Source organism: Chelonia mydas, chromosome 4 (assembly GCF_015237465.2).
Source record: "Chelonia mydas isolate rCheMyd1 chromosome 4, rCheMyd1.pri.v2, whole genome shotgun sequence".
Taxonomy (NCBI): domain Eukaryota; kingdom Metazoa; phylum Chordata; order Testudines; family Cheloniidae; genus Chelonia; species Chelonia mydas.
This window is the reverse complement of record NC_057852.1, coordinates 49,885,671-49,957,759: the sequence shown is the minus strand read 5'-3', so window position 1 is coordinate 49,957,759 and position 72,089 is coordinate 49,885,671.

The following is a 72,089-nucleotide window of genomic DNA, read 5'->3' as shown; positions in this document are numbered from 1 at the left end:
ATTCACATCAATGAGACTAGGCACATGCCTAAAAACAATAAACTTGTATCTGTTGGTGGGACTGGGGCCTTAGTGAGTTGTCCAAGACTTGGGGGGAGGCGGGGATGAGACAAGATATGAGGTATGTGGTTCAGTTAGGCTAAAACATGGTTCATTTAACTCATCTGGGCTATTATCTGGCAATAACTTGTACAGTACAGGCCATCATTCCTTTTTTAATCACTTCTACATGCTGAAGGGCTGCCATCAGGCTACACCACTATAGCTGGTCCCCACTGTGCTTCCCTCATATGAGGATTAAGGGGCTCTGGAAAGTACTTTTCACTGTACTAGCCAATAGAAGACCGAAACCATTTGCCACCTTCTCTAGGGGATGCTTTCCACTAAGTCTACTTCAATTCCAGTTTATCAGGGAACTGAACCTCTTCTGTAATGAGTAAAAGGCAACTAAAGCAAGGCCCATAACAGACTAAAAAGTCCAGTCCTATACTAATCCTGAGAGTGGAAGCTGCAGTTCGAGCATTAGAGGGAGCTCTCAGGCTAGAGAAACAGGGTATACATATCCTCCATCAGTGTGTAGGGGCCAATGATTTACCTGAGCCTCACCAGCACACCCAGCTGCTCAGGTATTGGCCACCCCCTTCCAATCTCTGAGGGATGGGATCACTTAAAGGAGCCACTACTCTTTTTTTATTCCCCCCCCCCGTCTACACTAAAGTCCCCGTCTTGAGTTTGTGGGTCTTACATTATCTCTGTTTGTGTGGGTCTTTCATAAAGCAACAGGGGAGAGAAAAACATATTGAAAATCGGAATGTAAAATCACAAAAATTGGCAGAGGGACTGAGGATCTATTAGAGTACTTAGCACTATTTTTTTTTTAATTGTGTTGATTGTGTCCCTTTAGCAAGTGCAGAAAATATCATTGGAAAGAGTCTAATTTGCCTGTCGCATAACAAATGTGTTAACAAAAAACTGTGCATTAGGCTGTTTCTATGGAACATGCTGTCAATGTTTAAGTTGTCCTTTCAACAAGAAACTTTAAAATACAATTTAAGAAAATTGGAAACAAGATGGTGACTGTAGAAACAAGAATTAACAGAAAGCCCAGAGCCCTATAATAAACAAGATATAATATTTTCATTAGGAGCAAAAAATTATTTCAGTTGAAAAACTCAAATTAATTTAAACACAAGTGGGAAAAAGAGTAGGTGTCAAAGACAACAAAAGCAAAAGGAGCCAATAATACAAGCTTCACTCTCTCCATAAAATATTGCTGTTGTTCTCAGGGCATTGGGAATGGTCATTTTACCGGCAGCAGAATAATTCATCATTCCTGGAAAAAATGATCTCTCACCCAAACATAACTTTTCTGGTTAATAATAAAGTGATCACCTTATCTTGGAAACATCCTCTCCATCTGGATACACCCTCTGGTTGGACGATCTATGCAGATGGGCTTCAGTGGAAGGCATACATTTATGCTAAAGCATCACACCCAGCATCACACACTAGGCTCTGATTTCATGGTCTCCTGCAGTCTGCACAAGTCTCACTCAGTACAACTTTTACTAGGAAATGACATTCAGTAATGGATGGATGGGAACTCAGTATACTGTAATACCAAAAGATTACTGGCAATGGGCTTTATTTTAATTGGCTCCATTGTTAGCAATTTTTCCTTGTTGCAGGACTAAACTCCCTCTAAAAAACAGTAAATTAATACACTTAAATATTCAGTTCAGCAAGGTTATCTGTTGCAAAGAGTTTTATTCTTTGATTTTCTTGAGGTCGTAGGCGATAGTTAGATACTCTAAATAATTTACATATTTAAACCTATGCATGCATAAAAGGAATGTTGGTAGGGATTAATGGCTTAAATAGATTTAAAAAATAGGAATTTAGGTTTAAGAAAGATGCCAGATTGACTGTCCTGGACAATGAAGGTCTTCTGGTATTGACAAGAGCAAGCATAGCACATTCCACAGCAGCACAAGATTCCTCAAGCCATATCAATGTTATGCTTTAACCCTAACTTAGCGGACCCTCTCTAATGGTAGGAGGTAAGTTGAGTTTGTATGTTCATTCAGACTCTTTTTGCCTTTGGGTTTTCTTGTTGGCGATAATTGCAAGGAGAGTGTGTGATCTGAAAACCAACTCATTTCACTTAGGCCACAAAACAGCTACCAGATGTTAATTTTCAGTAATTATAATGGGCTGGATTTGAACTGGTGACCTAGAGATGAAAGGTTACATATTGTCATGCCTCTTAGCAATCCAGTCTTCTTAATGTAATATGAATATATTATTGCAAAAAAATTACATTAAAAGCACATTACTGTTGCAAAGTTAAGTACTCAAAACTTAGCAAATGCCAGACTCAGTGTGGCCCCAGGCCTTAGTCTCCAGGGTGTTTCTGTGATCCCATCAAAAGCTTATTTGAGTGTTTCATAATCATTAGTGAATTTATCCTCACAATGCTCCTGTAAGTTGAGCTGGTATTACTATACATATTTTTCAGACAGGGAATTGAGGAACAGGGACACTGTCATTGTCAAAAGTGAGAATGAATTTTGGGTGACCAACTTGAGACATTTAGGGCCTGATTTTTTTTTTTAAGAGTATTTAGCATTTTTATAGCAACTTCTTATGTTCAAAGCACAGCTTCTGTGAACTTGCAGTTATGAGTGCACATCATTTCTGCAGATTTTTTACTTTAGGCATCTCACGCTGGACACCCAGAAGATGAGGAATACACAGTTAGTGGCCACCTGTGGAAAAACCTGATTTAAGTTTTCCAGCATTACATAAGAATTCCTTGGCATGGGCAATGAGGGAATCTGAGACATTTCCAGAATGACATTCAACTTTCTTAACCATGTGACCATCTTTTCAATTCCTGCCATCTCCTGACTTACTATACATCTTCCAACCTCTGGAACAAGCAAGGCAGAGGTCCTTCATACAACAGCTTCCTTCATTATACAACCCTAATTAATTCCCTGAGCAGCATGCATCATGTGTACTGAATGGGGCAAGGTCCTGTGGAAAAAATAGTACATTATCATGAAATTAAATATTGTATTGTAATACATATACACAAATAGGCCAAATTAAGGTTGTATGGGTAACCTTCATTCTGGCATTTCTGAAAGTTGGAATTTGCAAAGTTAACTTTCTTTCCATTTCTTTTTTTCTGATGTGATTTCCTAGGTTATTGGGGGAGTCATTTTGTTTTTAACAGAAATTCCAACATGTGGATCCATATTGACCCCTGATCTGGATCCTAAGCAGGGTTCAGACCTTTTAATTCAACAACATTAATCTCTAACGCTTGAGCTAATGGGAGTAGCTAGCATCAGTAGTATGTTGTGATCCTATATGTGGACAAGTGTCAAGGTTCCTTCCCCACTCTGAACTCTAGGGTACAGATGTGGGACCTGCATGAAAACCTCCTAAGCTTACTTTTACCAGCTTAGGTTAAAACTTCCCCAAGGTACAAACTATTTTACCCTTTGCCCTTGGACTTCCACTGCCACCACCAAACGTTTATCTGGGTTTATTTTTATTAGGAAAGCATTGTTTGGAAACGTCTTTCCCCCCCAAAATCCTCCCAACCCTTGCACCCCACTTCCTGGGGAAGGTTTGGTAAAAATCCTCACCAATTTGCATAGGTGACCACAGACCCAAACCCTTGGATCTTAAGAACAATGAAAAAGCATTCAGTTTCTTGAAAAGAAGAATTTTAATAGAAGTAAAAAAGAACCACCTCTGTAAAATCAGGATGGTGAATACCTTACAGGATAATTGGATTCAAAACATAGAGAATCTCTCTAGGCAAAACCTTAAGTTACAAAAAGACACACAGACAGGAATATCCATTCTATTCAGCACAACTCATTTTCTCAGCCATTTAAAGAAATCATAATCTAATGCATATCTAGCTAGATTACTTACTAAGTTCTAAGACTCCATTCCTGTTCTGTCCCCGGCAAAATCATCACACAGACAGACCCAGACCCTTTGTTTTTCTCCCTCCTCCCAGCTTTTGAAAGTGTCTTGTCTTCTCATTGGTCATTTTGGTCAGGTGTCAGTGAGGTTATCCTAGCTTCTTAACCCTTTACAGGTGAAAGGATTTTTCCTCTGGTCCGGAGGGATATTAAAGGGGTTTACCCTTCCCTTTATATTTATGCAAACAAGTCACTAGCGAGGGATGACACACGCACTTTAGTAGTGGCTTCACAGCTACTTCAGACAACAGAGGTCTGTTGGGACTGAGAATTCTTCAATTTCAGTAAGTCAATGTTCTCTACTGGTTTTAAACTCTCGAATCTAGCTTGTTTCTGCCTCGCTCCTGTGCCCCTCCCCTGCTCCTGTTCAACTTGCCACCTCACTCCTCTCCCCTCTGCTGCTACCCAAGCTCTCCACCCCATAGCACACAAACTATGTATTTTTCCCTAAATTTGTTCTCTGAAACAGCTGAATCATTTTTGCTGAAACTTTCCGAAAAATTCAGCATCAGACAGACACACAGCAGAAAAAAAATTCCGCCTGAATGGTTAAAGTTTGACAAAAGTTATGCACAGCCTGAACATAGGGTCTTATAAATGGGAAGTTTTGAGGAACCCGAATGATAGGGGGTACTACCAGCTTCACCTAAAGCACTTCATGCTCAAAAGCATTTGAGGGTGTGATTCTAAAAACATCATGACCTTAAGTATTTATTCATGACATTTCTAAGGGTTCTTTATGATACCATGGAAACTATTTTGATGAATTTGAGTAAATATCAGAAATGTTTATATTGGAAATATTAACAATTTTACAGCATTAACAAACATTCCATTAGCCTCTAGTGATGTTAGACATATAATCAGTTGGTATGTGGAATGCTGGACTCTTCTTGCAAATGTGCCACTTCCTCCTTAAGATCCACGAAGCACACATATATACCATTATCTCTACTCTAGCAAAAACATGCATTCTGTTCCTGAATTGATACTCAGGGCAACTAACTTTTAAAAAATATTAATGAAATTATAGTACTATAATATTTTTAATTGCTGAAGTTAGAATTATTGTACAAGATTTCATTTTGTGCCACTTGAAAGTCTGAGGTTTTCGTCAGCAAACATTTGAGGGGTTTTTTTTTTGTTTTTTAAAATCTATTAAACTTAATCAGTTGAGTTGAGCAAGTTAATTGGAAATCTCTTCAAGGCCATAGTTATTAGTTGAGTAATTTAAGCTAGTAGAGAAGGAAGCAACTTTAAAATGGATAGAGACCAAATGACATATTGTTGAAACAGACATGACAAATTCATATCTTTATGGACTTACACTAATGATGAATTTGGCTTTATATGAGTAAATATTATAGTTTTCACGCAGCCAAAGTTTTTGTCTTTTTGGCTGTTCAAAGAGGCTCCATGCCGATGGAAGCTTTCAAAGGCTACTTTATCCTTGGAATCAGCCATTCAAGCTCATGAATTCTAGAATAGATTAAATATGCCACTACACTACTTATATGCATTTGTAAACTAAAACACACAGATTTGGAAAATGGATTCTGAAGAGCAGTGTGAAAAGTAGATGAGACTCCTTGGGTCTGTCATGTTTGAGACCTGGCTGTTTTTACAGCTCTGGCTGAAATGACCTTGCATAATCTCAGTGATCCATTTCTTTAAATATGGAGTAATGATACTTGTGTAATTCATGATGATGTAGTCTGACTCTTAATACCTGTTAATGGAAGAGCTTAGAGCAGAATTTATGATGCAGGTAGAATGTTCAGAGACTTCAGGCAAGCCTCTAAACAGTAAGGTCGGTAGAATTTGTCTGAATATTTGTTTGATTAAAACCCCCCACAATTAAACGTGCCAATGTATTTCAGCTAATATTGTCTGCTAGATGAATCATGAACTTCTATATATATGTGAAGTTAATTAATAGAATAATTTGAGGTTTTTATGTCTGAATGCATTATGATGAGTCTGACCTTTTCCACCTTGGCCAGGGCTCCATTCTATCCTGACAGAATTGAATGGCCAGCTTGAATGATTATATCATGATAGGGACATCATGCCTTCCTCCCCATTCTCAGCTAATTTCTTGTGGAAGATTTATTTGGTGCACGAATCTAAGTTTTGCAACTGGACACAGATATATAAAGTATAAAAATTGTAATTCATGCTCTAAATTCATCTATTTTAACGGGATGTGAGGTTGGGAGACACTCTTTTTCAGATACAAAAAAGTGTGTACATTGAAAGATTTTGTTGTGTTAGATTTGTGTCATCATGTGATGTCAGTTCAATGAAATCGAATACAGACTATGCTACTTACGTGATTTCTGAAAACTAGCATTTCAGTTTCTATCAGCATCAATTAAAAATACTGAGTGTTTGTTTACAGAAAATTCATATCCTAGAGGTGTTCAGTCATACCAGGAACACTTACCAACAATAAGCTAGTAAATATAACAAGTCTTTCCAAGTTAAAAATGTAGCAAAGAACAATGCAGAAAATTCCACATACATGCTAGTAATTTGTATAGATTTTGCAATTTACCCTTGTAAAGCAAGAGCATTATACCATCATAAAATAGATTAACAAAGCAAAATGACATGTAAACACTGATATACACACTGAGACTAACACATTAGCATAAATAAGACAAACTTTTCGGTGCTGAAAACATAGTTTATTACTCACAACTGAAAAAGAGAGAAACTGGAGCAGAAGTATGGGGCATTTCACCAATGGGCACAAGTTAAGAGGTAGCTCAGGCCAGTAGTAACCAAAAAGTTATTTGTGTTCAGTATCCTTCCTAAGAGACACATTACACACTCATAACAGTTAACACCCTTATTCTTGACAAAAATGGGCAAGTACTGAATAAGCATAAATGATTAAATAACTTCTGATTTTCAAAGACAATTTTTGAGGCAGGCCCAGGATATCCAGGGACATATGTATTCCTTTCCTCCAAATCTCTTCCCCTGATTTTGGTATTTTCCTTCCAATATTTTTGTTATGGCAGGAAGGTAGTTTTACAAGTATTCCTTTTAATTTCAACTTTCTACTTTCTCTAGAAGAAAAATGGTGAAGGACTTCATCTAAGCAAGTGTTTACAAATGTTTTTAAAGTCTCTGTTGGTCCCCTGCAGTACTAAGCCATTTGGTTGTCCTTTACTCTCTGAGGACAAGAAACAGATTTCTTCTAAACGTGCACATACATTTTCTAACTGCTTTAGGACTGTGATATAATAAAGATCAAATATTTCAAATCTTAAAGATAAGTAGAAATGTCATTGGACATAGACTTGTGAGGTGCTGAGAATCCTCAGTTGCCTTTGGTACTAAGCACCTTGCTGGATTAGGCCCATTGTTTGTAACATGGTAGCTACAAAAAGACTTTGAACGTTGCTTTGCATTTGCTTTGTTGAACCTTTTGTAATGCAGTAATGAAAATGAGTAGCTGCAAAGTAGCACTTCATCTATGGAAAGTGGGCTATAATCTTTGTGGTCTTTTTTACCTCTTGAGCTCCATAAAAACAGTGCTTTATTGATTGTCCAATATTCCCCTTTCACGGATGCCATATCATACAACTACACATGACAACTTTAATTCACTTTTACATTACTGTTGCCTAGTATTTTGTGCGATATTTTGTACTTTCACTGTCATGGGGAAAATAACGAGTATCTGTTTAACTGTAGAAAGTCTGGTAATTGCAATTTTCTGTTTGCAAATAACAGTAAAAAAAACAAACCTATCTCGGAAATAATATCATGTCCCATTCAAACTGAATTATCCATCAATGTCTTTATACAGACTAAAGATAAAATAAATAATGCAGCCAGCTACAATAAGCTAACAGCTCTTCTAGTAAATGTTAGGAATTATTTAGTGTGACCTGAAGCATTTAATTAGGTCACTTCACAACCCAATGAATGAAATTACTGGCTATATTTCACAGAGAAACCAGTCATGTGCCTAGTTAGCTATTAAACATTATTTTTAATTCACTGTAATATTTAACATACATTTATGGCTTCTTTCAGAGTAGCAGCCGTGTTAGTCTGTATTCGCAAAAAGAAAAGGAGTACTTGTGGCACCTTAGAGACTAACAAATGTATTTGAGAATAAGCTTTCATGAGCTACAGCATCATGATGCATTCAGTGGCTCGTGGGTTTATTCTCATCTATCAGAAAATACCAGTTCTTTGTAATTATGTATTGCACACTGACTCTACCATTTTGCATTAGACTGTCACAGAAACATAAAGATTAAATGTTCTAAGTTTGCTAAGACATTTTTTAAAAAAAACTTTTCCCAGCTATGAAGTTCTTACTTTAATTAAAATCCCACGATGTTTCTGCTGTTAAAGCATAATATATTAGCAACTACTGTCTGTTCAATAAATGCAGGACGTTGTCCTTCATTATAGCACACGCAATGCCTCCTCCCTTAATTAAAAACTCTTTTTTTTTAATACATAAACTCATTAATGTTTTACTTGCAACTCCAATATTACAAATAGGTAACTTTTCAGATTGTTTACATTCCTGCTTTTTAAGTATTTAAATTAAATGCAAGTCTATTTAGTCTAAAATTAATTATTCTAAAGTCATGTGGAAACTCATAAATAGGAGAACAGCAATGTTAGAAGTATTTATCATGTGATTATTTATTTTAAAAAGTGTAAATGACTCTCAAATATCTGAACATGTTAATGGAAAAAAACTAAAACTAAAATCACAATCATTAAAGTGAACTACTTATTTAAAACAAAACAAAACAGCCATCTTGCATTGTTGTTCTTTGAATCAAATTGATGTCATACTCATATTCTTCCCATTAATTTAAGTGCTCATAAAAGAGAGGAAAATAAGAGACTAATAGAAATTTGAATTCGTGTCATTTTGTTTCCAAAGCTAGTATACTGCATTTTCAAGGTATGGTATAGTGGAAGACTCCAGCTGCGTCCCTCATTTTGTGCTGTTCTTCTAGAACATGTCAGCACTTGCTGGCATCATCAAAACACTTTATTTCTTTATAGTCTCTGTCCTCAAGCCTCTTACAGCTGCAAAAAACTGAATAAATACAGACCTGTAGATGTTTTTTTGATGCATAAGTCCCATTCCTATTCCACTTAAAACTAGCCTAAAGGGGTTTGCATCAAATGTGTTAGACTTTATCTAAGGTTTTAATAGTAAAAGAACATCCATATGTCATTTTGGTTCCAAAAGCAGATAAGGCACTCAGCTGCATTCTTTAATGCAAATCCCTCTAAAACCTTATATGCTATTAGTTGTCTGCTAGTTATTTGATGAAAGAGAAAATTAACTTTTCAAAGAGCAAGGCAAAAATAGCAACTGAGTCTATTACACCAATCAATCCAATATTCTGCACAATGAGATAGTGTTTCTTTCTACTCATTATGCTTAGCAAAAGCAATCAACAGAAGCCTGAGATGATAATTCTACAGAAATGAGATCTGATTAAAAGTAGAGATCGGCAGGTATTGAAATAACCAACCTATTTCTGTAAATGTTGTACAGTGCAAGTGTTGAGTTGTTTGGCTGAGCCCTGTGGGCTGATTCTCCTCTTACGGTGGTATAAATCAGGAGTAATTCCACTGATAATAAATTGGTACTCCTGTAAAAGTGATGTAACTGGGATGAGGCTCAAACCAGAATGTTCAGTCAAAACAAATTCCAAAGTGAAAATGAAGGTTCTGATTCTTTTCCCCCCTTACAATAATGTTATTTGAGTGTTACTCCAGTGCATTCAGTCACTTGGGGGCAAATCACCAATGTAAATGAGAGGAGAATCAGGCTGTAAAAGTATGTTAGGTTGGTTCATATATACTGTAGTTTTTTTCAGAAATATTGAATTTTTATCAGGTAACTGTAGTACTATGGAATCCAAGATGTTGTAATATCACACTACACTTAAAATACAAAATCAATATGATACTTCAGATACCACTGTTTAGTAACATTTACTAAATGATTACTTTATGGCAATCAGCTTTATCTCTGAGACATTTGTATGTACTTGGTCATATGCTGTCAAGTTTCACGTGGGTCAGAACCAACCAGCCTGTTGTCTCAGCATGTTCAAAGCTAATTTGATCAATAACACATTCATTTCTAGCACGTCACATAGCATCTGCTAAATATAGAGTGGGATGGAAGGATTCATTAGAGAGAAAAGCCAAGAGGCTAAAGCTGTAGTGTATGCAACTTTTGTCAGGTATAGGATAACTTGATTTCTGTGTACTTAATCTTTAACTGGAGAGCAACTTCCCCCATATCCACTAGTTGCAAAGAGATGCCATTTTGTGTACAGATGCATCCTGCTAAGGAAAAGAAATGTATGCTATATCCTCTTTCACAGAGACATTACTTTTGTTCTTTCTTGCCTTTTGTTTTTCTCATGAAATGTTTCTATTCAGTAAAGTGATTCTCTTAAAAAAAAAATTGGGGTTTAATGTATGTGTATCAGTCACTCCATATGAAATACGTCTATGATAAGATGTTTTGTCTGATGGCTAAACTCAACCTGGAATCTGAAAGTCAGGCTGAATCCTTTCCTTTTTGCACATCATCAGTAATACAGAATCTGTAGGCCAAGTTATGTCCTTAGTTATACCTGCACAACATTGTCTTCAAACGATTCTATATGAAACCTCACTGTCTCAGCATAGTTGTACTGATGTGACTGATCCTTGAAATAGAATGTAGAAAACACTTTTGTTAATATGCAAGAAAGAATAGAGTTAAAATGGCTTCTTCTTAGCTCTGCAGACCAATACAGCAAAATAGTAAGCAACATTTCACTTTGTCAGTAGGGTGGTCAGACCTGCATCTGAAAACACAGGGAGAAGATTTGATTAATAAGAACGAGCCATTTGCACACAATCATGTTTCACAGCAGAACTTCACTTCAATATAAGAAAGGTCATTCTACCTGAATACGTATGGGTGTTCTTTATATATGAGGAAAAAAACTATAATGAGAACTGTGGTGATGAAACTAGGATTTAAAACAGTAAAGAGCTCAAATAGGTCTCCTTCTTTAAAAAAAAAAAAAAAAAAGGAAACCAATAGGGAAAAAGTTAAAATGGCTGCTTATGGTAAAATATGGAGGATTACTTGCTTAATGAAAAAGAGGAACAATTTAGATCATAGTTCAAGTATTTTGGGACAAATGCTGTAGAAGAGGTTGGCAAAGAAATAATCAGATACTTGTGAGAAGTATCATTTACAGTGCTGAAAAATGTCAGGCTTTTCACATGAACCAGGTGAGATGAAGTATAAGAATTTAACAAAAATGCTCAAAAAGGATTAAATGCCAAAAAAACCTTCATAACTGAAAGGTATGTGTTTCATCTAAGAAACCAAATAGAGTGGGAAAATGCTTCTGAATACATAGCCAGTCATTAAAATTTCCATTACTTGCAATTTTAGGTAACCTTTTCTAGAAATATTAGAGATTGCACTGATTTTGGAAGAAGATATACTGAATCCATGGCGTTCTGAGTCATGTTTCATCACTAAAGGAGGAGAGTTCACAATTCAAAAATGCTTTGCAATTAGCAGCTCTGCAAATGAGATGCACACAAGAACAAAGTGCCAATCTAGAGATAGCGATGGCTCACTATGCTCTGGACGACATGGGGAAACCAACCAGTAGCCTACCAGCAGATCTTACCATCATTAATGTGACACTGGTGACACTGTCTCATTCTCTCTCTCTCTCTCTTCCCCCCCCCCCCCCAACTTCCTTTTTCTCACAAACTCACCCAAATTCCTCCTCAATTTATATTCCAAACTGACCCCTTTAAGCATTGTAATTAAAATAGTTTATAAGCAATAAATACAATATTTTACGATGTACATAACTAACCAGAACAACCACATGATCATATGGTTACATTTCTACTTCCTATTTCCCCCCCAAATTTTTTCTCATAATTTTTCATGTAATGTCAATGGTGGCTGTTTGAAATTGCTCAGAGGTTGAGAATATTGGAAGTAGTCCTAGCAGAGATTAGTCAGCAGAGTGCAGAAGGAGGTTAGTGGTGCAGTGTAAATGCAGCTCTTTACAAAGTTGCGGGAATAAAAATGTTTTCCATAATATTTATTGAGCACCAAAAGTGTACAATACATCAAGGTATGGCCTCTGCCACAAAGGGTTTTTCATCTGAGAGAGATTAATGATGCAATACATATCTAGAGAGAGTCTATGCTTATCTCTTTTTTCATATATATGTTGTACAATACGTGTATATTTTAATATAATGTGATTGTTTGTTTTGCATATTTTTTCATAGAATATCAGGGTTGGAAGGGACCTCAGGAGGTCATCTAGTCCAACCCGCTGCTCAAAGCAGGACCAATCCCCAATTTTTGCCCCAGATCCCTAAATGGTCCCCTCAAGGATTGAACTCACAACCCTGGGTTTAGCAGGCCAATGCTCAAATCAAATGTTTCAGTTGCACTAATCCCAATTATTTACCTTCATGGTGATGACTTCTAACATTCTAAATCTTTTTATACAGCTGTCATTTAAAAAAAAAAGAAAGAAAGAGAAAGGGGAGAAAAATGATAAATGCTCCCCTCACCCAACTGTAAAATTTCCCTAGACCCCAAAATTACAATGATTTGAGGTGTAGGACGGGTAACAATTAAATTCTGCACCAGTGACAGGTTTAAGGTCAGATAGTTTGTGACCCTCTAGGCCCTAGAATAGGAACTTTATACCACTGGAATGAGAAAAAGATACCCAACCTAAGAATAGAATATGCATCACTTGCTTCTCTGACTGGCAAATTCTGAGAAATTTTCTGTTCCATTTGAATGCTGACATCATGCCTATCACTGCAGGTATGTAACACCTACCACAGATGATATGACTAGAACCTATTGGGACACAAAAATATGCACAGAAAAATTATTTAAGGTATGCTTATAAGTTTCTAAAATGAATAACTAGAGCTGTTTGAAAATTGGGACATGATTTTTTTTTTCTTCAAAAAAAGTCAATTTTTTTAAAATTTGATATTTTTTGAAAAAAAAAAAACTTTTTTTTACCAGCTCTATAAATTAGACATAATTTTCTTGCCATTGGAGGTTTGTACAACTAACTCACAGTAACGAAACTACATGGCTTTACAAGAGGAAGAATATGAAAAATATCAATATTTAAAAACTCACTAAAACATTTCTAACTTTTTTCTGTAACATATGTGGCCTATACAGAATACATGATGTGGTGGTGCAGTATAAAAGTTCTACAAACTCTCATTGTGGCTGGCTTGTATAAATGTAATGCGGGAAACAAGTTCACATAAAGCTTTTATGCCCTACAATGTACATGTTCTTCCTGGTAGAATGTGCCCACTTAAAGTTTCTTTTTTTTTTTTTTTTTTTGAAAGTTTCTATAAGTTCCAGAGAAATTCCATCTCAAAAGCGGGAAAATTCATTATCTGGTAGAATCTTACAAATCAGCTGAAGTGTGTGTGTGTGTTTAAACACACACACGGAATGAGCGTTTCTGACAAGTCAGATTTTATCAGAAAACAGGACCCTGCCAAACTATGTACACTGTGTTAGTATATCATACTAAAGGCGTATGAATAAAAAAAGTGTTCCTTTACTATTCTTGATGCTAATTATTTGAATAACATTTGCTATTTTGCTCATTTATTTCTTGAGAATTATTACAAGCTCTGTGATTAACAGCTGTTAAAAGGAATAGCTTCATTGGAAATGTTAAACGTTCTTAGATTTATGTTGTCTGTTAGAAACCAAATAATTATACCCATAGCTTCCTCTCACTCTGATTCCTTGTCTCCAGCTCTACAAAAATGTACAAAAAATAAGATTATGAAGGGTCTGCCTAATCTCCATTCTCTCACTGAAATATGTAGTTTAATAGTGACATTTCTGCAGTTCCACAGCTCCCTGACCAACCATCTTTTAATTCTTCTTGGCTTCTCTTTTGTAGAAGTACACCTTGTTCCAGTAGTGCTCTTCTGAACCATCCAGTACATCTGTATTCTCACTGAAGAAGAATTTTGACTGCAAAAAATATGCTATGGGATGTATTAGCTCTGCAATTATGTACCACAGCTCTCAGATGGGATTGTACTTGAAATGACTGGCTGCAGCTACACTTCTACTTTTACCACACTAGCTTGATCAGAGTTAGCATGGGTATGTCTCTTCAAGCTAGAAATTACACCTTCCAGCTCCCAGGTGGAAGTAACCTTACTGTCATGTCTCATTATTGACCACTGAAAGCTGAAAAGAGCTGCATTGAAGATTGCATTGAATTACTTGAATACTTATGAAAAAGTTAAATTTTCTGGTTTGCTGAATATCACAGTTTGAGCAATTGCAATAAAAATCCTATAATTTTGGAAGAGGAAAGATATAAAATAGATGATGAAATAGACAGCAAACACAAAGTAAAAAGCAATTCCAAAACTGTACCTCTAAAACAAAATGAGCAAGAAACATGGATAGTGATGTATTCTTTCCCTTCACCCAACTATCAGCAGGTTGTCTCATTCTGGCTGCAATCCATGGTGAGGTATTGTCACCATGTGCCTTGAAACCTTGGGTGTCTCATAATGCTTTGTAGGTGTAGCTCCTAGCCTGTGATGCTCACAACCATCCTACAGGCATTCAGGTCTCACCCAGAGTGTCTTTGTGCTAGACAGTCCTGGTTCAACGGTTCTGACCCCAGTAGTCTGTCTACAGCCCCACTCTTCTTCCACCAGACTTGGTTACAATCAGCAAGGTGACCTTAACACACTCCCAGTCCTGAATTTTCCCAAAAACGTCTGTAATGTCCAGCCCTTTCTGGAAAGTTCAGAGAAATTATAAGGTCTGTTTGTTCCTCCAAGGGCATCATCTTATTAAACTAAGTGGGGGTAAATATACTGTTTCATTTTAATATTGCACTGAGTTGGTTTATAGTTAAAAATAAACCTATGTCCTATCGTTAATACCTTTGTTTAAGTGATGCCAGGTAAAAGGGATAACATTAGAAATGGCTACAAGCAAATAAACATGAAAACACATATAAAAGTCTAAAATATAATCTAGGAAGGTACAGGATTTGTTTAAGATGTTTCTTGCGCCTGTACTCAGTTCCCAGAGACATCAAACTCCACCTTTGTTGAGGGACCTGTCTTTCTCAGCTTTCAAGATATCTGTTCCCTTATGACTCTCTAGTGATGAATGCCAAAGATTACTTCTGTTTTTGCTTATACTTTCCAAAGTTCAATGACCTTGCTTCAAGAGGCAGGGTGAGCTGATGTTATTCTTCCCTTGCTGCAGGCTTCCCATCCCATTGTATATAAACAAAGCTTTGATAGTTTTGATTGCACCATGCTTAATTTAATAGGACTGATAAATAGCTGCCTTTTCTGCTGTTTCTACCCTTTTGGCTACAGACTTTAAAGCATAATATCATTAAGTATCCACACAATGTTTAATATCATTGTGAAATGTATTTATTATCACCAGCATGTCATTAGCTTTCTGAACAGACCTCACTCTATACACTCTTATTGTATTAAATCAGTCGATTCAATTGCTCATCACTTGAGGTTCAGCCCCTCTGTCTATATAGACCAATAAACCCTTGCAATGTATTCTTCTGAAAAGTAAAAGCCAGATCATGCCTCTCTCCCCTGCTCGGGCATAGACACCATGCTTCTTCTCCCTGACTCGTTAGCATGCAGTTTGTCTTCACCCCCTGTTAGCTTGATGTGTCTGTTTAGGTGATATGTAAGTACATTCTCGTCTTTCCAAGTACTTTGGAAGTAACTCCCAGGTGGGGAAATCATGCATGGTCCTTTGTCTAATGCAGACCTGTTAATCAACTCCCCTTGACATACATGGTTTACACACTTTGGTCTCAATTCCAGAATATATGTATAACTCTTAATACATATCATGTACATACATCACACACAAATGTTAATCAGTTATTTTTCAAATGATACCTCACAAGGAATATTCTGTACAAAGATTATTACAGTAATGTGTAGGGTGTGAATACAGGGGTGCTTGCTATAATAGAGGTACGTAATATTTTAAGGCATTGTTGAGTCAGTCCCACCTAAGTCCCCAGGCTTAAAGAAAATACAAGGTGAAAAAGGATTTTATAAGAGTAGTAAATAGGTAAATGGAGTGGAACTGATATGTTATGTTTATTAATATACTTAGGTTTAGATCATCCCTTTCCATAGAAAGTATTACTCCTTCAGAATCCTCCTCCTGGAAGGCTATGTGTCCCTGGAAAAGTTTTGCCTGAATTCTTCCATTGGCAAATTTGCTTCCCTGTACTAAAAGTGGGGTGATTGTCAAGTCATGGATCAACAGGTCTCACGGTGGGCATCTGCGTTTAAGGTCATATGTCTCCACATTACATCTATTGAGTGCTCCTCTTTAGCAACATGGCTTTAATGGGTCCTTGTGGCTGCCTTGAATATCTCCTTTAACATGCATCCGAAGAAGTGGGTATTCACCCACGAAAGCTCAATACGTCTGTTAGTCTATAAGGTGCCACAGGACACTTTGCCGCTTTCAGAGATGCAGACTAACACAGCTACCCCTCTGATCCTTTAGCATTGATTCAGCAGCCAGTCCTTAATCAGGAAAGCGCTGATGCACATGCCTAAATTTGGCAAGGTGTTTAAGTGCTTTGCTGAATGGAATGAGCTTAAGTGTGTGCTTAAATGCTTTCTTTTGAAGAGGAATTTTGCAGCACATTTTTATATATCACATACACAGACCCAGCTGCAGAAAAGTATTCATTTTCCTGTGGATTTTCTGTAGGATTGATAGGAGGATGAGTGGCATGGTCCCTGCCCCAAACTCTAGTTCAAAGAGCATTAGTGACCAGACCTATCTATATTTTTCCCCATTAGACAGTATAAAAATAATATTGTAGGTAAATAAGGGTTCATTTATGGCTATGCCACAAGACATCTGATTGGGGCAGCATACAGATGTGCTGCCTCTTGGAACAGACTGTGAAGCAAATTATGATAGAGAATGATAATTATTATTCTCTCCTTATTCACATGCACATTAGGGGAATGTAGCAGCTCTGCATAGCTGTTTCCTCTGCACTGTATAGCATAGGTAACCAGCACAGGGGTGAAAGGAAGTAACTTGCCTTCTGCTTTTTCCCTGGTGTCATTGGCCAGGAGAGATCATAATCTGGCCCTTTTATTTTTTATGTGAAAAATAAAACTGACCGTACTTACTTATCTATATATCCCAATGTAAATAGCTAAATGATGATCACTTTCATTTGTTCTGTTTTCTACTTGACTATCAGATTAAAAGAGCATCCTACTGTCCTTTCAGACAGCCAGTCATCTTGGATGACTAGATTTGAAACCTCAGAAACTGGCACCAAATGTACAGTGGGTGCTTTCATCTTCTTTCCACAAATATATTCAGCCTGAGAAGAACTGATCCCTAAAAATGTGTATACAATGGTTATTGCTTTGATTATTTTCTTCTACGTTTGCCATCTCCCACTCCTTTTTATTCTGCAGAATTTTTAAATGATGCTGTTTAATGTGACCATATGGTCTGATTCTGAGCTCACTTATGCTGGTATAAAGCAGAAGTGATGATATGAAGTAATTAGAGTTATACTGAAAGAAAATCTGTGTAATGGAGACCAGAATTAGAGCTTTACTGATTGCATTTCAGATGAATGGTGGGTGTGTGGCATGCTTGAAGTCTGTCACTGTAAGGATATGAAATACAGTAGCTCAGGGTGTAAAAAAACCCAAGGACATTTGTGTGTCCCATTAAACTGTATCATGAGTTCATGATAGTAGGACAATTTTTAAAAACAAACAAAACCAGACACTAACCTACTGAAACTGGGAAGCCTTAGGTCACCTTATCAAGATGCAGCCAGATACTGTACTGTATGAGGCAGTCAGTAAGGCTGTCAGTCTTCTTAATGTGATACTGAAATGAGCTGTTCATGCAAGAGGTGAATGTCTGTAAAACAGTCAGTATGATGACAGTTAAGAACCAAAAATTCTATGGAAAAATGCCAATGGGTATCATCATTGCCTGCATGAACCCATTCTTTATATAATACCGACAGATTGGGAGAATGAAAGATGAGGAACCCCTGGCTCTTTGCAAATATTGAAAATTAACTCATTGTGAGGGGGAGATGAGACTCCCCATGTCGTTGTTGCAATCTGTGGCAGCAGCCCTACCTAATGGTTATGGGGTAAGGGAACCCAGGTCCTCCCACTCTACTGGATTCTGATCCAGGGGTTCTCTTGAGCACCGTAAAGAATTAGTTCACTATCTGTGGCGCAGTTAATGCTCAGCCCTGACCCTCTTCCTCCTTTTCTTGGGGCTTTTCTTAGCTGTCTGTCCCCAGAGACCTGGTCCATGGGTCTCAGCAGAGTCAGGAGTCCTGGCTCCAAGCAGCAGATCTCCCCCGGCATAGTCACTTTGCAGCAGCAAATGCAGGTTGCTTGGTCACAGTCACTCTCTGTGCCCACCATCCTGCTGTGCTAAAGAGACTCCCTTTTAAGCCCCTCCTTAAACTGGAGCATGCCCAGCGGGACTGTCAGGGTAGGGCTTCCCGAGCCTAGGGTTATTCTTGCACCCTTAATTTTCCACTGTGCGGTCTATTCACCCCATCATACTCATTCACAGAGGCAAGCTCAGAAGTTGTTGATACAAAAAATAAAAAAGTGTTGCACGAAATGAGTGTTCAGACAGACACTTGTTGCCAGATTGTTCCTGGCTCCCATGCAGGCATGGTATCACTGTCTTTGCAAAAGAAAAGGGGAAGGGGTATGGTTTATAGTCTGTTTTGGTGATACAGGGTTCTATTCCCTGAGAGAGCGCTCTCATAATAATCCAACTGACACAGTTGTAAGAATTTAAAGAATTAATCCTGGGTAACATTTTACTGTTGTCCTCCATGAATGCTTTGTTTCACTATCGGGGGTAGCCGTGTTAGTTTGTATCTACAGAAACAACAAGGAGTCCGGTGGCACCTTAAAGGCCAAGAGATTTATTTGAGCATAAGCTTTCATGGGTAAAACCCCCCACTTCTTCATGTTGCATCTAAAGAAGTGGGGCTTTTACCCATGAAACCTTATGCTCAAATAAATCTGTTAGTCTTTAAGGTGCCACCAGACTCCTTGTTGTTTTTCACTGTGATCACAATAAAACTGTTCTATGTTCCATGGGGCTGTATCTTGGTTTATTCCCTGGGAGAATTTTCACCATTTAACTCAGATTTTTTTTCATGCAGAAAATGACAAGTTTAGCTGGAAAAAAAATGACTTCAAACTTTAGCAGACAACAGAAAAAATCACAATTAAACTACAAGATGTTAAATGTTTTGACAAAAGCAAGGAAATCATAAGAACATAAGACTACATAGGCAATGTATTAAGTTTTGATTTGGCTGGTAATGACTTGATCCCCCCATCTTACTCTTCTGTAATTCCTTACCCAACAATGAATCCTCTGGTTATACCATACAGCCTGTTTGTAATTCTGATGGAGATCGTTTAGATGGCTTGCAAGATGATCTCTTAGCTCATCAGTATGAATCCTTCTTAAGTTTGAAATGAATGAAGTTGTTTACATGTGATACTGTCAGGGTTCCTTCCCCACTCTGAACTCTAGGGTACAGATGTGGGGACCTGCATGAAAGACCCCCTAAGCTTATTCTTACCAGCTTAGGTTAAAAACTTCCCCAAGGTACAAACTTTGCCTTGTCCTTGAACCCTATGCTGACACCACCAAGTGTGTTAAACAAAGAACAGGGAAAGAGCCCACTTGGAGATGTCTTCCCCCAAAATATCCCCCCAAGCCCTACACCCCCTTTCCTGGGGAAGGCTTGATAATAATCCTCACCAATTTGTACAGGTGAACATAGACCCAAACTCTTGGATCTTAAGAACAATGAAAAATCAATCAGGTTCTTAAAAGAAGAATTTTAATTAAAGAAAAGGTAAAAGAATCACCTCTGTAAAATCAGGATGGAAAATACTTTACACGGTATTGAGATTCAAAACACAGAGGATCCCCCTCTGGGCAAAACCTTAAAGTTACAGAAAACAGGAATAAACCTCCCTCTTAACACAGGGAAAATTCACATAAAACAAAAGATAAACGAATCCACCTTGCCTGGCTTACCTATACTGGTTGCAATATTGGAGACTTAGGTTAGGATGGGTTGGAGAAGATGAATTTCTGTCTGGCCTCTCTCAGTCCCAAGAGAGAACAAACACGTAAACAAAGAGCACAAACAAAAGCCTTCCCCCCATCCCAAGATTTGAAAGTAACTTGTTCCCCTATTGGTCCTTTGGGTCAGGTGCCAGTCAGGTTAGCTGAGCTTCTTAACCCTTTACAGGTACCAGGATGTTGCCTCTGGCCAGGAGGGATTTTATAGCACTGTATACAGAAAGGTGGTTACCCTTCCCTTTATATTTATGACAGATACATTGGGAATGTTGTTCTAGTTGTTTAGTTTTGCCCCTCATTTTAGTCCAGGTATCATATAACAAAAGTATATTTGTAGTCAGTAGTCTTGTTTGATAAGTAAGCAGAGAGTTTGAGAGTTGAAATGCCTTAAGGAACCTCAAGGTGGACTGTCAAATTGTGTTCTCCTTTTCCCCTGCATTATGCAAAGAAGAGAAGAATTTGGACCATTTGCTCCAATTGAGATTTGAGGCACATTCTCTGGGCAATGTGGAAAAGCTTGCACTGCCACTGTCTATGATGTGATTAATTCTGTGATTGAACTGAGGCTTCGCTGTCAGTCTACTTAAGCATCTTTCTAGTTTCACATCTTAAACTGACAGTTGTTTAAATCTTGAAAATATTGCATTTACAGTTCTTGTTCCATGCACATGTTTAAATGTGCTGGCCAAGATGGGCTCAGAGCAAGACCATATTAGGAGAGACAGGGAACAGCTTCTAGCAACCTTTATACTTCCCCAATGATGTGGCCAGCTCTGGTCTAGGTCTGTGACTGAAGTAAGATAGAGTCATCTTGGAGCTTCTTTAACTTACACCCACAGCCCCCAGGGAGCCATTCTGGCAGCTGGGGATCTTCAGAGCACAGGGATGGTTTGGCCATAGCTCTTGTGCCTTAGATATGCCCCCTGCACCAAGTGAATCCTTATGTTAGGAACAGATTCTCTGGCTTGATAACTGCTTTGCACCGCCAAAATGGGTCTCTGAATCATACCTTCCCATAAGATCACTACGCTATTATAAATGTACTACAATTCACTCATAAATGTACTCCATTGTTCAATTCATAACACTGAGGGCCACATTTTCAAAAATAGTGACCTGATGTTCAGACACTAAAAATCTGTGAAGCGCATTGTTGTTTTGGGTGGTTATATTTGCAAGAGGCTAATTCGGTGCCTAACTAGTCTTTTGTATGACCAGTTACCCAATTTAGGTGCCCTATCATGCTGATTATGCATGCAATCAAGTGTGCATGTTTATTCACAGATTTAGTGCCTTGATTAATTAAAATTTGAACAAGAATGATTTACAACTGGAAGAGTGAATAATTTAACAGGATATTAATGGTGCTCCCACAACACTGTCATATTGGCAGCATAAGTATTTGTGGTTTATTACTTTGTATTAAAAGGTGCTCTGGAATGTTTTATGTTGAAGTGTTCCAGCATTTGGCTGGATCTCATAAAGTTGCCAATGATATAAACATGGGGGGGAAAAAGCCATGATATTTCAAAGAATACTCCATGTTACATATGTTATATGACTTTCTTATTCACAGCCGTGATTTATTAGAAAAATAAATTGTGGAGAAACTCATTTTCATTACCGTTCATTTATCATCTGAAAACCCATTATAATATTTTGCAAAGTATTCTAGAAGCGCTACCAAAAAAAAAAAAAAAAGAAAGAAAAGAAAAGAAACATAATTAGATATACAAGGCCTCACAACACAGTTACTTTATACTGCAACTGGCTGGCTCAGCTTTCCACCTACCTCAGGCTTTTCATTACACTATCATAAAATATCACACACTGAACTGTGGGTGGTAATTGATTCTTCCACTTTTTCAAGTATCAAAAGTGATTTGCATAGATCTAATATGGATCTAAAAGAACTATTCATTGCTTATATCATTGCATACCAGCAGATATAATTCAGTATTAAAACAGTAATTTAATTTTCTGATTAAAGATAGATGGATAGAATACTGGAAATTATCAAATACTATATAAATTGATAAAACTCTATTTAAGGTAGAACAGTAAGGTTCTCCTTACTGAGCAGTACTGATTTATTCCTTTACAGCTGGATTTGGTGGTTTGTAATGATAATATTGGTGAATATTTCCTAGGTTATTCAGAATCAAACTACAGCATAAGGCCTTTCAAATAGGGCTCTGCTCATAATACTATTAAATTTATGTTAAAAAGTTGAATCTAGTTTAGGATAAAATTTATGTGAATGGCTTACAAGATGAAAAATAATTTAGAAAACTCAACTTGATATGCAGGATTTTAGTGACACACCTTACAATTAATCCAGTGGAATGTTCACATGTATAAAAGTGTTTACAATCTCAGATCTTTACATTATAAGCACTTTGAGACAGGGAGTTTCTTTCTCTGTGTATTGAACAGTGCTGAGCACATTGTCAATACCAAATATATAATACATAATGACCAAGATTTTTTAAAAGTGAATGAGTAAAGTACCATATTTGGTACCTATATAAGTGACCTCACTTTCAAAAATGCTATGTGGCCAGCAACTGTCCTTTCAAAATCAGGCCACTTATTTAGCAGCCTAAATATGAATGTAGGTACCCACTCTTGAAAATCTTGGCCAGTAATCATTAAAATGGAGTTGCTAAGGAACAGAGGTGAAGAAATGAGGTACAGTGGTGCAGCATAGTAGATTTTCGCCTTCAAAAGCATATGATTACAAGCAGGTTTGGTGACAAATTTAAATGAGTTTATTTATCTCGGTATACATTTTATTGAATGTTCAAAACATCACAACATTTACCAAACTTGGCCCTCAAAAGACCTATTCAAGGAAGTGTCATGGTTTATTATTGCAGCAAGTTATGACTGATATGGCATTGATTGATCTGGTTAGAGAAGTACACAAAAGGCATAAGTACACAATCATATGGTCTCAGTTCTCACACCAATTCAATGGGATTTAAAACCATACAATCAGGGCCAGATTCTTCAGTTCACTAAGGCCATTTTGCACTGTTCAAAGTGGCCTTACAGCTGTTGAGATTCCCAGCAGAGAATTCTTCCTTCATGGATGGAACCTCTCCTAGTGTGTGGAAGTGGCACAACCATCTTCTATGCAATTCTTCCACCAGCTAGGTGGTAGTGAGAAGGGATAGGGTGGAACTAAACTGTACGTGAAAGTGACTTTACACCAGAAGCATACGTTGGAGAAAGACCTTTCCAGTTCTTAACTACACCAGGACTGAGCAGCCCTGAGTCAGAAAGCTGTAAACAGCTTCCTGTATCCACCAGTCTCTACTGAAGCCAGATGAACTGGATAATCAGACCCAAAATGTTTCTTTAGTATCATCCCTAAATATATAAAATGGGAGATATCTCTGGAACTGCTTATCTGTCTCACAACTGAAGAAACTTTTTTTTTTAAATTTTGACCAATATACATATGGCCTGTGGTGGGAGAATAAGGCTCTTTGTCCCTTTAATGTACCTTTCACGATGTCAAGACAGTATTAAAATTAATTCAATTAACTTAAACTGCTTTTGGTATCTATAAATAAATAAAAACATGTTTTTCTTTTTTGAATATCAAGATGAAAGAGTGCTATGTCTCAACTAAGACATCAAAGCCTTGAAATAAGTATGGAGAAGAAATAGAACACTAATTCTTATTGAAAGCAATGGTATTCCTAGGAGAAGCAGTTCGTCTAAACCATATGTTGTTGACATTATCTTGAACAAAGGAGAAACCCATTGCTGAAAATCTGAGAAATGTAATTTGAAATGTTTGTTTATAATTCAAATATATAGGAAATAACTTGACCTGTTTGCTGGTATGTTGCACATGCCTATTTCAAAGCAGATAAAGATTGTTGAACTGTGCTAGAGTATCCTGTCACGTTTCACTAGAGTGTAAAATATGCTGAAAATACTTTAAACAAAAACAGCAGCTCAAGATCAGTTTTGTTAATTTTGCATGAAATTATAGACTGTTTTTAAATTTATTTGGCATCTGCACCAGCATTAGAGTTTCTCATGCTGCTATGATAGATGAATGCCTAGTGTAATGGATACTTATTTCTGCTCTCTAATAAAACTCACTGGAAAATAACTGATGTGACAAACAATGCAAATACAAAATGGTAAATTTGCACCTGTATCCGGCTACAGGATAATAGGAGCCATAAAAACACAGTTTTGACATCAGCTGTCTGATTACAAATACAAATCAGGTAGTTAGATTATTAGTTTGGTCATGCTTTATATTATTTTTATCCGTAAATGGCTTATAAGGGGTTAATAAATTATTAATAGCTGTTATAAGCAGTTGCAGGCATGAGTAGCATGTGTTATAGATGGTTTTATACTCATCTAGAAGTGATACAGATGATTATAAACCACAGTTATAAATAATCTATTGACCTGTTGTTTAACCAATTTATATGCATTCCATTTATTAAAACATCTATTAATTATTTGTTAACCTCTTAGAAACAATTCAAAGTGGAATCTTATTACGAAGGGTGACCATTAAAATTTATCATTTGTAATTGACAAGTTTATTTAGAGTTTAGGTTTGGACCATATGCAATGTTTGCATACTCTCTTTGGGGCTGAGTGAGAATTCCATCTTTTGCATTATGTATATGTTTATATTATAATATAGTGGGAATATATGTAGCTTATGTAGTTGAGTGCAAAATGCTGTCATAGATATTCATTCCATATATAGGGATATATATACAGCAGTGCCTGTCCCAAGTTAAAACAAAACAAAAAAACCCACACACTGAATTCTATAAGCAACTGAACTCTGTCAATCTTACATGGAGCCAAAGAAAAAGGGCATTTCAGTAATCTAAATGGAGTGAAACAAATGCACAAAAAGGGCAACATCAGCAACAAAGAAGCAGCGATACACAACAGAGTAGTCTAGTAGAAAGAGAATAATGTATTTTGTCATATCAGGAATTCATTGACCGATTGATATTCTCCATTAATCAAAGAACCAATGGAACAGAAGCAGTGATGGGTAACTTTATTTATAATTATGTAAGTTCCAAAAGAGGATCTGGTAGGTACTGAGCATTTTTTCAAAATAAAGTGGCTAGATTTTCTAAAGTGCTCACTACTCAGAATCTCTAATAGTGGCAGGGATGGGGTGTTGGCAGGGGGGGAGAGGGATCGAGAGAGAGAGCACGCATTTTTGCAGCACCAGGCTATAAGATAAAATGGAGTCCGTAAAAGACCAAATAATGAAACAACTCCTCCCTTTCTTTTCCTATCCCCCTTTTTCTCCCTGCCAAGATTAAATTAGAGAAAAGTGAGTTATGCAGCCCATGGTCTAATACTTGTCAAACCTTTTATCTGTTTTTTCAAAAACTTATTAGGTGGACAAAAATGATAATTAATTAAGAGAAATTAAAGATGTGTAAATTAAGTTATTAAAAATTATATATCTGCTTAGCACTTCAGTAGAAATGTAGGCAGCAGTAACAAATCTATATTGCTTGATAAAAGTAGATAATTATTTCACAACTAAATACTCACTTAACATTTGGGGTTAGAAACTTGCTACCTAGACATTTAGTAGCTAAGGAGATGTACTTTTTCTCTTCAGTTCTTAATATGTAGAATTTGTCTATATTCTGTACAGGAGCCAAAAGGAAATGGTATGATTTGATATTCAAATGATATGCAACGTAAATGAGCTATGTAGTACCATTAAGCTAAGCTATGGCTCTGTGTTTGTAACCTTTGTTTTTCATTCTCCTTGCCAACTACTCCTGTTTTGTTTCCCCTTGTCTCATTTCATAATCTCATTGATTTATATGGACCTACTTACATACATATATCCTTGCAGATTGGGCCCTTAGACTGAAAAAGCTGGAGAGTACAGATGCACTTTAAAAAAAAAAAAGGTTGTACAGTGCTTACAATTTGTTTATTCAATGAAAATAATGGTAATACTGTTGATTTGTGGTAGTAAACACTGTAACTCTCAAGGTCATTGGAGGCCTAATTCATTAATATTTTCAAAGCACTTTGAGGTCCTTGGATAGAAGATGTTATAGAAGCATAAAAATATTTGATAGGGTTGATGAATCATCTGAATTAACCTGTTTCAATATATGGCTATATCTTTTAAAAAATACAGTTGACATTTGCAATTTTGGCTGTTTTGCTTTGAGATTTTGGGTTCCTTATGTACCTAAAGCTCAAACCAAAACGCTGTGTGAAATAAAACATGGATTAAAACATGGATTAAAAAAAAATCATATTCGCATGAAACCCTGTGTAGCAAAACCTCCAAGTTTCATCTCTCTCTAAAAAGAAGTCAAAATATAGCTAAACTTCAGTCACTGTAGCCAAAGCAAAGTCAGTGTCAGGTATTTTTCTGCAGGAATACTTTAAGAAGGCTATATGAGACTCTTACTTTCCTACATGAGAATGTCTCTGGGGAAGGGAAGGATGAGGTGAAGCAAATCTCTGCTCTCAAACCTGCATGGTGAAATCTGCAAATCTGAACCTATTTATTCTTCTATCCTTATATGCATCTTTATTAAGCCAATTATCTTCATTTTAATTGCTAAACATGCCTTTTAATACAATACTTAGCACTTGTATAATCTCTTTCAAATCTAAATCAAATTGTGGTGGTAAAGTAACAATCCCTTTTTCACACACGGGAAAGCTGAGGCACAAAGAGGTGAAGTGACTTGCTCCAAGTAACACAGCAAATCAATAGAAAAGTCAGAAGTACAGCTAGGTCCCTGAGTCCAGTTTATCCTCTGTTGATTGAGATCCTCATATATAAAAAGAATGAGATGTCTGAGATGAAAACTGTATGTGCATTTCCCCAGTGGAATGGAAGGTAAATTAATATGTATTTGTTTAAAATAAGATTTCAGTGAAGGGGGGGAAAGGACCTTGCTTTAAGAATAGGAAAACATTCTAAGTCAAGAAGTTAGTTCTAAGCAATGGCATCAGTAATTTCACATCCACATTTAAAATTCTCTGTTCATAGTCCTGAAGAGTTAGTGAAAAGTACAAAATTGTAGGCATATTTACTCAGTTATTCTAGTTTTCACCAAAGTAAAGCCAGTAGCGAAAATTCCTGTACCCCTTTTCCACCTTTCCTGATTTCACTCAGATTTACCCTTGGAAATAAGGGAAACTTTGTGGATTCTAGGTTCTACACTAAGGAAAGTAGTGTATATCTGACAGTTTCAATCACCACAAACATGAACCTGAATGGCTGCTTTCTGATTGGTTGGACCATAGGGGCTAGATCCACAAGGTAATTTAGGCACCTGTCACTTTAGGGGCATACATTCAACATTAGGCAACACAGAGATCCTCAAAATCTCCACTCATCTTCCATTTTGCCCTAGAGGTGCCTAAATTCCCTAGGCACCTAAGGTTCTACCGGTCGGCATGGACAAAAACTAAGCTTACATCCAGATGCCACTGAGCTGCTTGGCACCCTAGCTCATAGCTTAACCCTAGAGGGATTCGCAAGCTAGACATTCCCCCACATTCCTTACCTGCAGACCAGATCCGCTAGGTTGTCTCAGAGCATGCCTACCAGACTGGGCCTCACACAAAAGACAGCTGGGGAAAACAGATTTGGAATTTTCTGAGCTAGGGCATGTGCACGTGTGTCCCAACAGCCCAGTGGCTAGAGCACTCACCTGGGATGTGGGAATACTGGATTCTAGTCTCTGCGCCTATTAATATTTATGTATGTATACAATGTGGAATGATTTCACCAGGAGAAATTGAGAATATGAATTGCCTGTTGGCCAGAGCACTGAGCTGACATATGGGAGACCTACTTTCAAATCCCATTCTGCATGCGAGGGTTCACAGTTGAGGGGTAGAATGTGGGCTATGGCCCATTCCTTGGCATTTCCTATTCAGCGTATTGGTTTCTGTGAATTCCATTTTTAAGCAACTGATTCTCCCCATGCAATGTACTGGGAGACTGGGTAACTAATTCAGGGCTGAAGATTCCAAAAGGAGGCAAGGTGCCTAAAAGCAAGGTGTTGCTATGCTTCATTCCCTTTGTGGATCTAGTCGTAGGTAAATATAGTTTAGTGGATATATATAGTGGATATATAGTGGATCTAGTCGTATATAAAATAATGTTCCATGTTTTGAAACCAAAAGAAGCTTTTACTAATGAAACCAGTCTTCTTTAAAATCAAATAATATAAAATCAGTGTATGCTGGGAAAAGTACTTATTTTTGATATTGTGTTTTGGGGGGAAATGCTAAACTTTAATTAATTAATTTAATTAGGCTCATAATTATATCTAAGAGCCAAACTCATCTCTCAGTTACACCAATGAAACAGAGACAAAGCTTAAGTTTGGGCCTATGATGATGCCAATAAAGATGCAACATGAAATTTAAAACACATAAAAACAGATTTAACAACACTGATTAGATTTTAATCAGCTAATCAATTCTGCTAACCCATGTCATTTGAGGAATCCTATGAGCTGATTGTAAAAACAAAAACTAATAAATCTTCTGGTACTTCCAATGTTACTTCACCCCTCTGAGATGTTCTTTCAGTGTATTAGTTTCTCCTCAGCATTTGAATTTATCATATTATTTTACAGGATTACAATTTTAATTTTCACCTGCAAAGCAACAAAAATTGAACTGTGAACAATCACTACTTTGGAGAAAGATCAGGTCATCTTATTTTTAGTTTTATGGAGTTTGAGACCCATTTTCTCATGGCAATATATTTTCAGCATATTCATTAAAAATGCTTAATTCCCTTCCCCCTCGACAAAATCTGTCTCCTTTCAAATGATCTAAACATTAAATTGAAGCCCAGTGAAATCTAATAGTCTGGTTCTGAACCTGGGAGACATTTAAAGAGAAATTGGAAACTCTAATGATCTGCTAACTTTCCTTCATTTACGTTACATTTGCAAATTTAACATCCCATACCTTTAATTTTCTGTGTGCTGCTTTAATTTTGGCTGTTCATTATCAGTAGCATTAAACTGCTGTCTAACTGCATCAATATACAGTTAAAATTTCCTAAATGAGCACAAATGAAGTAAATCAGTTTTTTACCTGATATTTATGTTGCAATCAAAATTCTCAGAAGAGGTTCATTGCATATTTTCCCAGAGACATTTATAACAAAAAGATCAAATAAAATGACCCATGTATGAACAAAACATGAAGGGCCATATCCATCACTGAAGTAATCCCATTGAAGTCAGTGGATTTCTACTGACGATGAATTTGGTACAATATCTTTTAATTTATTTTTATACTTTACATGATTTTTTTCTGATGAATGCAATCTGATCAAGTTTTTGAGTTTAGCCTCCTTTTCTTTGTTTTTACTTTATTTCACTCACAAGTGAAATCATGTAAAATATGATGTACAATTGTTATACTTACAGTTTCTTCCATTTTGAAAGAGAATTGCAGTGGTATTTCCTATTTTAAAGATAGGGGATATTTCTTAAACCAGCAGAATATTTCAAAACAAACTTATTAAAGGTTGTGATCCTGAAAATACTTATACATATGCTTGTCTTCAGTGGCACTACTCAAGTTCTTAAAGTTAAGCATGTGCGTAAGTGTTTTCATGATCAAGGCATAAATGCACGCATTGTATGTTTTATGAGCAAAATGAGCAACTGTCCTCTTCTGTACAGAGCAGCCACAAAAGGATAAACTTTGCCAGTAAGGTATGCAAGCAGAGCTATTTACTAGACATCAGTGCAATGTTGGAAGTCAAGATCCTGAGGTTTTTTTGGTATTTTTTCCCTGCTTCAGGTTGTTCAGAGTGATCCAGCGCTTAGAGCTGTAGTTACATACAGGTAGATAAGCCTAACTGTAGTGACACAAAGAGAGGGGGAAAAATGAAAAAAAATTCTCAAAATCATTTTAATCTACTCTGGGATCACAAACACTAAAATCATAATTGCATGGCTATTCCATGGTTTCGCTATAAGGCAAAGTTAAGGTTGTTTGGGTGTTTTAACTATGCATTTCCATGATTTGTGACAATTAAAGTGTGAACTTCCTGGATTTGTAATGCTTGGATAGTTACAACATCTCCATAACATGTTCAACTTTAAGTTACTGATACATACTATTCAACTTCTTTGAGAGAGAGAGAGAGAGTATTACTTATTAATTAGTGCCAAAAGTATAAAAGATATTATCAACAAACGTTTATGCGCATCTGTCAGATACAACCAACCCACATTTGCTCATTCAATTGGGTAACTGCATAAGTACCACTTTGCTATACAAATAGGGGACGATACAAGTAGGATGATCAGGCTACCTTAAATACCCACATTTGCACATGCTGAAAATATTAGTTCTGAAGACACTAGGACATGTTAATGGAGATCTGTAAAATAGATAGTTGTTTACTCTCCCTTTATTTATAGTCTGCTGTTTGAAACAGAAAAATACTTGAAGAATTTTTGAAATGGCAAAATCGAGAAGTAAAGCTGAAGTGGCTTGACTGAAGTCACTGGAAGAAACTGAAAGCAGAATCTTACTCTAGGTATTTATTTTTAGTATTCACAGACTTGTAAACTTGCAATTGGAGCCCATTTCTTTCCAAATGCTTCTATTTCAACATACTAGTTTTAATGATATTAGAGAGAGAGTGGGTGAGGTAAATATCTTTCATTGGACCAGCTTTCCAGCCAGCCAGACCTTTTTTTGTCCCTCTATTTCAACATTACATTTGTACTAATCCACACATGAATTGCTGGAATAATATTTTAATTTCTACCTTTCTCTTGTGCTTCTGTAGTTTTACATAAGAAATTGTACATTGCCTCACACACCAATACTGCATGCTTGAAAATATCAGAGAAATTACTATTACCCAACGACCCTAGCTGTTCGAAAAATGATTTTCCTGGTACTGGAAATTGTATCAAACATGAAATATACTGTGATCTTATACCAGTGGTGGAATAACTTTGCATTATTTATTATTATAGCATAACTGAAGGCAGATGTAAGTAATTTTTTTAAAGCCTAGTGATGGAAAAGTAAATTATTAACAAATAACAATTCCTGCTTAAGGATTAAGGAACTCACAAAGATCACTAAAATTAGAAGCGGATACACTGCTTGTGAAATGTCGTAGTAAATAAAAGATAAATTTTATTTCTACTTAAGTATTTATAAGTTGCCAATTACCAGCAGATACCAGTCTACTAACGAAACTTTAATGATCTTACAAAATATTAATTCCAGGAGAATAACTTTCTGCATCCTATATACATCAGCAAATGTGGTTGCACTGAGATTTATTTATTAAATTCAGTATTTTTCTAGCGGCAGTTTAATATATCCTATGACTAGGACAATGACACTAAGAAAAAAAATATAATTTTCTCAAGAGCCAAATTATTATCTCAGTACTACTAGTATAAATTAAGAGCAAAGTGGAGTCACTCTGTGTTAACAAAAGTATAACTTAAAGCAGAATTTGGCCATAACATTGCAGATCGTCCTGCAATCTGACCCTGTGGGGAAAATCCCTCCACTGATGTGTGAAGTCCTGTTAGCTCTACTGGGAATTTGAGTGGGCATAAGGGTCTGTCTATGGGGATCACATTGACAGACCAGGAGCTTAGTTTGTACCACTATTTTATTAAGATTGTCAAAACTCAGACAGTTAAAAGTTTGGGTTCCATTCTGTTAAGGAACTTTTAGTACATCCAAAGGTTAGGTAATATATCTGTAAATTGTCACTAGAAATCTCAGGAACAGACTTCTGATGAAAGTACTTCCTGATTCTTGTTAAGCCAGAAATACCTCAAAAAAGCCTTTTTTTTTTTTTACCATGTCTTATACTTATTCCACTTAAAATGCTCAGGTGTAGAGGCACATGGAAACAAATTAATTAAATAAACAATGAAAGGGAGGTCTCAAACTGTTTCCGAAAGTTCAAAAAAATTTAAGTTTGGTTTTAAGTATGCACAAATGTTTACAAATATTATTTCTAAACCAGTAAGACAATCCCTACTACAAACTGTTTTCTTTTCTTTCTTTTTTAAGAATGTTCAAAGGTGTTGCTTCAGAAACTCAAAACCAAACATTTTCTAACTTTTTGCAGCTATACACTAATTTGCCTCTCATGTATGTTGGTTGCATATAATGAATTAGCTTTAGTAGAGATACTCCTGATTTACACCAGTAAAAAAAAAAAGGAAAATTAGGCTCATTGATGAGCTCAGCTAAATTAAAAAATCAACAATATTGAAAATTTATGAAAGAACTGTAGTAAACTTCCGTTCTGCTTGCACTTCAAGGTTTCAGTCTTGTAGTAGCATGGACATCAATGATTATCAATTCCTCACAGGATTAGGCCCTTATAGAGGAAATGTTTTTTCCCTTAGCAATTTAGCTTTCTTGCATGTTAATACACACCTATATTTTGACTACCATAAGGGAAATATGTATTTTATTTCTTCAGGGTTTTTGTTTGTTTGGTTGGTTTTTTTTAACAAATCTGTTAATTAACAAAATACCAAATCTCTCACTTAAACCCCAGCAGGATCCTCAGAACAGGTGAAACTAGGAATTGCTCTGCATGTCTCATCTGTGGGGACTAAATGAGATAGGTGTGCTCTGAGCACACCTAACTCTATACAAAACGACCAAGAGTTGGGAGCATAACGCAGCCCCAGAGGTTTCTCCCTGCCCTCCCTTATAACTTTATCTAAATAGTTAGGGAAATCATTGAGGATGTGGGAGATCCTGATTTATTCCCCCACCCCCGATGACAAGGGATTTGAACATGGGTTTTGGTGAATACGTAACCACTGGTCTTCGGGATATTCTATGTGAACCTTTCCCAGTCTCTCCCATTGCAGCTGTTCAACTGTATAATAAATAATTAAATATATGTTGAGCAAGAGAGAGATCATGGGGCTGCCTCTATAGTACAGTGGTTAGGTTACTCACTACTCACCTGAGAGGTGGGAAAACTCCCTTCTCCTCATCAGGTGCTGGAGGGAATTGAATCAAGGTCTCCTATATCCTGGATGAGATCCTTAACCATTGGATTAAAGGTTACCAGGGGCAAAGCCATCTCTTCCTTTCCCACTCAAACCTGGCCATTTTGCGCAGTCAGTCATTTGTTGACACTCCTGCCAGAAACAGCTTAGGTGTGCGTCTCCAGAAGAGGGTTCTGAACTATGGAGATAGATACTTCCCTCCAGCCTGGACTTAGGCACTGTCATGAGGCTTGGGGGACAATCCAGACCAGTGAGCGTTCTCACCCTCTGCCCTGTAACTCTTGAACCTCACAATGCTTTTCTGTTGTAGTTCGTAACGTGAGATGCTCACAATCAGCCTAGAAGCATGCAAGTCACACCCTGAGTGTCTGTGAGCTAGACAGTCCTGGTTCAGCAGCTCTGACTCCAACAGTACTTGTTAGCTTGATGGGTCTGTTTATGTGATATGTAAATATATTCTCATTGTCTTTTCAAGTTCTTTGGAAGTAATTCCCAGGTGGGGAAGCACAGTCCTTTGTCTAATGCAGACCCGTTCATCAACTCCCCCAGCATGCCTGTTCCAAACGCAGCCTAGTCACAATTCAAGCACTTATCCACAACTCTCAACACTCTTTGTGCACATACACCATGACACCCCACAAGGCACACTTCGTACAAAGACTACTACAATACGGTATAGTGTGTGAATACAGGGGTGCTTAGGGTCACAGAGACCAGACTCCTTGAGAGGTCGGAGTGGCTTAGGACATGTCTTTCTCCTCAGCATCTGGTATTGGCCAGCTTCAATGGCTTCCTATATTGTACTCGCATTTTTTTGTATCCCAGTCTTAAGCTCTTATCTCTCCCCAGGCATTATATAGGGAGTCTGTTTGCATAACTCACAATTTATAGATTCCACTACTTGGGTGGGTAGGGGCCTAAAATTGACATCTGAACATTACAGCATCTTAAATTGCTTTGTGGATTTGGACCAGAAAGACTAAGTGACTTGCTTAAGGTCACATAGTGAGTCTGTGTCACAGCAGAATATTGAGCCCACATTTCCTGAGTCTCAGACTAGTACCCTAACCACTGGACCATCCTTTCTCTCTAACTCCAGCAACTCTTTTGTTTCAACAACTTCGTAAGCCCTAGTATTTAAAGAGCCAGTGTCTTTTTTTCTCTGATTTCTTTTTTCTTCCCCCCCCCCCCCGCCCTCCCCCCCTCCCCCGTAAGTGAATTGTCTTTGGTTCTTTTTTATTGTTAGGAAAATTTTTTCTCAACTGAATCTATTACTGCTTGATTTCAAGCTTTACAGCTCAACAGCAGTTGCCTGGCAATGCAATTAGCAATATTTTCCTTCACTCTCATGTTGGCTAAATTTTAGTTATAGAAGTTAGAAATCAAAAAAGCTTGTTGCATCATCTAATCCAGCTCTCATCATCTAGTACATCTCTAATAATCCTATGAGTTACCCAAACAGATATATTTCCAGTTCAGCACTCAAAACCTTAGGTAAGTGTTTCAGCACTGGAGGTGCTCTTTGCCTAAAGTGGTGTGTGTGTGTGTGTAAGGCAGCATGCTGGGATCTACATAAGCCTTGATAAATCTACAGAAAACAATTCCATGATGTCTTGATTGTTAATTGAATGTGTAAGAGAGCATATTGCATTAATTGTACCATACATGAAGGATGTACTCAAAATGGAAATGCCTTGTTTTTGCATAACATGTTTAGAAGTTATTTCTTTCCATATGTCCAGTAACACTCCTGCCACTCTGCCTGTAATTTTATGTATATCAACTTGTTGATTAAGGTTCAGTTTTGAACAACAAAGTTCATATTCAGAGATGAGCATCCTTGGAATTAGTGCTTGTAACCAAAAGTTCAGCTTCCTGTTACTGTCTCTTTTGGAGACAGTAAAACTCCCAGCAAAATCTAGCAGCTGATATGAGTGAAGCCACAAAAGCATTTTGTTTATTTTTTCTAGCTTGTTATAAAATCAGTTCTAATGTCAGAGCTTTCTACAAGGTTTCAGATATCAAAGGAAGACTGACTTCTAAATAGACTGCTATAGAGTAGAATCTCACACTTACAAACACCAGAGTTACAACTGACCGGTAAACCACACACCTCATTTCGAGCTGGAAATACACAATAAAGTGGCAGCAGAGATGAAAAAAATAAAAATAACAAAATTAGGCAAATACAGTACAGTACTGTGTTTAAACACAAACTACTAAAAACAGAAAGGGAAAGCTTTAAAAAAAAATTTGACAAGGTAAGGAAACTATTTCTGCACTTGTTTCATTTAAATTAAGATGGTTAAAAGCAGCATTTTTCTTCTGCATAGTAAAGTTTCAAAGTTGAATTAAGTCAATGTTGAGTTGTAAACTTTTGACAGAGCAACCATAATGTTTTGTTCAGAGTTGCAAACATTTCAGAGTTACAAACAACCTCCGTTACCGAGATGTTCGTAACTCTGAGGTTCTACTGTACTTCACGTGCAGTATAATCATGACAGATTCAGAGTTTTGTTTCAATATAAAAATTACAGTTGGTGTCCAATGTAGAGAGTTTGTTTTCTACTGACAGGTTCATGGAGAAGTAATTTCTACAATGTGGGCTTAGTTGCATACTCTATTCTAGTTTGCAGTGATCTCTGAACTTCGCCTTTTATGATCTGACAATATCATCAAGTAGCATGTCCCTTTTGCTTACACTAGAGAACTTAAGTATTTTTTGTGGTAGATGAGCTGCCTGTCCCTGCTCTTTAGAAAGACTGTGTAAACATCATCTTAGTGGGAAATAAGCTCATCTGGGATTCCTGCTGCTCTGAGTTATCCACACAGGCTTCAATTTAATCTTTTGCAGATATGAAGCTATGTTCTCACGACAAATGCCAATACAGCTTGCTTGAGATGTTTTTTGTCAAATATTGGACTCTTACAGTTTTATCTTTGAGAGAACCCTGTGTTTGCATGCAAGGCAAAGTGAAAAGGAAAACATATACATAATTTTATTTTGATGTTGGCATGTTTGCTGTAACATATCTCCAATCCAACCCTACATTTGTTAAGTAGGCTTAGACTGATGGATAGCTCTCTCATGAGCCACTTGTGGACCACCTCGGTTTATGACTGAATGACAAATTTCCTTAACCTTAGGACATCCCAATATTAAAAAAAAATCTTACTTTTATTTATTTGCATTTCTATCATTCATTACCAAATCAGTACTTTCCTTTTCTCTTCCCCTACCTGGGAACATTTACAATATAATGATCTATTTTAAATCACTAGTCTCAACAGTCTAAAAGTAACTGGCCAGATTCAAGCCTGGTATAAATCCAGAGAAATCAAAGGAAATGCACCAGGAGTGAATTTAGACCTCTAATATTATTTATGATGAGCACATACCTCTTTGGTACTCAGCCTATTACTGTTCTCAATTTTTTAATAAAGAGACATACACAATATCATGTTTTTGTAAGAATTTCACATATCTCTTAACTTTATTTGCATAATTAAATTCTGCTTGCCTTTATGGGTCAATCAGGGATGGAAAAACCTGACCCTGCTTTTCTAGAGCTACACTCCAAGCTCTAGTTATATATGATTGGTTGGTTCTAAAGGAATCCACATTCTCTGCAGTATATAATTAAAAGTTACCCCAAAAAGTGTTCTAAAATAATGTTTAAGTATATCAACACAAGTCAGTAAGCTGCCCTCACCAAACATTTTTCCTTAAGGACTGATGCTTTTAAACATCACAAAGCTGGCCCTTTTGGTTTTTAATTGTCCTATTCTTCTAGGGCCAGTGTTTCAAAATGGCTTTCTTTTAAACTCAGAAAAATAAAAGGCTTTTATTGGATTAAAATGGATTAAAACTTTCTTGGAGTATAATAGCTTACGTTTCTCCTATAAACACATGCATTGATATCTATTGGCCCAGCCTCCCAAGTTCCCAGGGCTACCCAACTCCCTGAGATCATTTTGATGTTTACAAAACAAATATGTTGGAACTTCAATCTTTCATCAAAAAGTTGATTTTTTTTTTGTTTCATTCTACTTTGGGATGTTTTTTTCCCAAAATTTCTAAATCTTTCTTTGGCTGGAAATTCCATTTCCTGGCCAGCTCTTCCTAAAAAGCTATTTCAGAAAAGATCTTTTATATTATTTTTAAACAACTGTGACCAGAGGCACCCTGTGCTCCTACCCTACACACTCTTGTAATAATCTTTGTACAAAATATGCCTGGTGACCTATATTTGAAAACTAATAACTCCATTGGTCAATAATAATATGATGAAACTTGTAGCATCATTATATGGAAAGTTATGAACATATGAAATCATGACTGAAGCATGTTTACCAGACGAGTCTGGGGAAGTGGATAAACTAGTGTGACTGATGTGTGGCTGGTAGACTGCAGCTATCCAGAGACACCCAGGGCATTATCTGCATGCTGGAAGGCTGTTTGTGAACAGCCCAGGTGGGAGCTATAGCAGGAAAGCATTGTGAGGCACCCAAGATTGCAGGGCAGGGGTGACACAGCCCCTCACTGGTCTGGATGTCGTAACATACATGAGTTCTCAATCAACCCTTAAACTATAAGTTCTTAATAAAAATAACCTCATATTTTTTAAAACTATAATTAATTGTATGTATTCTAGGATAAAATAGAACAAAAGATTTCTGTCAGTTGGAAGGTCCTTTCTGTTGGGAAGCCACTATGATGTGGTAGGTATTATCTTAGCAATGGCTTTGCAGCCAAAATGTTAAAGCTTGTTCTCTCTTTCAGCTATCCAAGAATAAATGAGATGAATTACAATTTAAACCAGAGTTGTCAGTATTGTTGTTTGTCTGTAGGTGTGCACAGAATACAGGTGTTATTCTGATGATGCCGTCACGGTTTTACAGAGGATTATTTTAGTTTGTTTGATATATGCTTATTTCCATAAAGAACACAGCTACTGGTTTGTCCTACATACTATTTTTATATTGTTAACTGTTTTATTGTAGGGACTTAAGTATGCAAAGTGTATGCTTTTTTCATTTCTTTTTTGGATCAGCATGTATTATTACTAGCTGTAATCACTTCCAGAGCTCCATCCTCTGAGTCCCATCCTCTCTGCAAATCCAGCATTCAAGAAACTCCCAGACCAGTTCCTCTATTCTGCTCTGGTTAACCTTGAAACAGACTTTTATAAAACTTTTTCTATTTATTTCTTTTCAAAGGTAAGAGAGAGAGAAAATCTGAGAGAAACAATGCAAACATCTAGATATGTAGAGAAGGAGAGGTGGTGGGGATAGCAGTCAAATGTTCTCCAGCAACCTCCGTCAAACCAGTCTGAAATAGACCTGTTCAATTGGCCTGCAGGACATGTGGCAAGACTTATCCATTTTTGAAGGGGTAATTTAGTGTCTTGGATTTCCTTTTCACTTTTTAATAAAACTACAGAAAATAAAGATACGACCATACAGCTCCATTTCCTCTCTTAAAGTTTTAGTAATGGACTTAAACAGGTACTGCAATAACAAGTTTTGGACTACTTGTATAAATCCATTGTCTAAACTTTAAAAAGAAAAAGTGTTTCACATTCTACCACTGAGGCAGAATATTGTTGAGGTTCCCCTATGAGAGCTCTTCTACTTAGTCCCTCAAGAACTCAGCTCAACTCTAGTCTCATCACTCAGGCTCCTTTATTTGAGATGCATCAAAGCTGTGCTGAACTGATCTGGTTCACGTGTGTGCGGGGGAACGGGGGGTGGGGGAAAGGCCTAGGGCATACCACACATCCAAAGTTACACAGCAAACCTCTTCCTTTATATACATTTACACATTATGTTGTATTTACTATACATTGCATCACACATCTTGGGATTGGCTTGGTCACTTTATAGGAACCAGTCCCTGTACAGCATGATCTGTCCAAGCACTATCCATGTACGACTTACTCTTTACCTCATCTTTATGTTTGAGACTTATCCTATTCATTGTTATGTTGTCTGTTGTAAATGGTTCCCTAGATGTTGCCCCTTATCTTAGCTAGTACAGAGATTCTGTTTCCATTGCACTGATCCAGTTACCTCTCTAATCCTGTCTCCTGAGAAATGAGGCGTCACCCATGTCCAATTACTTGGGTCAAGCCAGGTCTACAAATATAATCTAAAGCAGGATACATTTCTGATAAAGTCAGAGAAGTGGAAGTCATCCGAACTATTTTCATCTCTGCCACGTACTTCTTGTGTGACCTTGGACAAGTCACTAAATCTCTATGTGCATCAATATCCTTAGCTATAAAATGGCATTAATAATACTTCCCTACCTTTCAAGCATGTTGTGAAGATTATTTTACTAATGTTCTTGAGGCTGTGCGGTACAATGGTGATGTGTATCTGTAGTGCATTTGCAGTTGTCCCTCTCCCTCTGGATCAGAGGGAGACTTCTCCGCTTCACTGTGTTGCTGTGGGGTCAGCCCAGTCACAGAAGGATTTAGCGAATCAGGGAGCTGTGGTCTGTGGGTCCCTGGCCCTCAGCAAGGCAGGGAAGCAAACAGTCTAGGGAGCTCTGGTCATCAGGCAGGGCATGGCAGCATATAATCAAAGGATCCCTGGCCTTTAGGCAGGGCTGATCAACAGGCAGTCTTTTGCCAGGCCTCCTGGCTCATGCAGACAGTAGACACACACCAGCCTCTTGGCCTAAGGTGGGTAGGCAGCCATCCCAGGGGTGGGATGGCCGCAGGGGATAAGGAGACCCAGGCCCACCATATTCCACCAGGTCCCAGCCCATCTCCACCACTGAGTCAGTGGGGATCCCACGGAAACATGCCCACCTGAGCACTGACAGCAAAACCGGACTAATGTCTGGTTTCCCTGGGCTACTTCCTACCACAATCTGGAGAGGGGCTCTGATGTCCAGGAGTCCACCATCTCCTCGGGGTATTCGGCCACTGGCAATCTCAGCAGCTGCTCTCTGGACTCGGTCTCATCTGGGGGCAGGGCACTACTTGGTTTGGTTGCAGGGACAGAGATCTATAGCAGGCAAGAGGCATCTGTCTCCTTCCCTGGCTCCCCTTCAACTGAGCTGGAGGCCCGCCTCCTATACTTCCTGTCCCGCCTCTCATCTTCTGGTACAGAGAGTAGTCCCTCTCACCTCTGATTTAGAGGGAGGCCACTCGGACTCAGCATAGTATCATACAAATGTATACATAAATATCAGAGAGAGGCCCTTGAATAGACTCCCTGAGTCCTCTGAGATAGTACTCGTGGTAAACAAGTTGCAGGAGAGGTTCCTGACAAACCATGTGCAGTGCTGTTTACTTTCTATTTTTCAATAAGGCAGAGGTGATATAATGTGATTACAAACTACAAAATACAATAGAGTTTTACTAAAATATTTTAGAAGCCTAGTTTCAGAGAAAGTGAAATGACTATGCTACCTGCAGTAAGGTCTATCCTCCAACGACCTGAAGGGTTTCCAAGTAATTTAGATGATCTCACTGTTCTTCAGGGCATAATTTGTTTTATGGCCACTAGGGTGAATAAATTTCAATTTTCAAATGAATAACCTGTATTAGTGCCAATGAGCAAAGACTGTACACCTCAGCCTATTAACCATGATCAGCAGTGCCACAAATGAAGATAAGAAGCTTGTTGTAAATTTACACAGAATGTAGAATGATTACTCATTGATTCTTTGAGTGTAGCAATAAGGACTTCACCCCCCCCCCCAAATCCTTGAATATTCCCTCCCAAGTAATAAAACTGTTTTTGACATGTGTCTAAAATAATCACACTTTGGTGACTCCCTTGAATAATTCCATATGGCTTGCTCCCTTAAAAATTGTATGTGTATATATTTTAAAAATCTAGCCACACTCAAGCAAGTATTCTCCCTAAGCCACTGTGTTTTTAATTTATCTGAAATATGTGAGCCCAAATAATTAAAGGTGTTAGCAGGATCCTGTCACTATCCAGCATTAAACAGTTTTAAATGAAGTTTGGGGTTTGGTATAGAGAGAACTCATCCTGCTTAGTACCTTGGCAAACTAACGATTAAAAATCCTTTTTAACCTTTTATAGAAGATACAGAAAAGAAGGGAAAACAGTTAAAGCATTTCTAATGTAAAGTATTAAACAAGGCTTTCATCTTAACAACATGCCTTGTTTCCCTTTCCTTTAGCTGGAGAGAGTTTTTAGAAGGAAAAAAAGCCCCTTGTTGAACAATTTCTTAGATAGTATGAAAGATGGTAAGTACTGTCCTTTTGGGGAAAAGAGGAGTTAGTTGAGATGGGCCAGAGCTGTTATTATTGGTGTTGTTGTTAATGTCTGATCCTATTTCCTACGAGGCAAAACAAGACACACACGCACCAGGAGAAAGAAAAGAACAGCAAAGATAGAAAATGCATCTTCTGTCTCTGATAACTTTCACTTGCAATCTCACTGCTGGAAAAACACAGGGTCAGCACATGGTCTTATCAGACATCCCATGACCTGGCAAATGCATACCAGCACTAGACTGTTTAAGGCATTGCTTTTATCAGGGCCGGCTCTAGGTTTTTTGCTGCCCCAAGCAAAAAAAAAAAAAAATTGACTGCCTCCCCCTGCCCCCCCCTTTTTGGGGGGGGCTTTTACACATGTTTGCACTTTGCAATGGTTGTTTTTGTTTGTTTGTTTTGGGGTTTTTTGACTGTTTAAAATAATTAAAAAAAAAGAAAATAGAATTTGTAGTCAGTGAAAGTTGGGTGAATAATAGAAAACACAGTGAGGCGAGAGCTAGGGTTGGTCCTTGGAGCAAGGAAGGGGCCAGGAGTAAACTGCAAGGGCAGCAGGGCTGGGGAGGGGTAAATAGGATTCCCTACCACCACCCCTGCCCACATAGAGTGGGTACCTACCTTTTCCCTGGTTCTAGTCCATTCTTTTTGTCTCTCTCTGCACCGAGCTGAGGGTGGAGGTGCAGGGTCTGGGAGGGAGTTAGGGTGCAGGAACAGGCTGGGGGTTGGGGTGCAGGGTCTAGCCAAGAGCTAGAATGAGGGAGCGGGCTCAGGGTTGGGGCAGGAGGTTGGGGTGTGGAGTGCTTACCTTGGGCAGCTCCCATTCGGTGAGAGGGGTGCAGGTGTATATGTGGGGGGGAGGGTGCAGGAGCTCCCATTTGGTGCTCAGGGTGGGGGTGGGGATCTGTGGGGGGGTGCAGGAGTCAGGGCAGAGGGCTGGGGAGTTGTGAGGGAGGTGCAGGACTCAGGGCATGGGGTGTGGGGGGTGCAGGGGTCAGGGCTGGGGTTCTGGGGGGGTGCAGGAGTCAGGGAAGAGGGCTGGGGTGTTTGTGAGGCGGATGCAGGAGTCAGGGCAGAGGGCTGGGGGTGTGGGCTGGGGTGGTGGGGGTGCTCCCAGCTGCCTACTCTGATTGGCTCATGGCAGGAGGCTAGAATGGGTATGCTCCAATTCCACCCCCTTCCCCAAGGCCCTGCCCCTGCCTCTTCTCCGCTTCCTCCCCCTCCCTCACGCTGGCAAACAGCTGATCTGCGGCAGGGAGAGGGAGTGAGGGGGGGAACCCAGCATGCTGGGGGAAGAGGCGGGGGAGGGGGGAGCTTGGCTGCCAGCAGAGCCTGCCCTGCTGCAGCAGGACAGAGCCCCAGGAGCTGGCAGGACCAAGCTTCTGCCCCCGCAGGAGAGAGAGCGGGGGGTGGAGAAGAGTGGCTGGGTCAGGGCCCCTTTGGAGTGTGGGCCCGGCGCCATGGCACCACTGGCACCACGGTAAATCCGCTACTGCCAGAACGCCGCCCCTGTAAATGTGCTGCCCGAAGCACATGCTTGCTTTGCTGGTGCCTAGAGCTGGTCCTGGCTTTTATTTGCCTCACTCTGGTCACAGGCTTACAGCAGTGTTTCAAGATGTCTAGTCTTTGCTAAATAAGCCAGACAAAAGGAAAAATAAGAGAGAGAGATAGGAACAGGGCTGGCTCTAGGATTTTTGCTGCCCCAAGCAAAAATATTTTTGGCTGACCCTGCTTTTTTTTCATGCCCCCCACCTGCCCCCGGCTCCGCCCCAACTCCGCCCATTCCCAACCCCTTCCCCAAATCCCTGGCCCCGACTCCTCCACCGGGCGTACTGCATTCCCCCCCCCCAATTGCTTCCTGCGGCCCCCTTCTGAAACCCTGCCCTAGCTCACCTCCGCTCTGCCTGCTCCCCTGAACACATTGCCGCTCCACTTCTTCCCCCTCCCTCTCAGGCAAGGGAGAGGCAGCGCATTCAGGGGAGCAGGCAGAGCAGAGGTGAGCGAGGGTTGTGGGGTGGGTAGAAGAACCGCTCCCCGCCCCAGCTCCGCTCCACCACCGCCACCTCCCCCGAGCGCGCCACCGCTCAGCTTCTCCTCCCTCCCACCCAGGATTGCTGCGTGAAACAGCTGTTTCGCACGCAGCAAGCCTGGGAGGGAGGGGGGAGAAGTGGAGCACTGGCGGCACGCTCAGGGGAGCAGGCGGAGGCAGAGCGGAGGCAAGCTGGGGCGGTGGGGGCACATTTCTAGGGGCGGCATGGCTGGCTCCGGAATGCTGCCCCTAGAAATGTGCCGCCCCAAGCACCTGCTTGTTTTGCTGGTGCCTAGAGCCGGCCCTGGATTGGAAAGAGAAGAAATAAGGTTGTGAAGGAAAAGGACATGAGTTACAAACTCTGACATTGCAGATGGTGTTCAGGATTCAGCTAGAGATGGTGGAGGTGGTAAAATCATCCAGTTCCCTCTCTCTGGGCCAGTCTGGACAGGACATCTTTCAGGATCAGGATGATGAATGCCCAGAGTCTGAGGGTGACAGCCATGATGGTAAAATTCACTTCAGTAGCCAATTTCTCTTCCCAAAGTCTCTTTCTTAAGGACCCCAAAAGGGAGTAATGGATGGAATAGCTCATTGTCCCCCTATTAGGCCTCAGTTCCAATTTTGGTTCACTGATTTCTGATCCCACACTTGTCTTGTTTACCATACATGATATTAAAATGGTGCTTGAGTCTCTAGGGTGATATTTGAGAAAGAGGTAGAGAAGAAATAGCTAGCGAGGAAGGGAGCATCCAGGTCCCTTCACAGATTGACTGACTGTTTTGTCAATTTTCCCAATCCTCAGTTGGGAAACTTCGTCAAATTAGGTTCCCACAGCTCCCACACACCATTATGAAGGAAGTCACTGCCTGACAGACAGTTCAGTTGGTTAACTCAGGTGCCACCGCCTACAGCCCTATTCTTGAAAGTTACTTCAGCCAGGAGAAAAAGTGAAAAGCTTATATCTAAACTTGCTACTTCAGCATGAGGAAGATTCAGACCATTCCCTGGAGCTGAAAAGCTATTTCTCAGATCCAGACTGCTCTGTGGACCACTGGATCCCTCAGACAAGAAAGACACTGGACCACAATGCCTTCATCTACAAGTGCACCAACAATAATAGGTACATGGGCATGGGACTGACTTGTTAGATAGCTGACATCACAGTTAGAGTCAGGGAGATTTTGTAGTGGTTGTGTCAAGTAAAAGAAAAGAAAAAAGAGGTTTGTGGCATCATCTACAAATGATTGTGTATATATTTTAAAAATCTAGCCATATTTGTATATATTTATTTAGTATAACTTGTTCTTTGCAATTTTTTTGTTTATAATTTCTATTGTTTATATAAAACTTATTGGATGTTCAGTAATTTGAGAATTGTATGTGTATTTAGGAAGTGTGTACAGTATCCACTGTATGGGTTGCTTACCCATTATTTCCCAGGAGTCACCATTGTTAAAATAGCAGTTCAAGTAATCTAGAGCACCAGTGTAAGGAGCTGTGAGTTCATCGGGGACCCACATTGGCAGAACGACCCAGAACCTGAGGAGCTAAAGCACACCCCACAATTCTTGTGTTTGTACTCTCCAAGGCAGCAGGTAGGATTATGTATCCTTACTGGAAAAATCAGATAAACCAGCAATGCTGATATTTCAAAAACTTATATAAGGGTGAGTTGGGAATAAAACAGGCCAATTAGACACATGCAGCCACATTGTAACTCTTAGGGATATAGTTATGTTAGAAATTAACTTGGCCATATATACTTTCTTAAAGTGTTTCTACTGTGTGTCCTGCCCTGCTGTGCATAACAAATTGTTTTAATATATCCATAATTTATAACTGATACAGAGTAGAATTAATGTTGAGAACAACTTATGAGAATTATATACGCAATATATCCTGGAAAAACAAATTGTGCTGTTTTCAGATTGACACCTCCATCTCAGACAATACACGTGAATAAGCATGTTCTTTTGAAAAGGGGACGTATGCTTACCTGTGTGATTTCAATAGTTTTCTACATGGATGCAGAACTATGCTTGTGAGCAACATTTTGCAGTGTCAGGCTATTGGGTAATAAGTGAGTGTTTCCTGAGAAATATCCATTGTGTGCAGCCACCTTGAGAAGAACTTCTTAAACTGCAATAGAAAAAAAAATCAACCAAACTGTATTTATGCAAAGCAAGAAATAAAGTCCTTAGCTTTGTCTGTCTCTATTTTTCTTGTGGCAGCTTAGAGACTAACAAATTTATTTGAGCATAAACTTTCGTGAGCTACAGCTCACTTCATACATCCGATGAGCTGTAGCTCACGAAAGCTTATGCTCAAATAAATTTGTTAGTCTCTAAGGTGCCACAAGTCCTCCTTTTCTTTTTGCGGATACAGACTAACACGGCTGCTACTCTGAAATCTATTTTTCTTGACTTCTGGCAAATCCCAGAGATCATTTATAGTCTCTACCCCCACCAGATTGGCACATCTGCTGCTCCACTGCAGAAAGAGACATGAACCTTTCAAGGTTTAGAGGGAGAAATGCTATTGATAGAGGTACAATTATTTAAAAATAAGAGGTTTCAGAGTAGCAGCCATGTTAGTCTGTATCTGCAAAAAGAACAGAAAAGCTGTTGCAACAGAAAAGCTTCAAAAAGAGACTCCAACAAGAAACTGCTGAGCTTGAATTAATATGCAAACTAGACACCATTAACTAGGGTTTGAATAATGACCCAGCCACTCCCAGTCTCTACACATATTAAATCTATTTTCTTAAGTTAAGTATTCTCACACATTCTTGTCAACTGTCTAAATGGGCCATCTTGGTTATCACTACAAAAGTTTTTTTTCTCCTGCTGATAATAGCTCATCTTAACTAATTAGCCTCTCACAGTTTGTATGGCAACTTCAACCTTCTCTGTATGTGTGTATATATATATCTTCTTACTATATGTTCCATTCTATGCATCCAATGAACTGGGCTGTAGCCCACGAAAGCTTATGCTCTAATAAATTTGTTAGTCTCTAAGGTGCCAAAGTACTCCTGTTTTTTTAAAAAAATAACAGTTACCATTGGCTCAGTTAACCTCATCTTCAGGTTATGCTCTGAAAAAATCTTTTTCCACTTTATCTTATACCTTTTTCCACTTTATCTTATACCTAGCAGATATTTTTAACTCTCCAAAGTAAAAATATGAAGGAAAAAAACCACACCAAGACATGGTTTATGTGGGATAGAAAAATTATTTCAAGCCAACATTGGCTTCCAGAAGCTAACATTTTGTTTCTCTAACATGTTAGAAGTTGTTTGGTGATTTCATTTTTATGGTTTTTCATAAAGAAATAGTCAGTGAAAAGTACAAAAAAGGAAATGACTTGCATCTTGCATGTTTCTAAATACCACACACTTCGTGGGATCTCCAGCTTCACTGGATCTCAAACAGAACTCTGGATTTATGTTAATTTACAACTTGTCAAAGCTGCAAGACTAGAGAATATAAAATTAGGCAATACTACATAGACATAACATATTAGGGTGTGGGTAACCATACTAAACTAGGAGAAGACATTCATGGATAGGGAGAGGAGTAAAGGAGGGGCCAGTGGGGGGTGGAGAAAGAAAGGAGGGTTTATACGGAATGGAGGTCTGGCATTCTTTGAGCCATCTCAACATTTTTATCCAAATCTATCTAAAAACAGGGTCCCAGTTTCTTCAGATTAATACAGTTGCTCTATACGGTGATAAGCATTCTTTCTTTGCTCCTAACTCAGACAGGTTACTGCTGTGTTCTGGGCATAAGTCTTTCATTTGTGTAAAATCATGTGCTTGATGATCATTAAACCCCTCAAAAATGAAGATCTTTTTGGATGAGTTAAACATAGCTTATCAGGTAAAGAACCTTATATATATATATATATTTTTTGGCTGAGGTTTGGCTGCTGAAGCTGAACACTATTTTAACTCTTGTGTCTACTGCTTCCCATAGCTGCCTGACTGTAAGACAGTCCCATAGCATATACATCCAGGTTCCTTCTTTATTGTTACACAGTCAAGAAACATGAAACTTCTGCTGTGTCTAATACATTTTGAATATATATATTTGGATTATATGAAGCATAGCCTGAGATCCACAGAAGCATTTTTAACATTAGACAATATGCTCAGCCACCGGGATTCTTTTAAGAGCTGTGATAATCCCCATCCCAAATGTGTATACAGAACTGAAATGATAGCCCTGGTCATTGATCAGGGACTAGAAGTTTTGTTTGTTTAAATTTAGTAAGATACTAAACAATGATGATCTAAAAAGAAAAGGAGTACTTGTGGCACCTTAGAGACTAACCAATTTATTTGAGCATGAGCTGTAGCTCACGAAAGCTCATGCTCAAATAAATTGGTTAGTCTCTAAGGTGCCACAAGTACTCCTTTTCTTTTTGCGAATACAGACTAAAACGGCTGTTACTCTGAATGATGATCTAATGGACAACATTTATGGAAATTTCCAAAAAGTTTAACTAGGTCTCACATAAACCTGTACTGTGGGAAATAATATGATGAGAGGGAAAGTCTTACATGTTGGGTAAAAATCTAGACTGATGGGTAGATGGGATTAAAAATTTGTTAGGCAACAGAAAACAGAGCAACACTGACTGGATACTGAAGAGATATTTATAATAACGGATCAGTATTTGCACGAGTACTATTATTCAATGTATGATATGAAGGAAAAAGTGGACAGGCTGTTGAAATTGGCTGACAATACTGACAGTAGTCGTTCCAGTTAGTAAACACTACAAAGGATTGTAAGAAACACCAGATAGACAGAAGCACATTGGGAATTTGGGAAGCACAATGTCAGATGAAATTCAATTTGGATAAGTGTCAGTCAATGCACATTGGTAGAAATAATCTAAATTTTCTGCTGATAGGCTCTAAGCTTGTAGAACTTACAGAGAGGAAATGTTTGGTGTCACTGTAAGGAGTTCAATGAAACCCATAGTTCAGAAGTAGTAAACAAATAAAAAATACAGATAGTACGATTGACTGTATTTAAAAAAGCACAGATTCCCTTATATTATATGCATCTTTATATAGCCCCCAAAATCTTCCTTAATGGTTTTCACTGTGAAAAGGATTCCACAGCAAAGATAAAAGATATGTTTTTCAAAAAGTCCCTAAAAGACCTAAGAGACTTTCATATTTTACCTTGCTTTTCCCACATACCACCTGTAAGAATGGTGTGGGAATAATATATTTGGCCTAGCTTTGGGAGCCGATAGAGTTGGGGAATCAATTTCTCTTATACCCCACCCCGTTCATGCACTTTCCCTCTATTCAGATCTCAAACCTGTAGAGAGTCCTTCAGGAAGAGTCCCCCAACTTCTTCAGGAGAGAGAAAAGGAAGGAGAGAGTTCCAAGCACAGAGAGCTCATGTCTTGGAGACATGATCTGCTACATTATTTTTTGTTGAGTATATAAGGCAACATAAAAGGATGGAAAAGTCAGTTTTTACTATGCTCATCATAATCTTAAATATCTCATTCAAGTCACCTCTAACTTGCTTGCTTTCCGTGGTGCATAATCATAGTTGCTTTGTTTACATATTATGGGAGAGTAACTGTGACTGTATAGTACCTCTAAATCACTTTTGTAATCCTTCTCTGGACATTCTCAATCTTAGCAACACACACACACACAAAATGTACCTTGTCCTCCAGCACCACAGGTGTTACTTGGGAAAGGCATATTATCTTCCCTGTGGAAGCCTTTTCAGAGAGGGAAACCTTTAAGGGAAATATTAGTGGGAGAGTCCTTACTAGAGCAGCTCCTGAGCATGTTAGGTGTTTCTGTCCCACAGGTTTTTTTCCTCAGGAAGCAATTATACATCCTTCTCTTACTTGCTTAATGGACAATAACTTATGTAGTATTAAGTACCACATACAATGCCAGCGCTACAAAAAAAATAATTTTCATCAGCTAGGCTAAAATTTAGTGATTTTAATTTCTGGCAAAAAATGGCAAAACTACACTGGCAAAGGGTAATATTTTTCTTCCTTTCCACATAGTTAGTGAAAACGTAACTTCATGTTTCTGTATAATTGTATTCCAAAGCCAAACTGTTTAAAAATATGCATCATTTCTTGCTGTAGTTATAGTCCTACCTCCTTTATGACAACCAGGGAAACCATCTACTGTTCATCAAATACACAAATGTTATTTATAGTTTCATAACTCATTTTTTGTTTTTATGCTGATTTTACAGAAAACAAAAACTTGCACAGCTGCTCTTTGGAAGATAAAAAGAATTAAAAATTGCTGTAGCACACTTGTGAGCTGAAATATTTTCAGATGTTTAGCAAATCAAATTGCATGGGGAAAGGGCAGGTTTTATTTGCTGTAGATTGCTTGCCTTGAGAAATATTTTATCCTGTATTTATTCTTAATTGATTAGCTTTTCTTCATAAGTAGCATATTTCCCACTGGAAAGAGCCCTGGAATCCAAATATAGGATTTTTTTTCATACCATAAGCACCAGGAAGAGTGTATACAATGTGGACTCTAACAAGGCAATGATTCAAACAAGGCACTCTTGGCTCATAGGAATCATAATGCTATGCTTTCTACTACCTCTACAACCCACCTTCAATTATGCTGTCTCACCTAGATACATACAGCTACCCTCAGACCAAGCAAGAGAAGTCTAGTTTCTTTTTACAGTGGACTTTGCATAGTCACACCTGAAGTGATGAAGGTGCCAGTTCTCTGTGTCCAGAACCTTCTGTATAGCAGTGTCCACTGATGCCATTCGGCCTTCCCTACCCCTCCCATCCTGGAGGGTTTTGAGGATATAAAAAAGGAAGTGGTCCCAAAGACTCCTCAGTTCCTTGATTAGCTGGTGAAGAGGCAGTGAGCTTGGGTCACACACAGTGTCCTCAATGCTTTCTTCAACAGAATTTTTTTGTTTCCCTCTTTTTCTGTCCTTTTGAGGCAAATTTTGTTCATGGTTTGTCAGTTAGGTTTTTCTTTTTAAAATATGGGAGGAGATGCCTGTCCAGTATGGGCTTTGTCTGAACCTCCAGGAGGTGATTGTGCCACCTCACGCATGGAGAGAGGCTCCTCAGGCCCAGTGGACTAAGCTGTCAACTTTGAAGAGTGTCCCTGTTTTGTACCCAAAGGGAGGGAAGGGCCCCAATGGACACTGCTTGGAAGCTCATGGCACAAGCGCGTTCATCCTGCAAGTGTGAATATGCAGAAGCTTATGTATTCCAGTTACAGGTTAGCAACCTTCCCAGCCTGGTGAGTATCGGTCCGTCTGGGTGTTCAGTACGCAAAGCAGTCAACTGGAAATGATTATCACATATAGAATCAAGTATTGTTTCAGTCAGCACAAGCTGCCATGGCAAAAACAAATGGGAGTGGGGGAGTGCAGAGGAAGGAAAATATGTAACTATGAGAGGTGAGAAAAGCAGAGTATTGGGGAGAAAAATAAAAGGGCTTAAGTTTGTTATATATTTTCTCTGCTTCTAACAGACCTCATTTCAAACCATATTTGTCAGAATTGAGTTCCCTGCTGTCTCTATGCAGAGTTTTACCTTAAAAGAATAGTGAAATAGCATTTCTTTTTGGTCCAGCTATACTGAAAGGAGGAAGGGAGACAATGGATATGGTTTAATCAGGCTGCAACTTTATTATTAGATGTCTGGGACTACCCGACAGATAAAAGTGTACAGTGCAGGTAACTCCATGTTCATTTCAATATCTACCCAGGGGCTTCCACCAACCCCTTCTTTTTCCATCCTCGTCCTTGCCAAAGCATTGCTAGGACCTTACTATCCTACCTCCCTCAAATGAGGTTAAAGTGGGCTATAAAGGAAGTGGGGGGGTTGGCTCTCTGCCGTGCCAGTCATTGGAGCCCCAATGCCCGTCCTCTACTGCTCCCCCGCCCCGTTCCACTCTTTTTACAAACACCTCCTTTAAGTCATTTACCAAGCCATTTATCTGGTCACTGTGTCCCTTGGCTATGGAGTATCTGCCCTGGACATCTGCTCACACTTATGTAATGAATTGCGACATCATAGTCTAATTCCCTTCCTTACTCACCATAAAAAGTCCTTCCTGAACCCACTGTGAGGAAGGCGAAAAATTCCCACTCCACTTAGGCCAATTTGGTGGTGAGGGAGAAATTCCTTCCTAGCCCCCTAAGAAATGTGCAGCTGATGCAGTGCCCACAAGTCCTGACCAATCGTGATATTTTACCACTTCCAAGGGGAGGGAGAGTGGATGCTGCTCCGCCTGGTCCAAGGAAAAAAGGGCTTCTCCCATCAGGCTTGCCACTTATCAACTCTCCAGCATTTCCAGTCCCTAGGGGATAAGTCAGAATTGCCACACTGATCCACTCTGTTTGCAGCAGCTTCTGTGACTCTTTCTCACACACCACCCATAAAGTGCTATACCCCATTCCATGGCAAGCCAGACAATGCTCCCACCCCCCTTAAGTTGTGGTGCAGTCATTACAGTGGGTGATGGGCAAGAGTGGCTATTTATTCTAAAAAAAGCTTTGCAATCCCATTTAAGGAATTTGGTGGAACAGCTATCTTTTGGTGGAATACTCTGAAAAGTTTTTCTGTCTTGTGAGATGAGAGGAATCACTCAAATGAAGGTAACTGACAACTTAATAGAAGAACATTTAGCAATTGTAACACTTTACATTTTCAAAGCATTGTGCAACTAGTAACTGACTCTGGACTAGGTAAATATTAATATACCCATTTTACATGTGAGAGAACTGAGGCAGAGAAATAAGTGACTTGCATAAATCTACAAAGAGAGTCAGTGGCAGAGCCAAGTCTGGAACTGGGGGAATTCCTGGCTCCTATCCCCAGGCTCAATTGTCTGGGTCAACTCGTTTAAAAATAAGTTTATTTTTTGAGGGAGAGGGAATTATCTGATGGAAAAGTTTGTGAGTGAAAACCAAGCACCTTACTGGAGAGTTAAAAATGTGGCGGGGGGGGCAGAGGGGAGGGCCAAAGGAAGCAAATTTGGTATTTGGGGTGACAAACAAAGAGACTGGATTTGATTCAAAAATTGTTTCTGAGTTCATTATGGAAGTAGGTCCAATTTCTCTTCATATTCTCAAGTGCACTCACCTTCATGATTTTTCTGGTGCAAGGGTGATGGGTACTGTTTCAGCCATCTCTTTTCACTGATTGATTTACTGGAAGACCTAGCCTGCAAATCACATCTGAAGAAGGGGAGGATGACACCATGGCTTCCAGCATTCTGTATAAGAGAATATCCTTCTAGTGATCTATAACTACAGGGGTGAAATAGATATCAAGTTTACCCTAAGGACGTGAATCAAGATTGCCAACACATACTATACACATTAAAATGTCCCTCCTGATTCTGTAACATAAAGACAATTTAGCTGGTTTTTCTCCCAATGTGGGTGTAGCAATACTTTCAGTTTTCAAATTCACTTCACATCCTCCTCAGCAAGAGGTGAAAATACCAGATAATTGGCAGTGTTGGGTTCATCCTCATTAACACAACTGACTTTTCGAGAGACCATTTGAAATAAATATAGGATGGTAACTAAACTTGCTATTAGATTCTTGGTGACAGAGGTGAAAACAACATCTGCTTCTCTAAATTTATGATTGCTTAAGTTAGCAGTGAAGCACATTATTGGGAGGTTTCAGAGTAGCAGCTGTGTTAGTCTGTATTCGCAAAAAGAAAAGGAATACTTGTGGCACCTTAGAGACTAACAAATTTATTTGAGCATAAGCTTTCATGAGCTACAGCTCACTTCATTGGATGCATTCAGTGGAAAATACAGTGGAGAGATTTATAAACATAGAGAACACGAAACAATGGGTGTTACCATACACACTGTAACCAGAGTGATCACTTAAGGTGAGCTATTACCAGCAGGAGAGTGGGTGGGGGGAGAAACCTTTTGTAGTGAGAATCAAGGTGGGCCATTTCCAGCAGCTGATAAGAATGTCTGAGGAACAGTGGGGTGGGAGACAAACATGGGGAAATAGTTTTACTTTGTGTAATGACCCATCCACTCCCAGTCTCTATTCAAGCCTAAGTTAATTGTATCCAGTTTGCAAATTAATTCCAATTCAGCAGTCTCTCGTTGGAGTCTGTTTTGGAAGTTTTATTGTTGAAGTATTGCCACTTTTAGGTCTGTAATCAAGTGACCAGAGAGACTGAAGTGTTCTATGACTGGTTTATGAATGTTATAATTCTTGATGTTTGATTTGTGTCCATTTATTCTTTTACATAGAGACTGTCCTGTTTGACCAATGTACATGGCAGAGGGGCATTGCTGGCACATGATGGCATATATCACATTGGTAGATGTGCAGGTGAATGAGCCTCTGATAGTGTGGCTGATGTGATTAGGCCCTATGATGGTGTCCCCTGAATAGCTATGTGGACACAGTTGGCAACGGGCTTTGTTGCAAGGATAGGTTCCTGGGTTAGTGGTTCTGCTGTGTGGTGTGTGGTTGCTGGTGAGTATTTGCTTCAGGTTGGGGGGCTGTCTGTAGGCAAGGACTGGCCTGTCTCCCAAGATCTGTGAGAGTGTTGGGTCGTCCTTCAGGATAGGTTGTAGATCCTTGATGATGCTTTGGAGAGGTTTTAGTTGGGGCTGAAGGTGATGGCTAGTGACGTTCTGTTATTTTCTTTGTTGGGCCTGTCCTGTAGTAGGTGACTTCTGGGTACTCTTCTGGCTCTGTCAATCTGTTTCTTCACTTCAGCAGGTGGTATTGTAGTTGTAAGAATGCTTGATAGAGATCTTGTAGGTGTAAGAATGCTTGATAGAGATCTTGTAGGTGTTTGTCTTTGTCTGAGGTGTTGGAGCAAATGCGGTTGTATCGTAGCGCTTGGCTGTAGACAATGGATCATGTGGTGTGGTCTGGATGAAAGCTGGAGGCATGTAGGTAGGAATAACGGTCAGTAGGTTTCCGGTATATGTTGGTGTTTATGTGACCATCATTTATGAGGACCGTAGTGTCCAGGAAGTGGATCTCTTGTGTGGACTGATCCAGGCTGAGGTTGATGGTGGGATGGAAATTGTTGAAATCATGGTGGAATTCCTCAAGGGCTTCTTTTCCATGGGTCCAGATATGAAGATGTCATCAATGTAGCGCAAGTAGAGTAGGGGCATTAGGGGACGAGAGCTGAGGAAGCGTTGTTCTAAGTCAGCCATAAAAATGTTGGCATACTGTGGGGCCATGCGGGTACCCATAGCAGTGTCGCTGATTTGAAGGTATACATTGTCCTTTTCTTTTTACATTATTGGGAATAACTGCAAGTTCATACTTCTGTCTGCTGCTGCTTACAAAGACAAATATCCTTCTACTGTTGTACAACATGGCATGGGATAGTGCAACATGTGCCATTTCTAATGTAGGAAAAAATCTATTTTTTTTATTTCATAGCAGCTAAGTTTTTTTGTCAAATTTATTATTCATAGGACAATGTTCTTTATTGCAGCATATTGGTTTAGTTATTGTCTGAGTAGGGTTTTCCCCTCCTCTGAACTTGGGTCTGTGTATTTTGGACATTGATGAAAGTAGGAGAGTGCCCACAGATTTTCCAAAATCATGGTTCCTATTTGTTTAGGATGGCTGGATTTAAGTAGCTTTGAACAACAAAATATATGCCTATTTCTACACAAAAAAATATTTAATTAAGGTTACAGGCATGTAGCATTGGCTAGAGGGCATATTACCTTTCCAGGATGTTAGAGTTAAACAAACCAGACTGAAACATATAAAACCCAGGAATGGAATTTGTTGTGACTATTCTCTAATACAATTAATCCATTGTTGAGAAGCATTGGGTATAGGTTACATTTCATATTAGTATAAGTCATTCACCACGTTAAATGCAAGGCGCCTTTGTCCAGTTCATTAATTCACGTGGTTGAATGTTTTAATGTGCCAGACAGGGCAGGACTGGGAAACTTTGTGCCATGTTGTATAAGTCCTCTGTTTCATAACTTGAACATTGTTCTACTTAATGTAAACAAAATATCCTTAACAGATCTTCAGATCAAACCTCATTCTGATGTATACAGCTTCATAATGAATATAATATTGTTTTAAAGAAAATGTGAGATAATATATATGGTAACAGGAAACAGAGGCAGACATGAATTTTATGCACACTGGTTTACTGAAAAACATACTGGGAAACTGTTCCTTCCTTTGTAAACTGAGAGGAGTATTTTGTTCTTTTTGCTTGTTTTCCTAGTCATTTCATGCAGCAACACATTTTCAATCACCGGTGGAACATGCTGTAGAAAACCTTGCCTAGCATATCCACTCTTTTTATAAAGCTTCCTTCTTTTCTTAATATCAGATTGAACATAAGCATCCTCGTTTATATGTTCTCATTTTCTCTATTTGTTCTCCCTATTTCCTTCAGTCTTTTAGGATCCCAGGACCTTTTATTCTACTAAAGGTATTTTTGACCATTATAGTTTGTTCTAAAAGGTTAAACTAATTCCCTACAGGTTTAGATTATTTGAAACCTACCCAAGCTGCTTTCTTCTGTCAGTGTCATGGCATGTCTCTCGATAAGATAGGTCCTTCGTTCTAAACTGTTTCTAGCAGTTGTGGCTCATGTCTGCCCTCTGGCCTTTACTAGCCTCCTCAGCTCTTAGACAATGATCTAATGCATCTAAGCTTTGTAGTGCACTTCTAATGCATGTTAAGTACTGTAGAGTTGAGGATACCTAGGAAGATGATGTCAGTAAACAGAAACAGTGACAGTACCCAAGGCACTCTGCACAAGAGGTAGGTAAATTATTCCAAAGCAAAAGATCCTATATTGAGAGCCTGTGTAACTTTTCTGTAAAAAATTAGACTGAGCCAGAACCTCAGTTGCTCTGTGGCAGCTTTGCACCACTCTGGTTGTACTAAAAGGGAAATCCTTGGATGTTGTAATGTGCCTGATGGGAGGCAGAGTGGTTGAGGAAAAGGGAGTCTAGCCAGGCCATCCATCCATTTCAGCAATCCTAATCTGTTCTAAGAGATCAGAGTGCTGTTGCGCTAACCAAGGACTGGGAAGTGCAAATTATATCTTTGCACACTGTTCCCATTCTAACCTGCAATTTACTCTACAAATCTTTACTCTAGAAGCAACTCTCCTGTGCAGATGTTCTTGGCTCGTATTGTAGAGTTTTAGAATAGGAGTATAATTCTCTGTAGAATTCTATATGAAAGAGTTCCAAAATTCTGTAGAAAGATTACTATTTTCTGTTAAATTTTGCAGAGCTTTTGTATATGTTAACTCATGGCTTCAGTAGAGCTATTTGCATAACTAAGAACTATAAATGTGTGAAAGGGTTTGCAAGATTGCTCCAAAAGGCATTTATTAAAGTAATAAGCCCTAATTATTAAAATCTGAGCACTGTAACTGTCAAGGAAGTATTTACATATTTACATAGTTATTAAAATTATAATTAAATAGGATAATAGGATCTTAGTACTTGGAAAACCTAGTAAATTCAAACCATTCTGCCTATAAGAGCAAGATGCTTTTCTTCCCTGCTCCTCACACCACAAAGGTTGTACTATATCACGTTATACTGATTTAGTAGCCAAAAGTCTAAAAAGCAGCAATCATACTAACTGTTTTCTTTTTGAATTTAAACAGTTACCTTGGGGAGGGGGGGGAAACAAATTGTGTTAAATTGAACCTAGTAATCAATATTAATTCCCAACTATTTTTTAAAAAGATACCACGCAGAATAGCAGGGTTTTTTTTCCTTACAGTTATATTGCTACCACAAATTGATAAAGTGCTATTGTCGATAAAAAGGAATAAGTAGACAGAAGCTGATAATGTTTTGAATTCTGAATTCAAAAGCGTTTGCAATATGCTATCCACATTTTTAGTTTTGTGTTAATATTTTTTCTTCGGTTAAATGTCACAAAATTAGAAAGATTGAAAAATATTTTAAACTTGTTATAAATGTCTATGATAATTAGTATATCCTTGTGATGCAAAGTATGTTTATATGAAGTATGGTAGTTATAAATGCAATAAAAGAACAGTATGTTGATGCCAAAATCTGGTATAGGGATCTGCAAACATCCACCAAGATTGTGGTTTACAAGGCAGTTGTCATCCCCATCCTTCTCTATGGGTGTGAGACCTGGGTAACCTATAGACGATATCTCAAGCGGCTGGAATGGTTCCAACAGCACTGGCTCAAGAGGATTCTCAGGATCAGCTGGGAAGACTGACACACTAACATCAGCGGTCTCTCTGCAGCCAGCATCAGCAGTATAGAAGTGCAGGTCATGAAACACCAACGCTGCTGGGCTGGCCACTGTGCACGTATTCCTGACACTCGCCTCCCGAAGCAAGTACTCTTCTCTCGGTTAAGTCAGGGAAGAAGGGCTCGCAGAGGGCAGTGGAAGCACTCCAAAGACATATTGAAAGTCCACCTTAAAAAGGGAGGCATCAACCCAACAAACTGGGAGGACACAGCATAGAACACAGTGGTGCCACGCCATACACCAAGCCACAGCTCACTTTGAGGAGAACAGACATGCTCATGAGACAGAGAAGCAACAAAAGAGGAAAGAAAGGGCACAACAGTCCAGCCAACAATTATGTCTCCTCCAAGATTACACCCATCACTGCTGTGGGAAAATCTGCAGTGCATGAATTGGGCTCCTCAGCCACAAATTGGGCTTCTCAGGGCATGAACCCCCTTGGCAGACATCATCTTTGCATCAAGGGATAGCCAAAGTCTGATATTAATATTAATATAGTGAATGAAAACACAAGTAAAATATTAATCTCTTCAGTTGGCTATTGAAAAGTGATGAATTCATGCTGTGTAGGATGTAAGCTCTTGCAGGATTTTGCTGAATTTTTAGGAGAGGAGATACAGATCCACCAAGCTTTCTGATTAATAACTTTTTCCTGGCTGTTTTTCTAGTCATTAATAATGCATTATTCACAATCTCTTCAGTTCTGTATGAACTCTCCAGTTCCTGAGTTCAGTTCATCTAGAGAAATAGGTAAGATCTTCAATTTAGGTAAGGTACAATGACAGCTGTAGTCTTTTCTGGGAACACAAATAGTTTCAAAAAGTCAGTGGAAAAATATTACAGGTTTCAGAGTAGCAGCCGTGTTAGTCTGTATCAGCAAAAGGAACAGGAGTACTTGTGGCACCTTAAAGACTAACAAATTTATTTGAACATAAGCTTTCGTGGGCTACAGCCCACTTCATCGGATGCATAGAATGGAACATATAGTAAGAAGATATTTATACATACAGAGAACATGAAAAGGTGGAAGTACCCATACCAACTGTAAGAGGCTAATTAATTAAGAGGAGCTATTATCAGCAGGGGAGAACAAAGTTTGAAGTGATAATCAAGATGGCCCATTTCAGACAGTTGACATGAAGGTGTGAGGATACTTAACATGGGGAAATAGATTCAATTAGTGTAATGACCGAGCCATTCCCAGTCTCTGTTCAAACCTAAGTTAATGGTATCTAGTTTACATATTAATTCAAGTTCAGCAGCTTCTCCTTGGAGTCTGTTTTTGAGCTTTTCTGTTGCAAAATTGCCACCTTTAAGTCTGTCACTGAGTGATTAGAGAGGTTGAAATGTTCTCCTACTCGTTTTTGAATGTTATGATTCCTGATGTCAGATTTGTGTCCATTTATTCTTTTGCATAGAGACTGTCTGGTTTGGCCAATACCAAATCAGAGGGCCATTAATCCTCAAGCAGTAGGCAAGTTAAGAGAGAATTATAATACCTACCCTATCCTTGTGTGATACTAGGAATAGAAAGATATCCTCATGAGGCATCCGGCCTACCTTAAGTGGCTTGAAATGCCTCACTAAAACGTTTTGATTTAATAATTTCAAGTCTAGATTTTGCAAAGCAGAATCTGCCTTATGTAGTGGCAACTTAACCTTACTTGAAATCAGGGTCACTATTAACCTCATGCAGCACATAGGGTAGTCTCAGTTTGAAATGTCCGTGCTTTTTTAAAGATTGTTTCAAGACTTAGCCTAGTTATCATTTCTGCAACTGAAGAAGATGTTTTCAAAAGCATTTGTAATATGCTAAAATGAGCCTGTCTTACCAGTGATGCCAAATGGGGTTAATTTCTAAAATGGATAAAGGAACGGCAGGTGTTTTACAGAATGAGCGGCAGTGGCACAGTATAAAGAAGCAGGTAGGTGATGACCCTTTCTCTAAACCTTTTGCCCTGAGAATGACAGGAGATCCCCAATTATCTTTCTGCCTCAGCATAAGCAGTAAGTATGTCAGAGCTTTAGGACACGAGAAGGATTCTGATTTTTTTTTCTCTCTTCACACTAGATTTACTCATTTTCCAATTTAAATTATCGTAAGAGGCTAGAAGAAGGCATCTATTTAAGTACCAACAACCAAATTTGAAAAAAAATAAATGCAGTTGTGATTCATTGGTCTTGCTTTTGACATTTTAAAAGGACCGACAAAATGAAGCTAGTGCTGAATAACTTCTGTCACATTTTCCTTTTATAATTTTTTATGTGGCACCATTGAGGAAGATTTGCTGCTTGCTGCAGTCTCTGACCTAACCCAGATGTTAACATGTAAGACATAAGTACTTTATGAGCACATTTGTCATCTTTGCTAACGTATTTGAAGAGCAATGCAATATTTTTTTTAAAGAGGAGGTGGCTATGTTTTAGCTGGTATATTGCAGTGATCTAATCATCATGCTTTTCTGTACATTAATAGACTGGGGAATTGTGCATTAAGTGATTATAATAATTTATTTTAAAAAGCAAACAAAGAAATATCAATAGATAAATAACCATGCAAGATTGTTTTTGAGATTCAGCTAAATAACAAATAAGTGTTTACAATTTAGGGTTGTTATTTTGTCCAATGTGAATAAATACTATGTCCAGAGGGGCTTTAAAACATATTAAAAGTTTTGCATCAAGTTTAAGTGCATACTTAACTGTAATATTTGCAGTGCAGAAAACAAAAAAATCAATCTCAGTCTTATATGCCTTCACACAGGGGCATTCCAACATAAAGTAAAATATGCACTTTGGACTCTCAGTAAAGCAAAGTTCTATTCTGAAAAGTGACTGTAACGATGGCAATATGGGGCTGTATGGTTATTGACTCACAATAATACTCTGTTCATATCTGCATAATTTACAAATAAAAATGTTTGTTTTAACTGTCAGAACTGAAAATAAATCTGGGATCCAAGAGTTAAGCTAGGTTCTCTCTTTCTCACACATTATCATCTATAATAAAGGTCCTTTGAGACAGTTATTGAAATTATGTACTCATTTACACTTATGCAACCACATTATGTCCTCCCCAACTCTTGTGTGTCCCATTATGAGCTGTGGATTTGCATAGATGAAATTGATTGAAATTTGTAAATAATTGTGTTGTTCACGCACAAGAAGGAATGCAATTCAACTCTTTCTTCCACAGCTCTGTTGTCTCTGTACAGCTAATGAATGAAAAAGCAGTTTGTGTTACTGACCACACCATGCCTAAAGCTGGGAGGAACGTTGTCTGGGCTTCCTGAGGGAAGGCAGCAGTGTTTTATGGTGAGGGGAGGATGAAAATGAGGTCAGAAACTGCTGCAAATGGTGACTGGTGGTCAGCTTTGCGGCGCTGACCCACCCCTGGGAATATGAGGTTGCAAGGCTGTAAAGCTGCAAGCCCTGGGTGTTGCCTCACAAAAGGAACTTAAACAACAAAGAGTCTGGTGGCACCTTAAAGACTAACAGATTTATTTGGGCATAAGCTTTTGTGGGTAAAAAACCCACTTGTTCAAATGCATGGAGTGAAAATTACAGATGCAGGCATTATTATACCCACTGGGAGTGGCTGGCTCACTACAAAAGCAACTTTCCCTTTCTTGGTATTGACACCTCCTTGACAATTATTGAATTGATTGAATTGACCCTATTGAATTGGCCCTGTCAACACTGGTTCTCCACTTGTAAGGTAACTCCCTTCTCTTCATGTGTCAGTATAATAATGCCTGCATCTGTAATTTTCACTCAATGTATCTGAAGAAGTGGGTTTTTTACCCACGAACGCTTATGCCCAAATAAAACTGTTAGTCTTTAAGGTGTCACAGGACTCCTCATTGTTTTTGTGGATACAGACTAACACGGCTACCCCTCTGATACAAAAGGAACTTAGGGCATGTCTACGCTATGCTATGAAATTAGGTCAAATTTATTTAAGTGGATATTTAGCCTCCGATTTTACAAAGTTGATGCTGCGTATCCCCACTATACATATTTTGTCGGCAGAGCGCATCCTCTCTACCCTGGCTAGCATCGACTTACGGAGCAATGCACTGTGGGCAGTTATCCTACAGTTCCTGCTGCCGATTGGAATTCAGGGTTAGGCTCCCAATGCTTGATGGGACAAAAACATTTTCGCGAGTTGTTTTGGGTACATATCGTCAGCCTCCCATGAAGCACTTGTCTCCTCCCTCCCTGAAAGCAACGGCAGACAATCGTATTTGCGCCTAAGCCTGGGTTACCTGTGCAGACGCCATAGCACAGCAAGCATGGATCCAACTCAGCTGTACACTGTTGTTGTGAGCGCCGCAAACACGTTGTGCATCCTCCTGTGGTATTTGCAGAGCCTAGCCAGGAGCCACCGTGTGGAAGAATGTGATGCCACACAAATAGCTGTGCTGGAAGCCATGGAATGGAGCAATTCGCACATGCTGGCGGCAGCAGTGGGGCTGGTTGATATGGTGGAACGCCGCTTCTGGGCCCGGGAAACAAGCACAGACTGATGGGACCATATAGTTATGCAGGTGTGGGATGAGGAGCAGTGGCTGCATAACTTTTGAATGCGTAAGGTCACTTTCATGGAACTTTGCAAATTGCTTTCCCCCTGAAGCATTCAAATACCAAAATGAGACCTGTTCTGACAGTTTAGAAGTGAGTGGCAATATCCCTGTGGAAACTTGCAATGCCAGATTGCTACCGGTCAGTCAGGAATCAGTTTGGAGTGGGTAAATCTATCAAGGGGGATGCTGTGATCCAAGAATTCAGGACAATCAATTCACTTCTGCTTAGAAGGGTCGTGACTCTGGGAAACATGCAGGACACAGTGGATGGCTTTGCCTCGAAGGGGTTCCCTAACTGTGGTGGAGCGATAAATGGAATGCACATCTCTATCTTGACACCAGACCACCTTGCCAAAGAGTACATAAACCACAAGGAGTACTTCTCAATGGTGTTGCAAGCGCTAGTGGATCACAAGGGCCATTTGACCAACATCAGTGTGGGATGGTTGGGAAAGGTACATGACACGTGCATCTTTAGGAACTCCGGTCTCTTAAGAAAGCTGCAGGAAGGAACTTTTTTCCCAGACTAGAAAATTACTGTTGGGGATGTTGAAATGCGAATAGTTATCCTTGGAGACCCAGCCTACCCCTTGCTCCCGTGGCTCATGAAGCTGTACCCAGGAGGCCTGGACAGCAGTAAGGAGCAGTTCAACCATAGGCTGAGCAAGTACAGAATGATGGTAGAATGTGCCTTCGGACATTTAAAGGGGTGCTGGTGCAGTTTACTCACTAGGTTAAACCTCAGCAAAAGCAATATTCCCATTGTTGTTGCTGTGTGCTCCATAATATCTGTGAAAGTAAGGGGGGAAAGTTTCTGGTGGGGTGCAGGAGTTGAGGCAGATTGCTTGGCAGCCCATTTTGAGCAGCCAGACACCAGGGCAATAAGAAGAGCACATCAAGGTGCACTGCATCTCCGAGAGGCTTTGAAAACCAGTTTCCTGAATAATCCAACACTGATGTGACAGTTCTGTGTGTTGTTCCTTTCAAGCTGCCCCCTTTTTTGCATATACCGTCCTGTAAACTAAACACCCACCATCCACAGTGTGCACAGTGAATACAGAGCCTCTTGTCCTCAATTCATGCATTTTTATTATGCTAACAAACACTGAACAGAGACAGCAAGGAATAGCAAAGATAACCCGGGTGTAAGGGCCTGATAACATGGGGGAAGGGGCCAGGACACGTAGCTTACCACAATTGCACTGTCTAGCGATCAAAGCTGTGGGAATGAGAGCCTTCTGCTCCATGAACCATCCCCTGGAGTTGAGTGCGAGGGAAAATAGAGCTTCTCCCCACTGCATTCTAGGATGTCTGGGAGAGGAGAATATGGTGAGGAGGGCAGCTGGTTCATCATTGGGTGCAGCGGGACTCTAAGGTCTAGCTGCCTTTCCTGCACCTCAGCCAGACACCTCAACATGTCCCTCATAAGTCGCAACATCTCCTCTTGTGTGTTACGCTTTTGATCCCTGCATGCTTTCCTGCCCCCTTGGTCGGTGCACATGTTCTCCGACAGTGTAAGCCTCCATGCATTCAACTAGGCCATGTCAGTCTTGGAGGAATGCATCAAATCACAGCACATGTGTTCCCTTGTCTGCTTTTTTGCCTTCTAATGTGGGACAGCCTTTGTGCTGGTGTGGAGGAAGCACCCGCAGTGAAGGTTGCAGCTGCAAGAAAAAATATATATTGTTAAAAACAGAAGGTTAACTCTTGAAATGAATGAAACACTTCACAGCAGTAAATACATTGCCTGAGGTACATGGCCACATTTTGTCTTTTAAAATAAGTAAGGTACAACACATGGCAGAGTTCTGGGCAGCAGATTTCGGTTTGCAGGCAGGCATGGTAAGCACACACGAAAGGGTAGCAGGTGTCAGTGCACACCCAGGGACATTTTTTTGGTGCGGAAACTCTTGGCACATAAACAGGCTTTTCCAGACGCATGCTTTGCATAGCTGGACTGGCCGCCACTGTATCCCAATTGTTTACCTCAGATTAAATATTAACCACAATTGCATTTAACCCCTGTAGTGTGATGACAAGAGTGCACTCACCACAGGGCCAGACTACAACATTGTGGCACCTCAGGCGGGGAGCTTAAATGACACCTCTATGCCCCCTCGTTTGGGCCAAAACTTTGAAAGATCTCAATTCTGCCTTCTTCTTGTTCTACTCCTCTCATGGTACTGCTCTGCTACCTACCCCAATAAACTTAAAATGCCTTGTTCCAAAAATTTTAAGTAACACTTAACTTTCAAATGTCTGAACAGCAAATGTAACTTTTCTTGTCTGCATAGTAAACACTGGCATTTTAATCTGTTTGAATAATCAAAGTGGTGCTTTCTATGCCTTCTTGGCTGCAAATATTTGAACTGCTTCCTGAAGGTCCACAGTCTGGGCCAGCTCATGCTCTGTTGAGATAGTTGCAAGGCCGACTAGCCTCTCCTGTGTCATTGTGGAGAGTAGATGTGTTATTAACTTCAGCTTGGAGAAGCTGCATTCTCCACTGGCAACTGTTACAGGAAGTGTTGGAAGTATGCGCAGAGCAACAAAAGCATTTGGAAAGAGGGTGGTCATCTTCTTTGTGCACATATATTCCAGAACAGCCTTTGGAGTTGATCCTGCTGAAATGTATCTTGAAAGGGCTTTCAGTTCATCACCTAAATCACTCGCATCAACAGTGCGCATGTCATCATGTGTCAACACTGTCTCTAGTGCCCTGCATTGCTGGTGTAGGTCTTCTTCAGGTATAGTGAGGAGTTTTGGAATATCATACAACATCCCAAATATACTGCTGTGTTACTTGAGCTGCATGAAATGTTCTTCAACTGACTGTATTGCACAATCTAGCACTTGGTTAAAGAATTCAATTTTGAATTGTTGTTTGGGGTCTCTTATGGGGTTATCCCATGCCTCGTAATCAAAATGTCTTCTTCGGTGACTCTTGTATTCTTGAATTGCTGGGAAAATAGCTTCAGTGTGAAGTTCCTCTGCCAACTTCTGTGCGCTCTTCAGAATGTTTTGAAATCCCTCATCTGACCAGTAAGACTGTAGGTATGACTTTGGTTTGTCCAGTTGTTCCATTGCTCCAGATATATCAAGGTCAACACCTTTGAGTCTATTGCTCACAACATTTATTTCAAACAATATGTCATGCCACAACACTAAGCCACACAGAAATTTGAAGTTATATATGTTTCTGGTGATTCCATTTCCCTCTGTCACTGTTCTACAATGAACAGTTCCTGCCATAGCATTATCCTCCATAATGGCAACTATGGCATCATCTATCTTCCCAATTTGGTGTCTGATAGGCTTTTTCACCTCCACTCCACTTTCCCATCATGTGGCACTCAGTGGTTTCAGTGTTAGAGAGGATGTTCCCAGATGTTGCTTCAAAATTTGCGATCGATGAGTTGATGCAGAGAAAAATACATAGATGCTGTGAATTACATTAAAAAATTCAGCAGCCTCCCTAGAAGCTGATGCTGCATCACTGACTACCAAGTTCAATGAATGAGAACTGCATGGGACAAAAAAAGCTCAAGGGTTTAACTCTTGTATCTGTGTCTGCAGTCCTCTGTTCTTTCCTCTCATGTTGGCATCATTATCGTAGCCCTGACCTCTCATGTCAGCTATCGCAATTCCCATGTCTTCCAGCTTTTTAAGAAGCACATTTGTCATACCAGCTCCTGTAGTATCATCAATGTCAATAAATTCTAGAAAATGCTCTCTGACAGTCATTATTGCAGGGACATTTTCACTAGGCTCTGTTGTTGTTACAAAACGCACCATTAAAGTCATTTGTTCTGTATGGCTGATGTCAGGTGTGCAGTGCTAGGTTTTGGGTAGCAAGTATTCTCACAATGGCAATGAGCTTTTTCAGAACATTTTGCCAGTAAAGAGACTCTGATGCAATCTTCTCTTGATACTGATCATCTGTGGTGGCCTTTAACCTTAATCTCATCTCAAGCTCTTTCCACCAATGAAATGCTCTCTGGTGATTTGCTGCCTTTTCATGGCATGCCAGATTTCTAGCCAGATTTTTCCACCCTTTGTTCCTGTAGAACCCAATGTGGCTGGAACATTAGACTGGAAGAGTTTGCAACAAAAACAGTATGCAGCATTCTGGGTTTTTGAGTACATAAGCCAGGGATTCTCCACTTTGTTACCATCGGGGATTTCACACCAGTAATGTGTTGGATGGAAACTTCTATTTTCATTGTCTTTGGGGAACATGAAGTTTTTCACTTGCTGTTGCCCATGCAGTACAAGGAAGTCCCTCAGGGTCCACAGTTCTGGATCATCTAGACTTAAGGAACTAAACTCAGCAGCAGCTGTTTCTTGTGCTTCCACAACACTCTTCTCTGATCTACGCTTTTCTTCAGGAATGTGCATGGTTACATCCATTTGAGATGGAGATCTGAGTGCTGCAGTAGCTGCCAGGTCACCTGCATTCTGACTAACTGGAAGATCAGGCATCTCCTCACCACTCGCATCTTCACTGGGGCCGGAAGGCTCACCGTGAACATTTGTGTCTATGTATCTCAGGAGAGCTCCTTCCTGCTTAGATAGAAAAGCTTCCTTTGCTTTCTTTCTTTCTCTGAATGCTGCCCCAGAGGGGCTTTTTCTTCTTTCACTCATGACTGCTGTTCTGTGCCAGCTGTAGTGGCTCTCAAAACTCAATTGAAGGGGACAAATAAGCAGGCTGGTAGCAGGGCCTGAGTGAGGGAAGATATCAGCGTCTTAAGGGCCTAACTGACTCCTACTACTTCAGTTCCCTGCCTGTTCTCCTCAAGTGGGTTCAGGGAAGCAGCAGGAAACAGGAAGCTCCCTGAGAAGCTGCTGTTAATCAATCCAGGCTCCTGGGGGTGCCAGAGAGGTACATAAGGGGCTCCTCCTCCTCTCTCTCCCGGCAGCTCCTGCTGCTTTCTGTTATTCCCTCTCACCTTTTCTCCTGCCTACCTGTTATGTCTCTTGTTCCCTCTTTCCTCCAGCACAGCACTCCACCATCTCTGTTCATCTAGAGCAGAGAGAATACATATGCATAAGCAGCAGACACAATTTTCTACACTCTGGGTCCTAGTGGCACCGTCCCCCCCGCCCCCCCTAGTCTGGCAACTGAGGCGGCCACCTCAGTTTGCCTCATGGTAAGGCCAGTCCTGCTCACCAGAGGTGCCTTCCCTGCCATCACAGTCCTGCAACAGTAGGTTCTGGGAGGGGATTGGCTCCAGAGTTAGGAAAAGGTCCTGCCTGTCGGGAAGAATAGATCCTTCACTTGCCTGCAGCACATTCTCCTTCTACTCCTCTTCCTCATCAACAATGTCCTCCTCATTGTTGCCCGTGGCTGCCTGGGGCCCCTGGGAGGTATCCCCAGAGAGTGCTGGAGTACTGGTGGGGTACCCGCCCAGAATTGCATGCATCTGCTCATAGAAATGTCATGTCTGTGGCTCAGAACCAGAGCAACTATTCACCTCCCTTGTCTTCTGGTACACTTGCCTGATCTCCTTTATTTTCACACAGCACTGCTGTGGGTTCCTGGTGTAGCCTTTGTCCCCCATGCCCTGTACGATTTTGGCATAGTTGTCAGTGCTTCTTCTGCTGGTTCAGACCTCTGCCTGCAGAGACTCTTCTCCCCAAACAGCAATCAGATCCAGTGTCTCCTGTATGTGCCACACTGGAGCGCGTTTGCAGCCCTGGGCAGCCATGGTCAGCTGTGCTGGTGAGCTCTCCATGCTGATCAAACACAAAATGAAATTCAAAAGTTCCCAGGGCTTTTCCTGGGTACCTGGCTGAAGTGTAGTGGAGCTGAAAGTGCTGTCCAGAACAGTCACATTGGAGCACCTGGGACACCTTCCAGAGGCCAAACCTGTCGAATTACACAGCTTTGTGTCTACACTACCCGTAATTCAACTCGGGAAGGTCAACTCTAGTGCTACTCCTCTCGCTGAGGTGGAGTACAGGGATCGATTTTACAAGCTCTTTAGGTCAGCAGAAAGGTTTCAGAGTGGTAGCCGTGTTTGTCTGTGTCAGCAAAAAGAATGAGGAGTACTTGTGGCACCTTAACAAATTTATTTGGGCATAAGCTTTCGTGGGCTAAAACCCACTTCATCTGATGCATGCAGTGGAAAATACAGTAGGAAGATATATATACACAGAGAACATGAAAAAATTGGTGTTGCCATACCAACTATAACTAGACTAATCAATTAAGGTGGGGTATTATTAGCAGAAGAAAAAAAAACTTTTGTAGTGATAATCAGGATGGCCCATTTCCAACAGTTGACAAGAAGGTGTGAGTAACAGTAGGGGAAAAATTAGCATGGGGAAATAGTTTTTACTCTGTATAATGACCCATTCACTCCCAGTCTTTATTCTAGCCTAATTTAACGGTGTACAGTTTGCAAATTAATTCCAATTCTGCAGTTTCTGGTTGGAATCTGTTTTTGAAGTTTTTTTTGTTGGAGTATTGCGACTTTTAGGTCCGTAATTGAGTGACCAGGGAGGTTAAAGTGTTCTCCGACTGGTTTTTGAATGTTATAATTTTTGATGTCTGATTTGTGTCCATTTATTCTTTTGCTTAAATACTATCTGGTTTGGCCAATGTACATGGCAGAGGGGCATTGCTGGCACATGATGGCATATATCACATTGGTAAATGTGCAGCTTGAATGAGCCTCTGATGGTGTGGCTGATGTGATTAGGTCCTATGACATCACATCACGTCAGCAACACGATTTTTTTGGCTCGAAAAAAATCTTTATACTATTTAATCATACATTTTCCTTGCCTTTTTACATCCTTTTTTTTGTTTAGGGCTATGCATACTTCTGTAACTATTATGGTATGTAGACTCTATGCTGAGTGTAAGAGGTTTAGGACCTGATCCTGAAATCAGGTACACATAGATGGATTTCTGTATGGCCTGGAACCTCATCAGCATCTCTGGATTAACTTTTGCACTCTCTACAAATACAGGAGCTACAGATGTGGTCAGCTTAGATGAGAAGCAAATAAGGAAGGAGAGATTTTTTACTTTCTCGCCCACTGCATGTCTGTGCATACAGCTGCAGTCCAGCCCTTAATGTTTTCCAGTTTCTGCTGGAGCTTAGTTCTTTACTATGCTATATTAACACACAATATAACTGATAAAGTTAATACTTGTACTGATTTTGATTTTTTTAAACTTGGTACAAAACATGTATATATTTTAACCTACTCTGCATGACAACAGGTGTCCAGAGACTATAAATGTCCAGAAGCAACTAAATATCCTAAAGCATGTACTGAAGTCATCCTTGATTTTAAATTTTCACGACACTGGAGGATAGTCTTCCCGAGGTGGCACTTAAACTCAGAAATTTGACAGACAATTTGAAAGCATTTATGTATAGAAATGGTTATCCATACATTTATAATACGTAACATAGCTCTGAAAATTTCTATGCAGCATAGTCTCTCGAAAATAAGGTGCGTCAAAACTACTTGCTTTATGTCATCAACATTTCTATATAGTACAGCGAACACACATGCTTAGTCTGAAATTTGAAAATGTTATGATGGTTTGCTTTTAATATTCTATGAAAGTTTTTAAATTACCTATGCTTTCACATTTTTCTTTCAGTGTTATAGAATATTTTGTAATTAGGACTAATGATGACAGGTTTCAGAGTAGCAGCCGTGTTAGTCTGTATTCACAAAAAGAAAAGGAGTACTTGTGGCACCTTAGAGACTTAACCAATTTAAATTGGTTAGTCTCTATGGTGCCACAAATACTCCTTTTCTTTTTGACTAATGATGAGTTACTGTTTGTTTTCTTCAGGTAAATTGAATATTGAGCTAAGTCACAAATGGTTTCACATCAGGGTATGTCAAATTCTTAGTTCATTTCTGTGATCTCCTTGTATGCAAAAAAGTAACATGGACTGTACCATCTGAACACATGACTAGCACTTAACAAACCTTTTAACTTTAATGTTGAAATCTACTTAGTTGTCTTTACAGCGGTGCTGCTGCAGTTAAAAAATAACAAACAACAAGTCGGGTTCATGGCTCCGTTGTACGAGGAACATATATGATGAAATGGCTCCTGCTCTAAAGAGATAGTCATATGCTTAATCATTATTGTTCCTACCCTCCTCTATGGCTGCAAAACCTGGGTGACCTATCGATAGCACCCAAGAGTTTGGAGAGGTACCACCAATGATGCCTCCGGAAGATCCTTCGCGCAAGATCAGTGCACAAACACTAGCATCCTTGCTGAAACCAATATCACCATCATGGAAGCAAATGATCCTCATGCACCAACTTCCCTGGGGTGCACATTGTATGCAGACTCTCGCCTCTGAAAACAAGTCCTCTACTCTCAACTCACCCATGGTCAGAGATCCCGTGGTGGTCAGAGTAAACGCTACAAGGACGGTAAGCGTATCTTAAGAAAACTGATGTGGACATCACAAGCTGGGAAGAGTAAGCCACCAACTGAACCCAAAGGCACCATATCCTCCATCAGGCAGTGGCCCGCTTTGAGGAGAAGCACCTTGCCCTCGAAGCTGAAAAGAGAGAGAGAAGGAAGGAAAAATAAATAACATTCTCCCAGCAGGTGGTTGGCCTGCCACAAAATGTCTGTATCTACTACAGGAAGATTTGCGGTTCCACGATTGGACTCATCTCAGGACCCATATGTAAATCCATGGTAGAGATCATCCTTGAATCGAGGGATTGCTAATCAATCAATGTGTATCACTAAACTTCAAAATTAGTTTTAGATGACATCCTTGTTCATATTCTCTGTTTTTAAAACTTATGTTCTTACTCTCATAAGATGCACAAAGATGCATAATACAACTGCACTCTGATAGAAAAGTTCTTCTGAGGCCTTCCCCAAACCTGGCAAAGTTTTTGTCAGATGAAAGGTATTTAAAGATGGCATTGATTTTGTTGTTTGCTGTTTTTGAATTTATAGACCTGAAACTGATTTCACAGAACATTGTACATGCTAATGAATGTGCTTACAATAGAAACAGTCTGTGAGTCTAAGGATTGGGATGGAGGAAGTTTTCACATCTGCTAGCTATTCTCCATTGAATTAAATAAGTGATTGTGGAAACAGGGTACATAGTGAGATAAACCTGGGGGCCAATAGTAGGTAACAGCAATTTTGAACAATGTTAGTGAATGGCACTAAGGTGTCATTTTTCTGCTCTTTATTTTCAGGGTCACACAGAAAAAATATAAGCAATTAAGTTGGAAATTAACCTTATTTTAAAGAAACATCTGGTTATTTTGATTTATTTTATTTTGAAGTATATAGAAATGGGAATTTCCAGAATGAGTAACAATAATTTGTTGTAATTAAATGACAATGGAATTGTAAATTGTAACTGAATAATGTTCTGCCACTAAGCAATAAATACCACAACAAAACAGAGACATTTATGGAAAATAAATATGTGAAAGACAGATGGTTATTTTCAAAGCTGTAAATGACTTTCTGTATCTGACTGATGTGCCCTACTCAGTGAAGACCACACATTCCTAAATGATCACTGGAAGACCATATATTGGAAATCCGAAGGTA